The sequence below is a fragment of the Bufo bufo genome, chromosome 11 (genome assembly GCF_905171765.1).
Source record: "Bufo bufo chromosome 11, aBufBuf1.1, whole genome shotgun sequence".
NCBI lineage: Eukaryota > Metazoa > Chordata > Amphibia > Anura > Bufonidae > Bufo > Bufo bufo.
The window spans coordinates 94,868,876-94,925,088 of NC_053399.1; the positions used below are offsets into that span (position 1 = coordinate 94,868,876).

At 45.4% G+C, this 56,213-nt stretch overlaps 1 protein-coding gene and 1 long non-coding RNA gene across 2 annotated transcripts; one reads left to right on the forward strand and one right to left on the reverse strand.

Moving 5' to 3' along the window:
• The first annotated feature begins 18,675 nt into the window (after nucleotides 1–18,675).
• LOC120982339 (SLAM family member 9-like) lies at nucleotides 18,676–26,620 on the forward strand. Its single transcript, XM_040412406.1, has 4 exons — nucleotides 18,676–18,730; nucleotides 24,790–25,116; nucleotides 25,376–25,633; nucleotides 26,329–26,620. The coding sequence occupies exons 1-4, from the start codon at nucleotides 18,688–18,690 to the stop codon at nucleotides 26,469–26,471; spliced, it is 771 nt and encodes a 256-aa protein (XP_040268340.1). The 5' UTR covers nucleotides 18,676–18,687; the 3' UTR covers nucleotides 26,472–26,620.
• On the reverse strand, nucleotides 22,119–38,664 carry LOC120982340. The gene is made up of 3 exons (XR_005774881.1): nucleotides 38,551–38,664; nucleotides 27,883–27,886; nucleotides 22,119–22,128 (listed from the first exon to the last, which is right to left on the reverse strand). It is a non-coding gene; the product is annotated as an uncharacterized LOC120982340 (long non-coding RNA).
• Between the last annotated feature and the right edge of the window lie 17,549 nt (nucleotides 38,665–56,213).

The following is a 56,213-nucleotide window of genomic DNA, read 5'->3' on the forward strand; positions in this document are numbered from 1 at the left end:
TTCTTCAGGTTACGCCCTAGATCCTCCGGCGGTGAGGAACAACGGGTGGGCATTGTAATTTCTATCCTGCAAGGAGATCCGCAGGCTTGGGCTTTCTCCCTACCATCAGACTCTCTGGCCTTACGATCAGTGGAGGAGTTTTTTGAAGCCCTGGGTCTCGTATATGATGACCCGGACAGGGTCTCACTGGCTGAGTCTAAGCTACGTAGACTTCAGCAAGAGAACCGGTCTGCTGAACTATATTGTTCCGAATTCTGTAGGTGGGCTACTGATACGTTATGGAACGACTCGGCCCTTAGGAGTCAGTTCTGCCAGGGGTTGTCTGAAAAATTAAAAGACGCGCTGGCGGTATACGAGGTCCCTGGGTCTCTGGAGGCTGCTATGTCTCTGTCCATAAGAATCGACAGACGACTCAGGGAGAGACTATTAAATTTTACGGAGGCCTCTATAGGGCAGGGATCGGTTTGTTATGATCCAGTCGAACCAATGCAAATAGGGGGCGCCACTAGATGGGTGAATCCTCCTAAGTTCCGCCGTAGGTCAGAGGTTTGTTTTCGTTGTGGGGGGAGGGGTCATTTTGTAAAGGTTTGTCCCTCAGAACCCAAGAGACCACAAACAAAGGAGCCGCCGGAAAACTAGAGTCCCCAGATTGTGCGGAGGATAACAGTCTGGGCGTATTCGTTTCCTCCATACGCATGTCTCAGTTTTTGTTGTCCGCTACCGTTGAGGCGGGCAATAAGACTGAGATCTGTTCCGTCTTTTTGGACAGTGGGGCGGGGGTCAACTTAGTGGATTCACGGTTTGCTCAGGCTCTGGGTTTTACTCCGGAACCGATACGCAGAACTATTCCTGTTTTTGCCATCGACTCCTCCCCTCTTACTCAGAAAGAGTTAACTCAGATCATCCATAATATCTATCTGCAGGTAGGGGACCTCCATAAAGAGCATATCTCTTGTTATGTCCTGGACGGTCTTCCGGCTCCTATGGTATTGGGGCTTCCCTGGCTGGTGACTCACAATCCAGTGGTGGATTGGCAGGCCGGGGAGATTGTGGAGTGGAGTGAACATTGTAAGGACAACTGCTTGAGTAGTAGGTGCTCTACACTCTCTGTAACATCTTTACCTGCCTTTCTGTCAGATTTATGGATGTGTTCTCTGAGAAGGGTTGTCAGGGGTTACCACCTCATCGTCCATATGATTGCCCAATTAATCTATTACCTGGGGCAAAACTACCTAAAACCCGGTTATACAATCTTTCCGGCCCGGAGAGGAAGGCTATGAAAGATTATATTTCGGAGAGTTTGGCTAAGGGACACATCAGACCCTCTTCTTCACCTGTGGCTGCAGGGTTCTTTTTTGTTAAAAAGAAAGATGGGGGCCTACGTCCTTGCCTGGATTTCCGGGAATTAAACCGGATAACTATCCGAGATCCCTATCCTCTTCCTCTCATTCCCGACCTCTTTAATCAGGTTGCTGGTGCTAAATGGTTCTCCAAAATGGATCTCAGAGGAGCCTATAACCTGGTTCGCATCAAAGAGGGGGATGAGTGGAAGACGGCTTTTAATACTCCGGAAGGGCATTATGAAAATCTGGTCATGCCTTTTGGTCTTACTAATGCGCCTGCGGTATTCCAACATTTTGTCAACGATATTTTTAGTCACCTTATCGGGAGATTTGTTGTGATATATCTTGATGACATCCTGGTCTATTCCCCGGATCTGGATACACATAAGATCCATGTGAGACAAGTGCTGCAGATATTAAGGGCCAACAAATTGTTTGCTAAGTTAGAAAAATGTGTGTTCGCCATAAAAGAACTGCCATTTCTGGGGTATGTGTTGTCAGATTCAGGTTTCCGCATGGATCCAGAGAAAGTCCGGGCGATTATAGACTGGGATCTGCCTGAGAACCTGAAGGCATTGCAACGCTTCCTGGGGTTTGCCAATTTTTATAGAAAATTTATAAAGAACTATTCCTTGGTGGTCAAACCACTGACGGACATGACCCGAAAGGGATCCGATTTTTCCAAATGGTCACATGCAGCTAAAACTGCCTTTGCATCTCTGAAGGAGAGATTCACCTCGGCCCCTATTCTCGTACAGCCAGATGTCTCGCTTCCTTTTATTGTAGAGGTTGACGCATCAGAGGTGGGGGTGGGAGCGGTACTATCTCAGGGCCCGTCCCCTGGTGAATGGCGTCCGTGTGCTTTCTTTTCGAATAAATTGTCTACTGCAGAAAGGAACTATGATATTGGCAACAGGGAACTTTTGGCTATTAAGTTGGCTTTTGAGGAGTGGCGTCATTTTTTGGAGGGGGCGGTTCATCCCGTCACGGTGATTACTGATCACAAAAACTTATTATATCTGGAGTCTGCTAAACGTCTCACCCCTAGACAGGCTCGGTGGTCGTTATTTTTTACTAGGTTTAATTTTGTAATAACCTATCGCCCGGGGGCAAAAAATACTAAGGCGGATGCATTGTCTCGAAGTTTTCCTGGAGGGGGTGATGTTGAGGTACCAGAGCCCATTTTGCAAAAGGGGGTGGTGGTCTCTGCATTACACTCAGGTTTAGAGGGGAGGGTGTTGGAAGCTCAGGGGGACGCCCCGGCCTCCTGCCCCTCGGGTAAACTGTTTGTGCCAGAAAATTTACGCCTGGAGATACTAAAAGAACACCATAACTCCACACTGGCAGGACACCCTGGTAGTAGGGCAACCTCTGAATTAGTGTCTCGTCGGTTCTGGTGGCCTAAGTGGCGCCAGGAGGTGTTGAATTTTGTGTCTACATGTGCTACCTGTGCTCGTTCGAAGGTAGATCATACTCGTCCGGCAGGGCGTCTTTTACCTCTAGCCATCCCCAACAGGCCTTGGACGCACCTATCAATGGATTTCATTACGGATCTACCAGTATCAGCGGGGAAAACTGTTATTCTTGTAGTTGTTGACAGATTCAGTAAAATGGTGCACTTTATTGCTCTTGCCGCATTGCCTAATGCTAACACACTGGCTCAGGTTTTTATTGACCACATCGTGAAGCTTCACGGGGTCCCTTCCGATATTGTTTCGGATCGTGGTACCCAATTCGTTTATAAATTTTGGAAAGCTTTTTGTTCTCGTTTAGGGGTTCATCTGTCGTTTTCTTCATCTTTCCATCCACAGTCCAACGGTCAGACTGAACGTACCAATCAAAACCTAGAGACATATTTGAGCTGCTTTGTTTCCGAAAATCAGGAGGAATGGTCATCTTATTTACCGTTAGCCGAGTTTGCCATTAATAATCGTCGTCAAGAATCCACCGATAAGTCACCATTTTTTGGTGCGTATGGTTTCCATCCTCAGTTTTGTACGTTTAGTGAGGGAAGGCCGTCTGGGATTCCCGAGGAGGAACAATTTGCGTCTTCACTTTCTTCAGTGTGGCAGAGTGTGCAAGAAAGTTTGAAGAGAATGGGTGGTAGATACAAACGTGTGGCTGATAGGAGGCGCTCTGAAGGTCCGGACCTTGGGGTGAATGACTTGGTGTGGATGTCTACCAGAAATATCAAGTTGAAGGTTCCCTCATGGAAATTAGGTCCGAGATTTATTGGTCCTTATAGGGTAATTAAGATCATTAACCCGGTGGCTTTTCGTCTGGAGCTACCTCAGACTCTAAGGATCCATAATGTCTTCCACAGATCTCTGCTTAAGAGATATGTAGAACCTCCTGAACCATTGCCACTACCGCCTCCACCGGTGGTTGTTGATGGCAGTCTTGAGTTTCAGGTGGAAAAGATTGTTGACTCACGATATGTTCGCCGCTCTCCTCAGTACCTGGTGCACTGGAGAGGTTATGGTTCCGAAGAGAGAATGTGGGTTCCAGCTTCAGAGATAAAAGCGGACAGACTCATTCGGGCTTTTCATAGCTCCCATCCAGAGAGGCCTGTGACTGATCCAGACAGGTCTGGGAGGAGAAGGTCGCAGCGACTTGCTACTCGCGATAGCTTGTGAGTTTGCTCCATGGTTCAGGGTATGTCATCCGGGTTTTGCCTTGTGAACCTTTTTGTCCTGACTGGGAGTTTGTAGGCATCCTTCTCAGGTGAGTCCTGTCTGCCACTCCCAGCTACTATATTAGTTTCAGTTTCACTTGCAGTCATTGCCAGATATAGTCCTTACTTCCAGTTCTATTCTGACCTTTGAAGGAGATCGTTTGATGGTGTTGCTGTGGAGCTCTTGTCCGGCGTGGACTGTCGTGATTGGGATCGCCTTCTCTGCTCGTGACTGGATAAGTCTTTCTCTGCTATAGTTTGTTTGTTGCTGTCTTCCCCTGCTGTTCTCCTAGACATGAGTGATGGTGACTAGTGCTCCCATCGGCCGTTCCCCAGTCTAGTCTTGTTAGGGTGACTGAGGGTTTAGGCATCCTGCTCGCCTTACGGGTTCACACCCCGTCTAGGGTATCAGGGCAGACAGGTGCCAGCTTAGGGTTAGTCAGGGGTGGCCATACTATTCCCATCCGTAGATAAGGGTCCCCCTTCCCCTCCGTCTGGTGCGTCACGACTGCTGCTGGGATAGCGGTCGTGACACAGGTTTAGAGTTATGTTAAATAAAAAAGAAACACTTGTATCAGTGTAAATCTACAATTTTCATAGTCATGAAAATAAAGAAAACTCTTTGAATGAGAAGGTGTGTCCAAACTTTTGGTCTGTACTGTATATATATATATATAGTCTGTCTCCACCAATTCCACCACTATAAATATATTTGCTGGTGACAGGCAAAATGAGAACAAGGGAAGTGGCAATGGCATTTATCGTTCCCTCTTTTGGGAGCAGTAGTACAGTATGGAACGTGATGTGTGGCTCTGTAGGGGTAGTACAAGTGGCAGCAAAGGCAGTCATAGTTGCAACCCCAGTATAGCATAGAACTTGAAGGAAAAGACAGGATATGTGTGGCTGTGTAGGGGTAGTAGTAGTGTCAGTAGCAGCTGCAGAAGCAGCAGTAAAGCGTGTAATCTGATGGAGAAGGCACAAGATGTGAGGCTGTGTAGGGGTAGTAATAGAGGCAGCAGTTGCTGCATTGCCAGAAGTATATTACATACAGACAGGAACAGTAGCATCATAGGGCGAGTGATAACCATCCATTCCTCACTGTCAGAAATGAGAGATATATGCATTGGCATCAGCCAGAGGTGAGTGAAAGCCTCAAGATCCATGTGTCTGATTCGTTTTCACAAATGTAATGTTTTGTAACTTGTGAAGGACAATTCTTTCTGCTTTGGTGTGACACCACCACCTGCTGCACTGAATACGCAGGAGACTGGAGAAGGCAGTACACCGATGGCAAACAGTTTCTGCCACTGTTAAAATCTGCCTCTGCCTCCCCAGAAGTCGATGGGGTCAGGGCTTTAATAAACTTGGTCAGGTGGTGCATATTTTTTTTGCTGATGTCAAGTTGATGTGGCCGTTCAAAAAACTTTTCCATCATGTTCAGCAAACTGTATTAGCAGCTGCTGTTGCTGCTGAAGCTATTGCTATTGTTGTAGTGGTAGCTTTGCCAATGGCAGTAGAGCGGTGACTCAGCTGGTGGGTAGAGACGGTCCTCTTGGTCAAACACGCAGGCATTTTATCGGCAAAAGCTTACTGGTTGGCAAGCTGGTTACAGAGTGTATCCTGGTAATAAAACAATTTTGCCTCCTTTCCGTACTCTGCCACGTGAGAGTATTTTTTACAAATATTGGCTAGGTTTCCTGCATTGATCAGTTGCCTAAAGGCAGTGAAATCCACTAATTGGTATGGCGGTGACTGCACCTCCAGCAACTTGGCCAGGTGGAAGTTTAGTTGGCATACATGACAATTACTGCATGAGTATTATTGCCTCCTGCCCATATATTCTATTATCAATGACACAGTCCGGAGCGGTGTACAACCTTAGTAGGAGAAGCAGTAGCTGATGATGATGACAACAATGAAACTAATGCTTGTGGGTGTAACCTGGCTACTAAAATAACGATGGGGGAGAAGGACAGTCTTGCTTGCATTGATGTCCAGTTTGATGTTTCCATGTGAGCAGGTGATGCCACCTCATGTGCTCAAATAGAGCCGTTGAGCTCCTACATTTGCTGTTCAGTGACATGAAGCTGTAGGACTCTGTAGCAGTCTACATATTATATTTGTGTATTTCACAAACTTTTTTTTAAAATATTAAATTAATAATAAATAACAATTTTTTTTTTTAAACTAGTAAATTAATCAAAGTTTTGCATTAAGATATTTGTATCTCCACTACTGAGCTACACACAAGCTTTTTTCATTTACCTTTATTTTTTATTTTTATTACAATATACTGGTATACTTACGTATTGTACCAGTGCATAGAGCTATGCAAAAGTGAGTGAGTGGAAATACGTTATTGCCTTTCAGTGACACTGACATGTGTCAATGTTTATGTGACATCTGCTGTATGTTTGAACGAGGATCTAAGGCAGATTTCTGCATAGTAAGTGCCACCTTATGAAGAAATATCTGTACATATTTTAGTAATAGGCCTCAGGAAAAGGTGGGGTTGGGTGTTGGTAAACATATCTAACGTCGAGATACCATACAGGAAAAAGGTTTTAAGTAATTTTGTACTTTTTTTTTGTTTTTGTTGTTCTACTTCCTGTTCTAAGGCTCCCAACTCACTGGCACCCCCTTCTGTTTTTTTGTGTGTAGAGCAAGCTCTACTGGTTTGCTTTCTGCCCAGAATCAGTATTTTCCCCACTTTATTTTTTAACGAAATAGTCCCATAGGAAGTATAATAAGAACAAAATATCCTCACATTGCTAAACAATAGGCAGGAGTGTCACGATAATCCCACAGGCACAGAATACACAACATGACAGGCCACGAGGGGCACTCAGAATCTCACATAGTTGCATAGTTAAAATACAGTTGAAAAAAGACATAAGTCCATCAAGTTTAACTAAGGAACAGGTGGGGACGCGAATCCCAGAAGTAAATGAAACTAAGATTTCTACACATTTTCATAAGCATTAATGTTGTTTACTTTTACAAATTCATCTAAACCCTTTTGAAAACTGTCCCCTGTTCCTGCTGTGACCACATCCTGAGGAGTCTATTCCACAGAGTCACAGTTCTTACAGTAAAGAAGCTTTGACGCTTCTGGAGACTGAACTTTTTCTTCTCCAGTCGGAGGCAGTGCCCCCTTATCTTTTGAGGGCATTTTACATGGAACAGTTTTTCACCATATTTTATTGTATGGCCCATTTATATATTTGTATAGGTTAATCATGTCCCCCGCTTAGACATCTCTTCTCAAGACTAAATAAATTAAATTATTTTAATCTTTCTTCATAACTAAGACCCTCCATACCCCTTATCAGTTTAGTCGCTTTCCTCTGTACTTTTTCCCAGCTCCAGGGCATCATTTCTATGGACCGGTGCCCAGAACTGAACTGCATATTCCAGGTGAGGCTTTGTAAAGTGGTAATATTACATCCCTGCCCCGCTAGTCCACGCCTCGTTTAATGCATGACAATATCCTGATGGCCTTAGAAGCAGCTGATTGACATTGTATGCTGTGATTCGATCTATGATCTACAAGGACACCCAAATTCTTCTCTATAAGGGACTCTTCCAGTGTTACATCACCTAGGACATATGAAGCACAGAGATTATTACTACCAAGATGCAGAACTTTACATTTATCCACATTGAACCTCATTTGCTAAGTTGATACTCTGTCCAAGTCAGATTGTTTTTTATGGACATCTTCCATAGACTGTACAGTTCTACATAGCTTGTGTCATCTGCAAAACTAGAAATGGTGCTATTAATCCCATCCTTGATATCATTAATAAATAAATTAAATAATAGAGGACCCAGCACTGAACCTTGGGGTACACCACTTATAACCAGGACCATTCTGAATAGGAATCATTGACCACAACTCTGGACACGGTCCTTCAGCCAGTTTTCAATCCAATTACAAACTATACTTTCCAAGCCTATAGAACTTACTTCACCTATTAAATATCTATGAGGGACAGGATCAAAAGCCTTTGCAAAATCCAGAAACACTACATCCACAGACGCCCCTCTGTCCAGGCTTCTACGCACCTCCTCATAAAAACAAATCAGGTTAGTCTGACAACTTCTGTCCTTGGTAAACCCATGTTGGTTATCACTTATAATATTATTTATAGTCACATACTCCTGTATATAGTCCCTTAAGAGTCCTTCAAACATTTTTCCCACTACAGAAGTTAAACTACAGAATGCTTGCTGATTGATTCTTGCAACACTTCCTGGTCTATAATCACCTGTGGAGGACCTAGATACTTTTTGAATATGGGCACCACATTTGCCTTGCACCAATCACTTGGCACTGTACCAGTACCTAGAGAATCTTAAAAAATTATAAACAGGGGCACAGCAATGACTGAACTGAGCTCTTTAAGCACTCTTGGGTCTAATCCATCTGGACCTGGAGCCTTGTTCACATTTATCGTATTTAACTTATCTTGGACCATATCTACAGTTAGCCAATTGAGTATATTACTGGATGTACTAACAGACCCAGCACCACAGATATCAGCTCCTTTCTCTTCTTTTGTATAAGCAGAGCTAAAAAAAACATTTAGGAACTCTGCCTTTTCCTTATCTTCAGTGACTACCCCCCTTTACCATTTAATTAGGGGACCTACCTGCTCGGACCTTGGTTTTTTAGCATTTATATATTTAAAGAATTTTTGGAGATTTGTTTTGCTCTCTTTTGCCACCTGCTGTTCGTTTTCTATTTTTGCAAATGTTATCTCCTTTTTGCAGTTTTTATTAAGCCCTTTGTAGACTTCAAACGCTACAGCTGACCCCTCAGATTGGTATTTTTTTAAATGCCCCTTTTTGTCTTTTATTGTCCTTTTTAGAGTAGCTGTAAGCCATGGGGGGTTTAATTTTAGCCGTTTATACTTGTTACCTAAAGGAATAAAAAAATTTAGTGCAATTACTCAATGTGGATTTAAAGCTCCATTTATCCTCAGTATTATTATCTGACAGTAGATGCTCCCAGTCTATGCCCTGAAATGCTGCCCTCAACCCAGGGAAATTAAAATTCTGTGTCTTTGCTCTACCTGGCAGAGTTTGCTTCTTATAGTTTAGGGGGAATATAATTATATTGTGGTCACTATTACCTAGTGTTTCTCGAACAGTAACATTACCAACAAGCTCTGCATCATTAGAAATTACCAGATCCAACAGAGCATCGCCCCTAGTGGGAACTTCTACAAACTGGCCCATAAAGTGGTCCTGCAGCAAGTTGAGGAATTTTCTCCCTTTTGCGGTTGAGGCAGAACATGACCCCAGTCAATGTCTGGGAAGTTAATATCTCCCATTATGACCACTGTACCAGCCTGTGCCGCCCGCTCTATTTGGTTATACAGTTGCATTTCTATCTCCTCTGTGATGTTAGGGGGTCTATAGATTGCTCCAAGTATTATTTTTTCAGTGTTTATATCCCTTTGATATTCCACACATACGGTTTCAACATCCTCACCATCCGCACCCACAATTGCCTATTTCACACTTGTCTTCAGATCACTCCTCACATATAGGCACACGCCACCACCTTTTCTATTGACTCGGTCTTTCCTAAATAGTGTAAAACCTGCAATATTTACAGCCCAGTCATGCGAGGAGTCCAACCATGTCTCAGCCGCACCAACTACATCTATGTGTTCTTCTAGTACCTTCTAGTAGCACTAACTACCCCCTTATTAGTATGATCCCCACCCTTCCCCCAAGATCCTAGTTTAAAATCTCCTCCAGCCATCTAACCACCATTTTTTCCCCCAGATCTGTGGCACCCTCCCCATTAAGGTCCAGCCCGTCCCTACTGTAGAGTCTGTAACCGACCGAGAAGTCGGCCCAGTTCTCCGTGAACCCAAACTCTTTCTTCCTGCACCAGCTTCTGAGTCACTTATTGAACTCCCTAAGCTCCTGTTGTCTCTCTGGTGACGCTCGTGGCACTGGTAGTATTTCTGAAAACACTACCTTAGAGGTCCTGGACTTGAGCTTCTCTCCTAGTTCCCTGAAATAATTTTTAAGGACCTTCCATCTCTCCCTGACTTTGTCATTGGTGCCAATGTGTACCAAGACTGCTGGATCTTCCCCAGCCCCACTCAGCAATCTGTCAATCCGAGCTGCAAGATGCCAAACTAGAGCACCCGGAAGACGGCACACTTTTCGGCATTCAAATGGGTAGGAATGTCACGATAATCACACAGGCACAAAATACACAACCTGACAGGCCACGGGGGGCACTCTGGATCTGACGGCAACAGTGAACTTATATTGAGGATATGACTGTAAGAGTTAAATGACCCCCAAAATTCATCGCACATGCACACACCACCCTACAACCATCCGTCCATTATGGTCAACATAATGCCCATGTACAAATGCACAACAATCACGGGAGCACATCGCGTTCTAGCATACAACCTGAAAAGCTCTAGCACACTGGTTTTCAACGGTAACACAAAAAAGCGGTACTTAGAGGATGTGGGTATGTTTAGCGCCACAAGGAATGACTCATTACATTTTAAAATTTAATATACAAAAAAGGACAGTGCTACAAGTTATAAAAAGGACATAAATATAAGCAAACAATACAGAAAACAAAAGCTATAAAATGATGAGTAGCCTACCTATTTGATCGGTTAAGGATCCACTTTGGGAGCACAGTTAAAATCTGATCAGTCCTACATTAGAAGTACTGTATCTCTGAGCTGTGAGTATGTGTGGTTTCCAGTATGCAATTTTTAAAGGGTCTAGCTGGCACCCCTCACACCCTCCTTCTAGTCATGTGACAGGAGCTGGTTAATTCCATACAGAAGGTGGAAGTTTTGGGGGCATAACACAGTCAACTTCTTCTAGGTATCTTTGAGAACGATAATATGATTGGCAAGTTATACAGGATATTTTACCAACCCAGGCATACCAAATAAAAATATGAAATACTAATCCAGTCCACCAATTCAGTAGGTTTCCTGGAGCTGAAAATTCTGGCAATTGTAACTAATGACAAGGCGCCTTTTGTAGTATATTTTCAGGACTATCAATCATATGCCCTCTCCTCAAGCACTGGATGACAGCAGACTGTAACAGCAGCTGATGTGCGCCGCTGTTCCCCTGCTTAACGCCACGGTCCCAGGCGCCATGTTCAGCGGTGATCTGGGGCCAGTGCTTCCCATTCACCGCTGCAGTCCTGGGCTCTGTCTGTGTTCTGGGATCCACTCCACAGTTTCCTCTCGGCCCTGGCCACAGAATGCTTGCTGATTGATTCTTGCAGCACTTCCTTAAGGGCCGGTGCGCGTCACTTCCTGGGCTTTATGGGTTAGGTCAAGTGACCTCGCTGACCAATCCCAGCCCTCCTGCACATATATAATTGGCTCAGCCCCCTTCCCAGATGCCTCAGTGTCAAGGTCCTTGTGTCCTGCTAAGGCTTCTGATAACCACCTGTGTGCCTGACTCGTACTTGTGTTCCTGGATTCTGCTACCCGTCTGATCCCCGCCTGCTTGCCTTGACTCTCCTGTTGCCAACCCGGATTGCCTGAACTGTACCTGTGCTGCCTGCCCTGACCTTTTGCCTGTATGACTTCGCCTCTGCCTCATCCTTCAGTCCTGCACTGTTGCTCCTGGTAACTACTCCGCCTGGACCAGCTGCCTCGTGTGCCTATCCTCCTCAAGAGGTAGCGACCTGGTGTACCCTTTAGGAAAGTCTATCCCCACCATCAGAGGTACTGTGAAGAATCAAGGGGTTCACTTAGACAACGCCCTTAGAGGAGGTAGGACACGTGGCACAGTGGATTCACACCCACTGGTTCGTGGCACAGACATGCTATCTGTGACATAAATTACTTCTATTGACACCTCCAAGCTAGTAGGAAGGAGAGATAGTTTGGGGCATTTTGTCTGCAAACTACTTTAATTGTCTCCTTCCGAGTACAACATCCTGGAACTAGTCTCACTTCGTTAGGAGCCAGGTCATAGTGGTAAAGAATCTTTCTGGAAATGTGATTAGCACTTTTTATAGAGGAATACACATTAGCATCAGGTTTTGTGCAAGGGAAATGTGGCATATACATGATACACTACAGCTCATATACACGTGACATAATGCTTATAGGACAAATCTCCCCCATTTAGAGATGGCAGAGGAAATTGATTTACCGATCATCTCACTGCCCACTCCAAAGACAAGAAAACAGGTTGACATGACCTGTTTTCTTGACTTTGGAGTGGGCAAAGAGAAGTTGGCATCTACCTTACCAGGTTCTGGCTTCAGAGTAATGTGACACTTCCCAGGCTTGTTTGTCAGGCCTGTGGTTTGGATTCACCTGAGCACCTGTGACGGCTGTATAAGACTAGTTTCACACTAGCTCACGTGTGCTCCTGGATTGCCACTCCGTCTCCAGTGACTATAATGGGGGCGGGGGTGGAGTTCCGGCGGCAGCACGTCAGCGCAAGGCGAGAGGCTGCTGGAGTAAAAGTGGGACTGAAGATGGCAATGACATCCAGGTAACCTACTGAAATCCCTTTCAGTCCCTCAAACCAAGAGCTGGAAAGATTCTGAGACATTTTTCATGCCAAAGGGAATTCATCTGGATTCATTTCATGATTTATACTTAAATGATGATCCCTAAAATAGTCTCGATTAATTTCATGATTTATACTTATATGATGATCCCTAAAATAGTGCCAGCCTGTCAGGAATCATCCTGCTATGTCTGTTCAGTTCAGACTGTCTTGCCCTTAAGTTTTCCCTCAGTTAAGATGGCAGATTGTGTCTCAGCTGGGTGCCATCTTCCTTCCTGTTTTGTATATAATCCTCTCAAGCCTGTTACTCATTGCTTGAGTGTTTTACCACCTGCTTGTGCAGTCCTCTTGCCTGGAACTTACTCTCTAGTTTGTTCCTCCTCCTTGCGGTTTACCCTGCAACTCTCTCCTAGACACCTGCTGACCCCTCGCTGGTTTTGCTCCTGACTTCTCGTCTGGATCCCTGCCTCATCTGCATTCCTGCTACCTCCTGTTCAAGACTCCAATGCCACCTGTGTTTAGGCCTTGTCCCTTCCATTGGATTCCAGCAGTAGTCCACTAGTATCGTGACAGAATACTCAAGCTTAAAATGGAGTCCGCCGGGACTGGGAGTTCGGAGGTTTGCATTAGGCAACTGCTGCAGTGTCTTGAAACACACCGCTAAATATTGTGATTGTGTTTCATGTAAAATGTCCTTGTGTCTGAGTTCCCATAAAGTTACATAGGGAGGTGGAGGTTATAACAAACCTTCCAGGGCTGACTCCACCCTGCTCTCAGAGAAGAAGAAGGAGGAGAGTGTGATGTCTGAGGAAAAGCTGCACCTCAGCAGCCATTGTGGAGAGTTGACTAAACTCCAGAGTTTGTTCCAAGTACCAGCCCATAGAAGGGAAAGATTACAGGAGATCCAGGCAACCCAGAGAGGGAGTGAGAATATTGGCAAAGGAAGGTAATTGTCTTTTTTCAGGCTCTAGCCTCCTCTGCATCTGGTTGTAGAGATTCTAAGCTACCAGCTGCCCACCATAACCAAAGACAGAAAGGCCATCTGTCAAGAGATAGTATTCCTAGAGAGGATACAGAAGTATATGACTATACAGTACAGCAGAGATAGTACATCCCTCCAGCCTGGAGAAACAAGGGATTGATTGTTATAGGGGAAAATAGCTCCTTATGCAACTTTTGAGAACTAACCGGTCCCATTGTAGAAGCTGCCTTGCTGTAAATGATTTTTATGCATATTGATGACCTTTAGATCAACTTCAGTAAAGTACTGGGAATTGAAGAGAACTGGTCTCCTTATTGTGCAAACTTATCACCTATTTGCACCTAACAGTGCTGGCGTCACAAACAACAGGGACCCTGCCTCCATGGCACCTAAAAAACCATTCCACCAAGGGCACCTCAACCACCATCTGGCGGGAGTCCCTCGACAACAGATGGTGCACCGAAGGAACTGGTGCTGTCCTTCCATTCACTGCATGCAGGCCCAGTGACCTCTGCAGAACCGTAAATAAACTACTACTACCCCCATCAGCCCACCGTAACTCACATATTGCCCCTGTGGTCTGGACGCTGCACTGCAGACTCCTATGGCTAATATGCGCACCGAGATGCAGACTCTGAAAAACAAATACAACGTCTTTGAAGGACAGATTTCCAACTAGGGTTGAGCGGTATACCGGTGTTCACGATATACCGCGGTATTAAAAACCGGCGATATGGGGAAATCGCTGTTTCCTAATTAGTGCTGTATTTTGTGACGTCATCGATGCGGTCATGTGTGCTGACCACTTCTAAATCTGCGTCCGCCCACCCCTGCCCCTTGCATAGCGCTGAGTAGTGAGTACAAACACATTACTTTCTCTCGCTCCTAGCTCAGTTTTGCTCCGCCTCCCTTATTCAAGTCTCCAGACTCCACCCACCATCTGACATCGCCATCCGTCACCCACCCGTGCCGGTTCTATGTGACAAACTCTGTGTGAGTACTGGGTGTCTCTGAAGAGACTTTTCCTGCGGCTGCCTCGCTAGTGTGCTCTAATGACAAAATTACAAACGTATTACTTCCCGCAGTGGCCGTCCCCGGCTCTCCCTCCTCCTTGCTCCCATATTCAAATCTCCGCCCACCGACATCTCATGTCAGAATCGGTGCACACAAGCGAGGCAGTCACGGGAAAAGTATATCGTAAAGTATTATTGTATGTATGGTGGCCTGTGGCCACAAAACTTTATTATAACATCTCCTTGTGGCCGTGGCGCCCGCCCCCTACAGTGTAACGTCTCCTTGTGGCCCCCATACAGTGTAACATCTCCTTGTGGCTGCCCCCTACAGTGTAACATCTCCTTGTGGCCCCCATACAGTATAACGTCTTTGTGGCCCCCCATACAGTATAATATCTCCTTGTGGCCCCCATACAGTGTAACGTCTCCTTGTGGCCCCCATACAGTGTAACGTCTCCTTGTGGCCCCCATACAGTGTAACGTCTCCTTGTGGCCCCCATACAGTGTAACGTCTCCTTGTGGCCTCCCATACAGTATAACGTTTATGTGGCCCCGATACAGTATAACATCTCCTTGTGGCCCCCATACAGTATAACATCTCCTTGTGGCCCCCCATACAGTATAACATCTCCTTGTGGCCCCTCGATACAGTGCAACGTCTCCTTGTGGCCCCCCCATACAGTATAATATCTCCTTGTGGCCCCCATGCAGTGTAACATCTCCTTAAGGCCCCCATACAGTATAATGTCTCCTTGTGGCCCCCATACAGTGTAACATCTCCTTGTGGCCCCCATACAGTATAAAGTCTCCTTGTGGCCCCCCATACAGTATAACGTCTCCTTGTGGCCCCATACAGTGTAATGTCTCCTTGTGGCTCCCATACAGTATACGTCTCCTTGTGGCTGCCCCCATACAGTATAACGTCTCCTAGTGGCTGCCCCCATACAGTATAACGTCTCCCTGTGGCTGACACCAAACAGTATAATGTCTCCTTGTGGCCCCCCATACAGTATAACGTCTCCTTGTGGCCCCCCATACAGTATAATGTCTCCTTGTGTTTTTTTCTTTTAAACAGGTATTTATCGTGATTTATATCGTTATCGCGATAAATTTCTTAATATCGTTATCGTCTGAATATTTTTGATATCGCCCAACCATATCACAACATCCAAATTTATGGACAAGAGATTCAAGAGCTACGTGGTACCGTGCAGATGTTATCTGACCGGATAGTCCACTTGGAGAATGAAGTTTCTGTGCCACCAATGATCCCTAAGTTGCCACCATTCAGATTTGGTGGAGACCGCAACAAATTCCAGGGATTCCTCAATCAATGTAGGCTATAATTTGATGCAAATCCAACTCACTTTCCTACTGATAAATCTAAGGTCTCATGTATTATTATGCTGCTGACACATAAAGCCATTGCCTGGGCTAGTCCGTTGATTGAGACTCAAGACCCTTGGCTGAATCACTTAGAGAACTTCATTGATTACAGCATTACTAGCATTGTGCCAGGGCAGACGCCCTGTCACCGAGTATGCAATGGAGTTCAAGGGGTGGGCTGTCGACACCAATTGGAACGACGCAGCGTAATTGTCTATTTTTAGAAAAGGACTATGCAGCGCATTAAAAGATTAACTTGCCCGTGCAGAAGCCCCTTTAGTTTGGATGCCTTTATTAACCATTGCATTTAAATCGATACTCGACTGTCTGAACGACGACAAGAGAGATGGGCTACCTTGTATCATGATACTAAGCAGTCCCCTCTTTCCTTGTCTCCATTTCCAAGGAACCTCAAGGAAAAATTTACAGAGAACAGGAAGTGAACCTATGCAAGTAGATTCCATACTAAGACGTGAAAGCGTTGATCGAAGGAAGCACAGGCTCCAGGAAATTTATGCTTTTACTGCGAAAAGTCTGACCACTTCCTTATCAACTGCCCTAGCCGTCCATGGAGGTTGGTGGCAGTTATTACGGATTCTGACTTTTCAAATGGAGAATCAATTGCTTCAGAAATAGAATTATCTGAGAAAACAGTTATCCATTCCATTTCATCGGTGGTCCCCCATATTAAGAAAGAGACTCCCATTGCTTCCTTCCCATTAAGTTCCTGATTAACTCTCAGTGCATATCCACCTCTGCTATAGTGGACTCCAGGGCTAGTGGCAGTTTCATGGACCTTTCTTTTGCTCAAAGGCATGGGGTTACATTTCAGAAAAAACTCTCAACCGTGGTAATGGAGACCGTAGATGGATCTCCACTGAGCACAGGGCCAGTGGATCAAGAAACGGAGCCACTTAAAATCATCATAACACCTCATCACCGTAAAGTTTTATAGTTTCTACTGATCTCTTCTCCACATTTCCCTGGTATTCTAGGCCCACCCTAGTTGCAAGCAGAGAACCCTGTTATCCACGGTGAAACTAAAGAAATAAGCTTCCCAGTGGAGGATGTTCTTTGGAAAGCTCATTCTGAACAAGGTTCAGAAAATCCAGCGTTACCTTCTGTATACAAGGAATTTGCGGACATTTGCGATAAACAAAATACGAACAAGCTCCCCCCACACCCACCTTATGATTGTCCTATAGAATTGCTTCCTGGTGCATCTATACCTTTTGGATACATCTACCCTTTGGCAGGCCCTGAACTAAAAGCCCTCAAGGACCACATAGAAGAAAATCAGGATGAGGGGTTCATCCGCCCATATGGGGCCTCCCATATTCTTTGTTAAGAAGGACAAGTTTCTAAGGCATTGATTACCAAGTACTTAACAAAATTACAATCAAAAACCGGTATCCTCTACAGTTGATCCTGGAACCCTAACCCTTTCGGCACCAAGGCCTTGTGGCACTCACCTACAAGACATCACAGAACAGAAATGATAAAACTTAGTCATTAACCATTAGACACATAATAAGGAGATGCACATTCTCAGCAGGTTCTTCCAAAGTATACGAGTGAACAAGCTCATAGATGGATTCTCCTTCCAGTTTCATAAGACAAACACTAGGCAAATGTGATGTATTTTCTATTCTCTTTCCGAGCTCTATCCACCATTCAGCAGTTTCTGTGTCGCCAGGCGTTCTGGAGGAGAGGTCATCCTAGGTTGTTTATGTGTCTTTGGCCTCTTGGGAGGAAGCCTACTGATATGTCCACTAACAAGATTTTATTTCTTTGCCAAAATCTTGTTGGAAAAATCCTAAAGTATAATTTTGACAACAATGTGGACCACTAGAGTACCTGTGGATCCTCTGGAAGACTAGGCTCTGAGTCAACAATAGTCCTTCATAAATAGGATTAAAACCAATATGGTAATCACTGTCCCAGCCAGTATTAACGTTTTCCTTGATTTAGGGTGTATTTACATGTCCCAGTTTTTAGGTGTTACTTTTGCCACAATTTGCACAAAATTGCTACAAAAATATTCCCCATGCAAAAACAACCTCAACCTTACTGGTAAATTTGGGCGGCAAAACATTGCTTACCTACACCTAGGCTTAGGTATAACTGGTTATAAAACTGAGTCCTATTTGGAAACGTTTGGGTGTCTTCTAATAGGTACACAAGTATTATCTGACATCTTTATGGCATAGCAGAAGATAACGTACAATTCCACCTTGATTATTAAAGGATGCAGACCTACAATGTCTCAATCTTGTTATTTTTTTTAAAACATGGCAGGTACAGTACAGACCAAAAGTTTGGACACACCTTCTCAGTGTGCAAAGCAGTAATCAAAGCAAAAGGTGGCTACTTTCGAAGAACCTAGAATATGACATATTTTCAGTTGTTTCACACTTTTTTGTTATGTGTATATAATTCCATGTATTTGTTATGTATATAGTTTTGATGCCTTCAGTGTGAATCTACAATTTTCGTAGTCATGAAAAAAAAGAAAACTCTTTGAATGAGAAGGTGTGTCCAAACTTTTGGTCTGTACTGTATGTTTCTTTTTTGGCATTTTTACATAGGCTTCTCTACAGGTCTCCAAATACAGCATAAAAAAAATACCAGAAAATACTTGTGTGTGAAGGATCCCTTAAGAAAGCTGGATGGGTGTTTACACTGCAGTATGAAATTCCTTGTCAGCTTTCACTAATGTCATAAGGAGCAGGACAACGAAAGAAGATGATCTGTTTCTTGTGGACTCTATTAGGAATTTACTTAAAATGTAAGTTCTCGTTTGTGTAAATTTTTTAGAATACTCTGCATCACTCAAATATATTTATCTCTTGTGATTTATTTGATATTCATTTTACAGTTAAGATTTCGCAAGATTGTTTATGAACAATGAGTTGGGATTGAGTACAGCTTTGAAAATGTCTTGAATTTGTGTTGACTTGGTGGTTGGGAGAGATCAGGTGGATGTTTCAGGTCCATCCAAAAAATTTCTCGGCCTACAGCTATGACTGAATGGGTTTTGATAGGGGTTTGATATACCTGCTTCCACCAAATATTGATTAAGAGGTTCTATATACCTGCTACCACAAAATATTGATTGAGGGGTGCGATATACCTGCTTCCACAAAATATTAAGGGGTGTGATATACCTGCTTCCACAAAATATTGATTGAGGAGTGCGATATACCTGCTTCCACAAAATACTGAATAAGGGGTTTGATATACCTGCTTCCACAAAATATTGATTGAGGAGTGCGATATACCTGCTTCCACCAAATATTGATTAGGGGATTGATATACCTGCTCCCACCAAATATTGATTGAGGCCTGCGATACACCTGCTTCCACAAAATACTGATTAAGGGGTTTGATATACCTGCTTCCACCAAATATTGATTGAGCCCTGCGGCATACCTACTTTCGCAAAATACTGATTAAGGGGTTTGATATACCTGCTTCCACAAAATACAGATTGAGGGGTGCTATATACCTACTTCCACCAAATATTGATTAAGGAGTTCTATATACCTGCTTCCACAAAATACTGATTGAGGGGTGCGATATACCTGCTTCCACCAAATATTAATTGAGGCCTGCAATAAACCTGCTTCCACAAAATACTGATTAAGGGGTTTGATATACCAGATTCCACCAAATACTGATTGAGGCCTGCGATATACCTGCTTCCACAAATACTGCTCTTCTCTAGGGACTTTGGCACAGGCAGAGGAAGAGGCAGGCCGTTCGGCAGGGGTGGTAGCGGTCAGGCAGGTGCACCAGGACAGAGCCTAATTGGGAAGTTGGAGAAGGTGAGTGAGATTACGTCAAAGGACGCACCAGAGTTGGTTGAGTGGCTCACTCAGCCTTCCACTTCTGCACCCTCCTCATCCTCTGTATCTGCACCCTCCTCATCCTCTGTATCTGCACCCTCCTCACTCTCTGCTGTGTGCACCCCCAAAGACACCACCACCACCATAGCCCCTCCACTAGAGTCAGAGGAATTATTTTCCCATCCATTCCCAGACCTTACCAATGCGTAGCCATTCTTGGCATTGGATAAGAAAGAGGAGGTAGCAACGGCCGCTACCCAGCAGTCTGACGACAGTACCTAGATCAGCCCAAGGAGGGTAGTCTCCGCTGTTGCTGCCTACTCAGAGATCTCTAATGTCAGTGGTGGTGAAGGTGATGATGATGACGTGTCTATGGATGTCACGTAGGTGCCCACAAGAGAGGAAGAGGAGGGGAGTTCAGAGGGAGAGACGAAGCAGCAGATAGGGAGGAGAAGCAGGCAGAGCTCGCAGAGAAAACGAGGCAAAAAGCAGACTGCAAATGTATCTGGAGCGAGCCATCCACCATGCACGGTCACATCTGGTGCTCCCAGGATGCCGGCACATGGCTCCGCAGTGTGGGCTTTTTTTAATGTGTCAGCTGCTGACAATAGTGTTGCCATCTGCAGCCTGTGCTGTCAACGCATAAGTCGCGATAAGCCCAACACTCACCTAGGAACGACCACTTTAAGAAGGCACCTGGCCTCCAATCACCGAGGCCAGTGGGAGCAAAGCCGTCAGAACCCACAAAGCCACACTCCTGGAGCTCCACTTCCTGCCTCTTCTCCTCTCTCCTCCCATGACACGTGGTCTAGCAAACACAGGCAGGGAAGGCACATAACTTTTACTGCCCACTGGGTGAACCTTCTGAGGGCCGTCAAGGATGTAACCCGTGGCACCCGTGTGGATTTGGTGTTACTGCCACGGGCCGTGCATTGCACATCCTGAACGTTGCCAAATACCCCGGGGTCCAGGATGTCTTACAGCAGGCCAAATCTCTGGCCATTTTAGAAGTTCTTACATGGCCATGGCTCGCCTTGCTGACGTTCAGCGGCGACACCACCTGCCCGTCAGACGTCTGATTTGTGACAGCCAGACGTGCTGGAACTCCACCTTGTATATGCTTGATAGGCTGCTCCAGCAGCAACGTGCCGATAACGACTACCTGTACGAACTCTGCGGCAGGACAGGGTCTGGGGAGCTTGGTTTCTTTATACCACGCCAGTGGCTGCTCATGCGAGACGCATGCAGACTTCTGCGGATATTTGATGAGACCACCAAACTGGTCAGTCGCAGCCAGGGCGCCATCAGTGACCTCGTACCTTACAATTTCTTTCTGGATCGTGCATTGCGTCGTGTCAGTGATCAAGCCGTCGAGGAGCAGGAGCTGGAAGATGAGAAAGTCGCAATGCTGAATGAATTCCCGGGGGGGCTACTCCATCTGAGAAGAAGAGCAGGCTTTGAGGGGGACTTTAAACTTTTCGGGGATCTCTGGTGTTGTCCGTGGCTGGGGGGAGGAGACCGAGGACCAGTGGCCTAGCGTGGGTTGCCAGCACCCGGAGCAAGCCAAGTATTGCGCCCCAACCTGTGGCCACGCCCCTTTTCACAGATAATGTAGTAGATATCACCTGCAGTCCTATGTAACACCACAGATAACACTGTGATAACTCTCTGTGTACAGATAATGTAGTAGATGGGTGTGAGGCCCCAGATTTCAAAACACACACAGTGGGACCTGATGTCTGGGGGCAGGCTGCTACAGTGTGGGACAAATTCTATATCCACCCTCCCATTAATACAGAACATACATGGTAATACAGCGCCCCATACCTCCTACATCCAGGGTAATACAGCACCCCATACCTCTTACATCCAGGGTAATACAGCGCCCCATACCTCTTAAATCCAGTGACGTCTCCTTTGATGTAAATGTTCTCTTTCCTCATCTTCTCCTTTCAGACCTTCAGAGCAGACCAACATTTTTCAGCCATTTCTCGTCTCTGCAGTTTGACCAAAAAAATCTTAGTTTACTACTTTTCCATCATCCTACCATCTTCTGGACAAATCATCCTACCATCCCCAATACTCTGCCTGCCGTGCTCCCCAATTATATACTGCAGAAACAGATACACCCCCTGATAATAGTAGTACCACACAGATAATGCCCTTCAATAATTATTGCACACAGTGCCCTAAAATAACTGCGCCCAGCAAATAGTGCCCCTGACACTAATAGTGTAAACATAACGTCCCCCAAAAATAACTGTGGTAAGCTGATACTGTGCCAAGGTGCCCCCACAGTAATAGTGCTCCCAAAAGTCCCACCAATAGGAATAACTCTCTGCTAGAGCACACATGGTAGTAATAGTGCTCCTACAGTGCCCCCAACATGTCGACACTGTGCCCCAGAAGTAATAATGCTCCCATAGTGCCCATACTAGTAATCATGTTCCCCATAGACCCCCAGTAGTAATAAAGCCCACCATAATGCCCCCCAATAGTAATAATTCTCCTTATAATGTGACAGTGCAAAAAATACCCCCTTTTAATGCCCCCAGTTTAGCTAATGTCCCCATAGTGCCCCCATAATGTGCCAGTATAAAATACCACTATATAGTGCCCCAGTAAATGCCCCATAGTGCTCCTCTCCCCCATTCCTCCTAGTGCCCCCCATAATGTACCAGTATAAAATGCCCCATATATAGTGCCCCAGTAGATCCCCTTAGTTTCCCCCATAATTTGCAAGTATAAAATACCACTTCTTCGTGTTCCTGTAAATTACCCCATAGTACTCCTCTCCCCCCTTCTCCATAGTATCCACCATGTGTCCCAGTATAAAATGCCCCTATACAGAGCCCCTATATAAAATACTCCTTTTTTGTGGCCTCGGTAGATGCCCCCTATAATGTGCCATTAAGAAGTGCTCCCATAGTGCCAGTAAGAAGTGCCCCCATAGATGCCCCCACAGTGCCCCCCAATAATGTTCCAGTAAGATGTGCCCCCATAGATGCCCCCACAGTGCCCCCCAATAATATGCCAGTAAGATGTGTCCCCATAGATGCCCCCACAGTGCCCCCCAATAATATGCCAGTAAGATGTGCCCCCATAGATGCCCACCAATAATGTGCCAGTAAGTGCCCCCCATAGATGGCCCCCCAATCATATGCCAGTGACAAGTGCCCACATAGATGGCCCCCCAATCATGTGCCAGTAGCCAGTATTGTACCATATAAAAAAATAAACACTTATACTTACCTCCATGGCAGTGATGCGATGCAGGCCTCTTCGGCCTGTGTCCCGCGCTGTACGGCTCAGGCGGCGCGATGACATCACCACCTGCAACGGCCTCTGATAGGCTGTAGGCACTAGGCCTGCAGCCTATCAGAGGAACAGGGAAGGGAGATGCCTCTCCCCTGCCCCGCAGCACATTCATCTGTATCACTGTCCTGAGGACGGCAATACAGAGGACTATGGGGATGAGCGCCTCCACAATGGAAGCGCTCATCTCCCTGTGCCCTGCCTCCACCGCTTCCAATTTAGTGCAAATGGGGGCCTTCATGCTCCAGTGTTTAAAGAGGGACTCCCGTATAGAAAGCATAAAGGGCAAGGACCAGTACTGGGTGACAACGTACTTAGACCCCCGGTACAAACACAAAATGGCGGACATGTTACCAGCATCACAGAGGGCTGGCAGAATGCAGCATTTCCAGGCCTTGCTGCGAGAGATGCTGCATTCTGCTGTTGTGGGCGCTGGCAGAGCAATTTTCACTCACAGAGAAACAGGTGCGGGTACCAATCCTACCGTGCCTGCAAGAAGAGGGCAGTTTGAAGATGTGTTGGTCACTTCGGATATGAGATCATTCTTGCAGCCAACCCATCGACAGCCTTCCTCCAGATCCAGCCTCAGGGAACGCCTAGGCTGACAGGTGTCCGACTACATCGGGTTAACGGCCGATGTGGACGCTCTGAGAAGCGAGGATCCCCTGGACTACTATGTGTGCAGGCTTGACCTGTGGCTAGAGCTGGCACAATTTGCCACTGAACTCTTGGCTTGCCCCATGTCGAGTGTCCTGTCCGAAAGGACATTCAGCACAGCAGGGGGGATCGTGACCTATAAGCACACTCGCCTAGCTCACGACAATGTGGACTACCTCACATTTCTAAAAATGAATGAGGCATGGATCTCGGAGGAATTCAACACCTGTGACGACCACGTGTAATTGAATTTCCTCATGCCAGCCCACACATATCCGCCACTACCCAGAACAAAGAATGGTCCTTGCCTTATGTATATACAGCGGCATAAAAGGCCTTTTCTGTCAGGTGAATACCTAATTTTTGGGGCATCTACTCCAGTGGCCTACAGTAAAATTGTTACTCAGTGACCGCCTAATGTACCTCTAGCCACATAATCACTTGTTAATTTCTGTCAGGTCAATGCCAAATTTTTGGGGCCTGTATTGGCCTGCAGTAAAATAGTTATCCAGTGACCGTCTAATATACCTCTCACCACATAATCACTTGTTCTTTTCTGTCAGGTGAATGCCTAATTTTTGGGGCCTGTACTCCACTGCCTGCTCCAGACTGCTAACTGGATTGTGGGTACTCTACCTCCCCTGACCTCGGCCTGCCATTGACTATGGTTTTGCCTAATTGCTCAGTGCTCTGCATTGGTTTCTCTAGACCGTTACTTGAACAGAGACTACTCCAGGAGATAGTGACCTGGTGGTTCTCCTGCAGTGAAGGCAAGATTCCTGTGCAAGGATTAAAGGATAAACACTGGGGGGGGGGGGTTGATAATACTCTTAAAGTAGAGTAGTCCCAAGTCATATCTGTTCAAGTGATACAGTGAAAAAGAATACTGTCCATAGCTGAGTTTTGGTTGGTGGTGATAATAACATAGTCAAGGATTTTTTAGCATTTTAAATTCATCACTTAAAATGTCTGTTAATATATCTGGAGAACTGAACGTCATGTTCTAACCTGTTTTATTTATTATCAGGTACATTATGCGACAGATCCTGTGGAGAGAGGAATCATGTTATTGGCGCTGAGGGAGGTGATGTCTTACTTCAAGTGGATCCAGACGGAGTGATGGGAGATATCACATGGTTCCTCTCTGGAAATCATTTTGCCACCTCGGAACCTGGAAAAATTATAAAAATTCGAGATAGTCGTTACAAAGAAAAAGTCGACAGCACGGAGGATGGATCAGTACTCATGAAAAACTTAGCAAAGAAAGACGAAGGAACGTATATAGCAAGTACCTTGAAAAGCACATCAGGAATCGAAGAGCTTTGTGCACTGATATATGACCTCAGAGTATACGGTAAGAGAAATGATACAGCATGATTTTCTTATGTTATGTCACTAGAGGGTGCTGCATTCACATAGTACAGTGCCATCTGGAAACACCTTGATATCTACAATATAAGATCAAAGCTGCTAAGCATCTCCAATATCTGAACCAATGATGACACCACAACTTCCTTTTACTGCTGCCATCTGACATTGAGCTGTAACCTAGATCTGATAATTAAAATATAAAATATCCTAAACATAGAATTTCTTTTGCTATTTCACCACAGAAATGCTGTCAGATGATAATATTGAGATTGATTACGAGGTTTCCAGTAATGAGACATGTAACGTGACCTTTATCTGCATAGTGAGGACATCAGATGTGACCATTACCTGGGAGAGTTCAACTAACACTGATGTAAATGTGACCAGTAATGTTGTACATGTACAAGACCCTGATCTAAAAGTTATCTACACCTGTACAGCCTGGAACCCCATCAGTAGCGTCTCCAAATCTGTGACCCCCTGGAAGTACTGCAAGATAGGTAAAGCCATACTTTCCAGTTCTATACTGGATTTAATTGTTATTATACATATATTATACAATTATTGCACACTTATGTTGGACCCCTACATAAAGTGCAGTAAACAATTTCCATAATTTATAAAGATTAACACATTTTGTCCTTTAAATTGTCTTTTAAATTAACCAATGACTCGAACTTGTATATCGACTGAATTGAGGAATGCAAGAAGTACTGGTCAGATGGGTGGGAAAATTACTACAGTATCAGACAGAATGGGTTTTGTTTGTAGTCTGTAGTCATGGAGACACATGACATCAGACAAGAATCCACTACTGGGGATGGCTTTGATTTGGGATCAAAAAGCAAACTCTGTGGGTGTCTTCTGGTTCTGGACTATTGAATACTGCCTAAATGCCCGATGGCAAATCCAAACCATGCCCTCAATCCACTAATTATGATTAATTCCTAAATCACAATTGAACCACATCTCCTGGTGAAAGCTATTTGGATGAACATGGACAATCTGTAGTTGCCATCACAAATTTGACATCTGTTTCGCACCCAACCTGTGTGAACATCAGACCAGAAGGTGTTGACAATATAATAGGCTAAAAAACAAGTGGATTTTCTAACCATTGCCCTAGTGGAGGCATCTTGAGTAGCACACATTTCTAGATTTGTATGTTGCTACAATTCTTCTTGGCTTGTTTCAGGGAGACAACAGATATCAGAAGACTACAAAGACATGAACATAATACGGCTGAAGTTGGCTGGTTTCCTATTGATAATCACTTGCTTTATTCTTGGCCATCACATTAAAACAGAGGTGGTGGTGTCCTCAACAGACAACAAATGAAGGATCTGCAAGGGTCACGTCTGGACTTGAAGAACAGAAGTAATGGGTTCTACAAACCACCTTCTGAGCTTCTGGACTTAGACTTCATCTTGGACAGAGCTTATATGTTTATTGTATTAAAAAAAGTTTTTTTTTTTTTTGCATTTTCTTCAGACAAGTCTCGTTTAAGATAATCAGACTAACAATGGAAGCAGGACAAAAAGTTACAAATGAAGACTCTATTATAATCAGAAAATCCAAAAAGTTTCAAAGGAATTGTTTGGGCCAGTATTTCAGAAACGACACTACCTTAATCAGTAGTTGTATCTGCTAGTGGTAGTGGTATTTGTTATGGAATTATGGAATCGATGGGATGAAAGAATGTATTCTTGATTTACATGTCTCTCTCTCTCTCTCTCTTGTCTCTCCCTGTCTCTCCATCCTGTCTGTCTGTCTCCCCCTCCTTCTCCCCTACTTCCCCTTTTCAGTATTGCAATTACCAAAATCACATGCTTGCTTTTTTTATACAAGTACATTACGTACATGAGTATAAAGCTTGTATGCAATAGGGTAACACATTTATATCCATATATAGCGAATTGCAGAACTAAGTACGTGTACTTGAGATACTGGACATTAACATTAAGCCTATCATAAATACGCTTATTAGCTTTATTAGATAACGCCCTGATAAGGGAATATAAAAAACGTAACTTCCTCAAATAACTTGTTGTGATGAGTCAGTTCCTCTCTCTCCGTGCATGGATTTGCAATATTGCCTGTAAATAGAATAATTGGAAACAGCTGTCACAAAGTAACTGACATTTGGGTCAGAACCAAAATAGAACCAGGACAGTATTACATCTCAGCCATTTGAAAAAAAATCCATGGTATCCATGGTGGGAGCTACAGGATAAACTCCACCACCTTCAGTTCTGACATTCAGCTGAGATCATTCATTTCATTGTCCTTGTATCTCCTCCAACATTTTTGCCATTACCTTGATCTTAGATAGTGACAGTTTTCCCCATCCTGGTGAATTTTTTTTTTTTAAATTTAGGGAAATAAATCTATTTTTAACGTTATCATGGATTTGTAATAAATTTTTATTTTCAGGTGAAACAAATCTGTTTTTGTTCTAGTGGCATTATTTCTCATTTCCAGTGACTCATGACTATTTGAAGGGTTTACCACAGAAGATGTCTGTGCGTGTGAGGTATTTCCTGTCTCACGCTTCGAGTTTCCAGACAATGAACCTTTGACTTTTTTTTTACATATACAAATAAATATTTTTCAGAAAATAATTGATATTTATGTCTAACTGCATGATCCATGTATAATCTTATATATTCTCATATTAAGAGATTCATTGTGTTTTCTGCCATTATTCCTCGGAGGCAGGGTCCTCTCTCCTTTTGTACCAGTTTGTAACTCATCTTGTTTAGGCTTATTGCACTTGTTCTATATTATGTATCTACACCCCTTTTCATATGTACAGTAGTGGCCAAAAGTTTTGAGAATGACACAAATATTAGTTTTCACAAAGTTTGCTGCTAAACTGCTTTTAGATCTTTGTTTCAGTTGTTTCTGTGATGTAGTGAAATATAATTACACGCACTTCATACGTTTCAAAGGCTTTTATCGACAATTACATGACATTTATGCAAAGAGTCAGTATTTGTAGTGTTGGCCCTTCTTTTTCAGGACCTCTGCAATTCGACTGGGCGTGCTCTCAATCAACTTCTGGGCCAATTCCTGACTGATAGCAACCCATTCTTTCATAATCACTTCTTGGAGTTTGTCAGAATTAGTGGGTTTTTCGTTTGTCCACCCGCCTCTTGAGGATTGACCACAAGTTCTCAATGGGATTAAGATCTGGGGAGTTTCCAGGCCATGGACCCAAAATGTCAACGTTTTGGTCCCCGAGCCACTTAGTTATCACTTTTGCCTTATGGCACGGTGCTCCATCGTGCTGGAAAATGCATTGTTCTTTACCAAACTGTTGTTGGATTGTTTGAAGACGTTGCTGTTGGAGGGTGTTTTGGTACCATTCTTTATTCATGGCTGTGTTTTTGGGCAAAATTGTGAGTGAGCCCACTCCCTTGGATGAGAAGCAACCCCACACATGAATGGTCTCAGGATGCTTTACTGTTGGCATGACACAGGACTGATGGTAACCCTCACCTTTTCTTCTCCGGACAAGCCTTTTTCCTGATGCCCCAAACAATCGGAAAGAGGCTTCATCGGAGAATATGACTTAGCTCCAGTCCTCAGCAGTCCATTCACCATACTTTCTGCAGAAGATCAATCTGTCCCTGATGTTTTTTTTGGAGAGAAGTGGCTTCTTTGCTGCCCTTCTTGACACCAGGCCATCTTCCAAAAGTCTTCGCCTCACTGTGCGTGCAGATGCGCTCACACCTGCCTGCTGCCATTCCTGAGCAAGCTCTGCACTGGTGGCACTCCGATCCCGCAGCTGAATCCTCTTTAGGAGGCGATCCTGGCGCTTGCTGGACTTTCTTGGACGCCCTTAAGCCTTCTTAACAAGAATTTAACCTCTTTCCTTGAAGTTCTTGATGATCCTATAAATTGTTGATTGAGGTGCAATCTTAGTAGCCACAATATCCTTGCCTGTGAAGCCATTTTTATGCAACGCAATGATGGCTGCACGCGTTTCTTTGCAGGTCACCATGGTTAACAATGGAAGAACAATGATTTCAAGCATCACCCTCCTTTTAACATGTCAAGTCTGCCATTTTAACCCAATCAGCCTGACATAATGATCTCCAGCCTTGTGCTCGTCAACATTCTCACCTGAGTTAACAAGACGATTACTGAAATGATCTCAGCAGGTTCTTTAATGACAGCAATGAAATGCAGTGGAAAGTTTTTTTTGGGATTAAGTTAATTTTCATGGCAAAGAAGGACTATGCAATTCATCTGATCACTCTTCATAACATTCTGGAGTATATGCAAATTGCTATTATAAAAACTTAAGCAGCAACTTTTCCAATTTCCAATATTTATCTAATTCTCAAAACTTTTGGCCATGACTGTACATTGCCATGAAATTACTTTAACAATAAATAATAATAACAAGCACCTCCTACTTTGCTTGTGTGTCAATGTTCACTGCAGTTATAGTATTCTATTCATCAACCTTAAACCCATAATGTCATACATGGATGGCATTAGCGTACAGAGGATGCGTGGAACAAGCTCACATACTGAGCTCGCTCCATACCAGATGTATCAGAACCGGGGTAATACCACATGGGTATCCTGAGGGTAGTGCACCTGGTAATCTGAACGATTACCTCATCAATTCTGTGGGCCTTCACCCCCCCTTGTTGGTGATCAAATCCGATCACCACACACTGAGGGCTGTTGGGGAGTAGATCATGTTTGATATTGGTAATGGAAATTTCCGCCCCAGTATCAAGCATGATTTCCGTTTCTTTATCTTTTATCGTGGCTTTTATATGGGGTCTCCCTGAAGGATCCAGTATGATTGGACATACTGGTGCCAACTCTTCAGGGACCCCTCATCCTCAGTCGATATCCACCAGACTCCCAGTAGGTATTTGTGTGGTACATACTGCCACTCTTGCGCTCTGTTCCTGATCCTTAGGTGTGGAATCTCTTGATTCCACGCCCCCTGGGACATTCATGACCGCCAAGCATTTTGGTGCTTGACCTGATGAATGTCCCAGATTCATATCAACCTGTTCCCTCACAGGCCTGGCAAAATTAGGTTTCATCCTGAAACCGTTATTATTGCCATTTTCTCCGAATTTGTCCAGTTAATCTTTAACCCCTGTGGACAATTTCTTTTTATGTGCCCCTCTTGTAAGCACAGGAAACAACAAAAGTTTCCTGCCCTTTCCAACGGTGGGGCCGTGGGGCGAACAGTTGATGCATACCTCGTGTGTTGTACCCGTTCGTCTTGCGACCTACCGTATACAGGCACACGCTCCCTCACTTTCACAGACTTCTTACTGAGCAGTATGTCTTGTCTACACTGCTCAATAATCATGGCTGCGTCCGTGAGGGATGGCTCCCTAGCTGCACTCAGCCGGATTGCAGTATCAAGATATGGGAACTTTTCCACAAACATGCGCACCATGCCTTGTGGAATCCCAATACCCTGATCTTTGGTAACCCTCCTGTACATCGCTTCAAACCGACTACACAATGACAAGGGTTCATCATGTATAGTAGGCTTGAACTTTGACAGGACCTCTGGAGTGACATCCCAATGACCCGTGGCCAGTCTCGTGAGTATGGAGAGACGTTCCTCCTTATCATGAAACTGGCCATTCGTGGGTTGCATCCTCCCCGTTACCTCATACCTTTTATTAAGGTGTGTTGGTAACAACAATCTGAACAGCTCCATGCGATATTCTGGAGCCACTGAATATTTGTTACAGTGACCTTCGAAAATATTGCATGAAGCGAACGGATCTACATGGGGAGCATATTTCGGGATCCCCTTGCAGATCCGTAACAGGAAGTTTATCCTTTCCATACTGGAATAGTTAGGATACACCTCTTCCTGTTTCTCCGGACGTGTTGGAGGATTGGAAGCGGAATATACCCCTCCACTTTCCTCTCCCCAACCGTTGTCCTGTTCCTGGTAACGGTTGCTACCCCGGGTGACGGGGTGAATCGTAGCGACCGCTCCACCTGTCCCCTAGTGTCTACCACTGCGGATGTATGATCCGTCGAAGACCTTGGCGCTGTCACCGCTGTCTCCCCCTGTGCCGTTCCCGAAACACAAACTTGTTTCGTGGGCACCATACCGTTGGTACTAGGCCTAGACAAATTGGAGATTGCCCGCTGCAAGTCTGCAATGGTTTGCGTCTTTGCAGCCAGGTCCTCCCTCATCTGAACAATCAGGGCATCCGTAGATACCGTATTGTTCCTGTACTGATTAATCTCAGTGTACAGCCGGAGTAGCTCTCTGTCCATGTCAGAGTAGAGACTGTCCTTATCCGAGAGTCTCGACTCTAACACACAGATTTCTCTTCCCCTCTCGACTGTACACTGGGCTTCGTCTTGTAATTGAGCCTCTAGTGTGTGAATTCTTCTAAAGTTATCAACACAACAATTGCAGTGGAAGTTTGCTTTGTCCGCAACCTCCCCTGCCTTTCTTGTGTTGGCAAGTGTCTGTGTGTTCCGCCCTCCAAATGGTATCCTCATAGGAAAGAACCAATTTGGCTAGCATTTGGTGGTCTTGTTAAAGACACTCCTACTAATACAAACCCGGTCATGAGCGTACACCTGGTCCAGTAAAGCGGACCACAGCAGCTCAGCGGATTTGTATGTAGTAGGAACAATGGGATTAAAAGTGCTGTTTTTAGCTAAGTGTTGGAGTGTGGAGAAGTTCATACTCACATTTTTCTGAGCCTCCATCTTGTTGGTGCTGTACTTTTCCGTCCCTTGCAGCTGCTTGAAAGAAGTCCTTTTCTTCCGGATCGCTTCTTCCCGACCAGCTGGACTTTTATGTACCTCCAATGAAGATGGATCTCTTTCCGTGCCTTCTTCTCTTACCCCAGCGACGGTGACCGTGTAAAGCAAATACAAAAATATTAATACACAGATAGATTATAGATTCTCTGCAAAAGATTTTGTTTTATTTCTGGTACTCTAAGGGAAGTATCGCTTCTCCTGTCCAATTATCGGGTCCTAGACGCTCAGACACTCCGCTGACCGCGTCTCTCCTGCCCGCTAATTCACAGTACCAGCGACCCTCAGCTTAAGACCAAAAATAAACGCAAAATCCACGCAGTGGGCCTGGCTCGCCAATGTAAAGGGGGAATATTAATCACCAATATTATGCGAATATCGATAATTAATATTCCTAAATAGGAGGAGTCGTCTAGTGATGACTCCGCCCATTTATACCTTTATATAACAATAACACAATACTTTCGCTATACCTTTCACTAATCACTACGCTAGCTGCATGCACCTAACTACCTCTATACTACGGCGGCGACTACTAAAAACACCATACACTGTATTATGAACAATAAAGAATATTTATTACACAATACAATTATCCAAGTCTAACAATACGTTAGATCTATATATATTTATAGATCAATGGATATAAATATATATATACATATAGACGTACACACTGCAGTAAATATACAGCACTCCAAATATACACTCCTAAACTACACTACACCTTCCCAAATTCCACCCATAAGCTAACTATACAATTCACACATACAAGTATATTAACAGCCCACCCACCTGGCTCTATACTATCCCTATGGGGTATGACGAGGGTTAACGGTGGTCTTACAGGGGTGTGAGCAGACCACAAACAGTAATAGGGGGGAGGTATCTAGGGGTGGGCACGACAGGGTTAATCAGGGATACCACAAAATAAGGGTTAAACACAGCAAGGGTATCAGTGCAGGGACTAGGGTAAATCAGGTACCGGGTTAATCAGGGGTGGTAGGCACAGCAGGGCAGGGACTAGGGAATATCAGGGTGCAATGGAAGGGTAATCAGGGGTGGTAGGAATCAGGGGTAATAGGGTTAACAAGGGGCAGTATGGGGTCAGGGATTTAAAGGGTAAAACGTTGGTGGGATAGTGGTAATAGGGTTATCAGTATGGGGTCAGGGATTTAAAGGGTAAAACGTTGGTGGGATAGTGGTAGGGATCAGAGATATAAGGGGGTGATACTTAGCGTTGATATGCTCGTTGTCCAGGGGGGCTCGTTGGTCCAGGGGATGCCTCTTCCTGCTGGGTTACTTACCCGACTGCTGAGCGGAGCGCCGGCCTATTTAAGCTTGGTGGCGCCCGCTCACAGTCCTCCTATTGCAGCCGTGCGCATGCGCACTGCCAGCTTGAACACGTGGGCCGGCGCTGTGATATGACGTCACCGCGCAGGCCCGAGGATCTCGGAGCGCGCTTCCAGGGGGGAAGGATCCTTTGATCCTCCCGCCTGTGAAGCGGACGCCTACCTCCGGCGCTGTAATTACAGCGCCGGAGGTCAGCCACTCACAGGGGCATGGGAACTCTTTGTTCCCATGTCTCTGTTAGGCGTGCCATCTCTGGCACGGCCGGAGATGGTGACAAAGGGCAGAGGATCTTATTGATCCTCTGTCCTTTGTAGAGTCCGACGCTGGACATAATTGTCCAACTGTCAATCTCCATACCTGCCACCCTTCCTCAACAGGAACAATGCGCCAATTTTATTTAGCCCCGCCCATTATTAAAGCCCTTCCTACATATAATAGGCCACGCCCAACAAACACTGTACAGCTGACATTCTATAGTTGAGGCCTGTCTGCCTGTCTACACATCATACGGAGAGGGGAGGTCTGTCCTGGCTGCACTACCTGCTTATACAACAAGCTACAGCCAGGAAGCTCCTCCGCTCTCCTCCCTCCCCGATCCTGCTCCACGCTTGTGGTTCCCCCCACCATCTGTCACCCGCCCGTGGCCTGCTGCCCCTTTGGCCGTCCTCACCCAGCTCTGAATCCTCCTTCTGCAAATGGCAGGGGAAGGAGCAGGAGCATCTCCTCTCCTACATAGCGCCTCATACCTCTTACACCCAGTGATGTCACCTTTGTTGTAGACATTCTCTTTCCTCATCTTCTCCATTCAGACCAGACCGCCATGATGATTCTTCAGCCATCTCCCGTCTCTGCAGAGATTGAGAGACAGACATTAGTTTCCCACATTTCCATCATCTTCTGAACACCCTTTGATGCCACCCCCAATACTATACTGCAGATACAGTCCCCCTGAAAATACTACTACCACACAGATAGTGCCCCCAATACTGTGCCCGCTATGCCTCCAATACTATACTGCAGAAACAGTCCCCCTGGAAATACTACTACCACACAGATAGTGCCCCCAATACTGTACCCGCTATGCCCCCAATACTATACTGCAGATACAGTCCCCCTGGAAATACTACTACCACACAGATAGCGCCCAATACTGTGCCCGCTGTGCCCCCAATACTATACTGCAGATACAGTCCCCCTGGAAATACTACTACCACACAGATAGTGCCCCCAATACTGTGCCCGCTGTGCCCCCAATACTATACTGCAGATACAGTCCCCCTGGAAATACTACTACCACACAGATTGTGCCCCCTTCAACAATTATTGGCACACAGTGCTCTAAAAAATAACTACGCCCAGACACTAATAGTATAAAGATAATGTCCCCCAAAAATTATTGTGCTAAGCTGATACTGTACCAGGGTGCCCCCCCCAAAGTAACAGTGCTCCCCAAAATCGCACCAATAGAAATAATTCTCTGCCAGAGCACACTTAGTGCCCATAGTAATCATGTTCCTCATAGACCCCCAGTAGTAGTAAAGCTAATACCCCCTAGTAGTAATAATTCTCCCTATAATATGACAGTACATGAAATAAACCCTGCTTAGTGCCCGCAGTTGAGCTAATGTCCCCATGATGTATGCCAGTATAAAATACCTCTATATAGTGCCCCAGTAAATGCCCTCATAGTGCTCCTCTCCCCCTTTCCCATAGCGTTCCCCATAATATGCCAGTAAAAAATGTCCCTTCTAAGTGCCACCATATGCCCCAATAGTGCTCCACTCCCCCATTGTGCCCCCAAATAATGCCCCATAGTGCCGCTCTCCCTATAGTGCCAGTAAAAAATGCCATAATGCCCCCCATAATGTGCCAATAAGAAAAAAGGCCCCTTTAGAGCCCCCAAATAATGCCCCTATAGTGCCACCAGAAGCCCCATAGTGCCGTTCTCTTCTATAGTGCCCCCCATAATGTGTCAATAAATAAAAAAGCCCCTTTAGACCCCCCAGATGCCCCCATAGTGCTCCTCTCCCCCATGGTGCCCCCCATAATGTGGCAGTAAAAAATGCCCCCTTAGTGCCACCAGATGCCATAATGCCCCCCATAATGTGCCAATAAGAAAAAAAGTCCCATTTAGTACCCCATATACTGCGCAGACAGCCCCCCCCATATATTGCCCAGACAGCCCCCCCCATATACTGCCCAGACAGCCCCCCCCATATACTGCCCAGACAGCCCCCCCCATATACTGCCCAGACAGACCCCCCCATATACTGCGCAGACAGACCCCCCCATATACTGCGCAGACAGCCCCCCATATACTGCGCAGACAGACCCCCCATATACTGCGCAGACAGACCCCCCATATACTGCGCAGACAGACCCCCCCATATACTGCGCAGACAGACCCCCATATACTGCGCAGACAGACCCCCCCATATACTGCGCAGACAGACCCCCCCATATACTGCGCAGACAGACCCCCCCATATACTGCGCAGACAGACCCCCCCATATACTGTGCAGACAGACCCCCCCCATATACTGTGCAGACAGACCCCCCCCATATACTGCGCAGACAGACCCCCCCCATATACTGCGCAGACAGACCCCCCCATATACTGCGCAGACAGACCCCCATATACTGCGCAGACAGACCCCCATATACTGCGCAGACAGATCCCCCCATATACTGTGCAGACAGATCCCCCCATATACTGCGCAGACAGACCCCCCCATATACTGCACAGACAGACCCCCCCATATACTGCGCAGACAGACCCCTCCATATACTGCGCAGACAGACCCCTCCATATACTGCGCAGACAGACCCCTCCATATACTGAGCAGACAGACCCCCCCCATATATAATAGAACCTATATATAAGATAACAATAAATCAAGAACCAATATGAGAATAGCTCCTGCAAAGGGTTAAAAGCACTTTTAAAATGGATATTTATACTACCCTCGACGCTTGCGCACTGCGACGTAAATTTGCCCCTACCTCCACGCATGCGCAGTGTTCCGGTGTGCTGCTAAAATCGGCAGTGAAATTTTCCCTATAGTGTCATTTAGCGCATGCGCAGATGGTGAAACCTAAGGCACGCCCTCATACGTCATCTCTGATGCTTCCAGCTCACACCCCATACGTCATCTCCGATGCTTCCAGCTCACACTGACCCGACTCCGGGCTCTCCGCGATCACACACTCAACAATCACATGCCAACCAGTGACAAACCGGAACTTCCGGCGCCGCGGGCCCTGAAGCATGACGGGAAATGTAGTCTCCGGCCGCTCTGAGTCACGTGACACAGTACGGCTGCTACTGTAACTATAAAGCTGTGAGGTAAAAGCGCGGGAAACAAGGAGCACGGAGCGTAACGCTATAGGGTTATTACAGCTGTGTATATGACCAAAGATGGAGGTTTCTGCTGTATTTTGTCCTTACCTGTGTAAGGGGCCGGGTATGCCTGCTGGTAGTGTTCTGTGACCAGGGCTGCCAGCAGAAATGTAGGGGCCCCTTAAGCAGCTCAAGGCCTGTTATGGAGGGGGATCTGTGTATGGCACTTATGGGGGGAGATCTGTGTATGACACTTACGGGGGGAGATCTGTGTATGACACTTATGGGGGGAGATCTGTGTATGACACTTATGGGGGGAGATCTGTGTATGACACTTATGGGGAGAGGGGATCTGTGTATGACACTTATGGGGGGAGATCTGTGTATGACACATACCGTATATAGCATCTTATGCTATGCTATGTGTCGCCCACGGATCCCCCTCCCTATAACGGCGCCCACGGATCCCCCTCCCTATAACGTCGCCCACGGATCCCCCTCCCTATAACGGCGCCGTCGCCCACAGATCCCCCTCCCTATAACGGCGCCGTCGCCCACGGATCCCCCTCCCCGTCGCTCACAGTAGTATACATTTATATACTGTAATCGGTATCCTCATCTCTTTACTAGTGGGGTTTGGACGCCACATCAGATGCTCAGTGCCAGATAGACGGTCTAGTTACGCGGTTGAGTCTTTTGCCGTGAATAGAGACCACCTGCTTACCAAGCCCATTGCCTCTCATCTGTAATGACACTTTGTTGTGCACAAAAAAACAAAATGGCTGCACACCATTGTATATGCAAACAATAGAGCTAAGAAATGGGGGTCACTCTAGTTAAAAGTGGTACAATACCGACTATAAATGAGTAATGGAAGCTCTTAGCGCACATACGTGTCGGGCCCACCTACCAAGCGTCAAGGTGGCTTCCGCAGATGGGTCCCTATCACTAAAGATACTGCCTCACTTTGGACTTACTAAAGTCTCCAATATTCAGGGCTATCCAATGCAATATATTGGGGGGGGGGCGCCCCTTTTAGACTGGACACACCCATCTACCTGGGACTTCTGAGCAGAGGACTTTTGTAGCTGGTTCCTACACAGCCCTGAATATTGGAGACTTTAGTAAGTCCAAAGTGAGGCAGTATCTTTAGTGATAGGGACCCATCTGCGGAAGCCACCTTGACGCCTGGTAGATGGGCCGACACGTATGTGCGCTAAGAGCTTCCATTACTCATTTATAGTCGGTATTCAACCACTTTTAACTAGAATGACCCCCATTCTTTAGCTCTATTGTTTGTATATATAACGGTGTGCAGCCATTTTGCTTTTTTGTAATTATGTTTGCTTCATGGATATGCACCTGTGATTCTGAAGGTTTTAGTCTAAATTTTCTTGCACTTTGTTGTGCACAACGCTGCAGAACTGGACTTCACTTATCGCGGTCTCCTTTCCCAAGCCCTAACTGTGCCTCGTGTTACTCACATACCCCAGGACTTACTGTAGGGCTGAATTATACAGCAACCGGACAGTGGCCAAAACCACATAAATGATGCACCTATCAATACTGGCAGAAAACTAGACGCTAGTCTACCTTACATTCAGCTCCCTCCAGTAACGGGCAGTGCGGGCGGCAGCGCTCACTCACTGACGTCACGCGCCTGCACTGCCTGTTACCGGAGTCCGTGCAAGATAGTAAAGAGATGAGCGCTGTTTTTAAAGTTAACACACTGACACAAAAAAATATATATATATGGCTCGGGACTGGCTGGGCCCCTTACTGGGGTATCGGCTTTACCCCCCCTGATGGCGCCTTGTCTGTGACACCCTCCAAAATTAGGGAAATGTACAAAGGTGTCTGTGAATTTTGGTGCAAAACATGGCCCACGACAAACCTTGTGAGTTCTTCGGCCAGTTCTGACCTAATACTGTGGTAAAATACCTCAGAGGTGACCCCTCACCAAACCAGCCACCAATTTCTCACCGGCGCCCCCCCCCCCTTCAGGATAGCGGTTTGGTAAGACATGTGCGGGAGGCTCCTGTGTGTGACAGCCGCTCGAAGGGATCTGCCCTTCATTCAGTTAAGGCCTCTTTCACACGACCATTTTGTTTTTGCCTAATTTTGTTTAAACAATTATAGCACACTTTCTGTAAATCCAATAAACTTCATTTCACTTCTCAGATATCACTGTGTGTGTCTCTTATATGATATATTTAACTGACATTTTTTATCGTAACAACCAACGATTTATACAGGAAAATCATGACGATTAACAAGGTTGCCCAAACTTTCGCATCCCACTGTATGTTAAATCGGTGGTACCATCGCCATTGCCTCCTCCTCCTGTTCTAGTCGAGGGAAACTTGGAGTTTGAGATCTCCAGGATTCTCGACTCGAGAGTTCTTCGGGGCTCCCTCCAGTACCTGGTGCACTGGGAGGGATACGGTCCTGAGGAGAGGATGTGGGTTCCGGCGTCAGATGTCAACGCCAGCCAACTGGTGAGGGCCTTTCATAGGTCCCATCCGGATAAAGTTGGTCCCGGGGTGTCCAGAGGTCACCCGTAGAAGGGGGGGGTACTGTCATGCCCCACTCTGACGTTGTACGGAGGTCGGCCAGGATTGCAGCACAAGTTTAGTGGTTGCTTTGGAGCCGTGCTGGATCCGCCTCTCATCAGGTGCACTGGGTGGGGTCATTAGTTTAAATAGCACACTGCCCAGTGCCCTGAGCGGAATATACTGTTCATTCTTGTCTGGGAAGGTTGGCTGTCAGTTCCTGCTCTCAGAGATAAGTGTCATTTCTAGTTCGGTTGTTTGTGTCTTCTATTCCATCCAGGTTCTGTGTGAGCAGACTGCTCCTATCTCCCCACTTCACCATCTTAGGGAGTTCAGGGTTTTGTCAGCCCAGGCTGGAGGACACATCACACCTACCTTCAAGGTCTGCTGTGGGCTGAGCAGTGCAGGGAAAGAGGTCAGGGATAAGCTAGGAGGTGACCCTTCGCCTGTCTCTCGTCCAGAGCCTGGTTGGTGTGTTATCTTTTGTACAAAGTGTACGTCCGCCGTGACAGGGGCCTACTTTTTATGATTTTTCCATTATTGTCAATGGGAAAATTGCTCAAGTTCTGATCCAAATATCTTAGAACCCAAATGCAGCCCAATCAAACCCTTTATAACACTTGAAGGTTATACCTAGCCCTCTAAAACCTGTCAGTGACAGATCTTCTGGACTATTAATTGGTGAGATATGAGTGCTTAAGTGAGGCCTAGTTTTTATGAATTTGGGAAAATTGCTTCGATTCTGATCCACATTTCTCACAACTCAAAGGGAACCTAGTCAAACCCTTTACAAAGCTTGAAGGTTATCCCTAGCCCTATTATATTTGCAAGTTTCAGATCTTCTGGACTATCAGTTGTTGAGTTATAAGAGCTTATATGGGGCCTAGTTTTTATGATTCAATAATATTTACAGTTGGTCACTGGGACCATTAATTGTCTCTGGTTTGACACGTGTTGTGAAAGTGTTTAAAATGTAACATTTATTTGTTTATCCTTAAAATAAAACACCAATATAAACTACACACTTTTAAAATTTATCAGCTGCGTCAGCACTATAAGTAGTAATAGTCCTGATTATATCCGTGGACTCTGTTGAGGAAGGGTTGAGACGTATGCATATATCCATGCATGCCTGCAAACACGTGCGGGCATGTATGGTATATATGTGCATGCGTTAACCACAGCCTCATGGGACGATGTGCGCAGATGTGCCCATGGTGGCCCCTGTGGGAAATATGTGCCCCCTTAGTGTATATGTATATATATATTTATGTAGGGGCTGTGCCCGCTTATAATGTAGGGGCCGTGCCCCTTATAATATATATTGCTGTGGCCCCTTATTAAATATGCCCCTTATAACCTCCTGATACACACATATATATATATATATATATATATATATATATATATCCCCCCCTCCTCCCTATACCTGAAACCAGGTGCATCGGTGTGAATGTGCCCCAAGCATTCACACTGATGCAATCTGGCAAATTGCATCAGAATGACCGGACAAGGGTCCGGTCATTCTGATGGATACAAAGAGCTCAGATTCAATAGAATCTGAGCCCTTTTGTTGTAATTATCTCCAGCGCCGCTGGAGATAATTATGCATGATAGAAGAAGGGGAGAAGCCTTCCCTCCTTCTATTATGCGCATTCCGGCAGCGAAATTAACATCTCGCTGGCCGGAATGCAGAGTGCCACAGGCGGGAGATCAAAGGCTTCTCCCGCCTGCAGCGCGTCCCCGATGTGCGGGCTGGCCCACTGACGTCTTATCACTGCGCCGGCCCACGTGGATGATGAGGGTGTGCGCGTGCCCCCTGGTGGGCGGCGGGAGTGCGGGCCGCCGGGATAAATATCCGGCGGCCCCGGCACTCAGGTAGTCAGGGTCAGGGCCCCCACGTTGAGGAGAGCGCGTCCTGCGCTCCGAAGGAGTTAGGATCGGGACCCCCCCAGGAGAGCGCATCCTGCGCTTAGGAATAGGAGCCCCGACCGGACCCCCTCCTGAAAGAGAGCGCTTCCTGCGCTCAGGAGAAGGAGAGCCGTGACCGGACCCCCCCCTCCTGAAGGACCCGGCCCGGCCCCACTGAAGAAGAGCGCAATCGGTGCTCAGGAGCGACTTCCCCCTGGCTGGACTAAGTATCAACCCCTATCCCACCAACGATTAACCCTTTACCCTGCTCTGCTGAGTATCACCTATCCCACCAACGATCCCTACCGCTATCCAGACCCCATATTGCCCCTGGTTAACGCCTGCATTCCCCTGGTTAACGCCTGCATTCCCCTGGTTAACGCCTGCATTCCCCTGGTTAACGCCTGCATTCCCCTGGTTAACGCCTGCTTTCCCCTGGTTAACGCCTGCATTCCCCTGGTTAACGCCTGCATTCCCCTGGTTAACGCCTGCATTCCCCTGGTTAACGCCTGCATTCCCCTGGTAACTACATTTGCAGGGTATACTGTGTAGCCCTGCAATACTGTATTTGTGTCGGTGGCCTGCATACACCCCTGCAGTGCCACCGTTAACCCCGTCGTACCTTAGGGATAGAATTAGTCAGGTGGGGTGGGTTGTTATATACTTGTATGTGTGAACTGTATATTTAGTTTATGGGTGGAATTTGGGGAACGTGTAGTGTAGTTTAGGCTGTGTATTTCCTGTATATTGTGTGCGTCAGGTGTTAATAAATACCGTAATATTTGTACCCTTTTGTGTAGCGTGTACTTATTAGCGGTAGTGAGTTAGTAAGGCGCATGCAGCTAGCGTAGTGATTAGTGTAAAGTATAGCGAAGTATTGTAATTATTATATAAAGGCATAAATAGGCGGAGTCATCACTAGACGGCTCCTCCTATTTAGGAATATTAATTATCGATATTCGCATAATATTGCTGATTTAATATTCCCCCTTTACATTGGCGAGCCTGGCCCACTGCGTGGATTTTACGTTTATTTTTTGGTCTTAAGGCTGAGGGTCGCTGGTACTGTGAATTAGCGGGCAGGAGAGACGCGGTCAGCGGAGTGTCTGAGCGTCTAGGACCCAATAATTCGGTCAGGAGAAGCGATACTTCCCTTAGAGTACCAGAAATAAAACAAAATCTTTTGCAGAGAATCTATAATCTATCTGTGTATTAATATTTTTGTATTTGCTTTACACGGTCACCGTCGCTGGGGTAAGAGAAGAAGGCACGGAAAGAGATCCATCTTCGTTGGAGGTACATAGAAGTCCAGCTGGTCGGGAAGAAGCGATCCGGAAGAAAAGGACTTCTTTCAAGCAGCTGCAAGGGACGGAAAAGTACAGCACCAACAAGATGGAGGCTCAGAAAAATGTCACTGCATCGTTCAAGTGATTGCAAGGGAGAAGAGGACACGTCACCGAAGGAGATCCATTTTCGTGGGAGCAGCGTACAAGTCCGGCTGGTCAGGAAGAGGCGATCTGGGAAAATGGACTTCTTCCAAGCAGCTGCTAGGACGAAGAGGTACGGCCCCAAGGAGAAGATGGACGCTCATCAAACGGTGAGTATGGACTTCCCGTCACTGCAACACTTGAGCAGACACGGCACAATTAACCCCATCCTCCCCACCACATACAAGTCAGCAGAAATGCTGTGGTCCGATTTGTTGGCACAGGCTTGTAGTTATGACAAGCTTTGTGTGAACAAACGGATGATGTTGAACAAGGCCACTAAACGGCTTCAGATGCTAGCCAAACTCGTTCATACGTTTGAGGCTAGCATGTGTAAGCCAAGGGAAGTGGCGCTGGTGTCTCAGTCAACGAAGACATTTCCTCCGGCCGTTCACTGCCAGTGCTGTGCCAGTAATTCGGACCAGGTTTCGGCATTACGGACACAGCTGGCGGAGAATGTGCAGTCTACTGTTGACTGAGATGCGCAGATGGCTAGGATACAGTCACAGTTAGTAGAGCTGCAGAGGCAGAAGGAGGAAATTGAGGCTAAGTTGACTCAGTCTTATACTGAGGTCAAGGCCTTCAAGGAGCAGACTGCCTCTACTGATGTGACGGTAGCCAAATTGAAGGCACAGGTTGCTGTAAGCTCCCAGATAATGACTGGCATGCAACAGGTCATCACCAAGTTGGTGCCGGCCCTTTCTTTTCCCGTAAAGTCAGGGTCGGAATCTCCCAAAACTTTGCCCTATACAGGGCAAAAAGGGGGGAGAGTAGTCTGTGACAGGCCAAATCGCCAGACCAAGCCTGTCCAGACTAACAGAGATTTTTCCCTGACTTTGGGGAAAAGAAACATCGTGAAGAGTGCCTCCCTGAGGATGGAACAATTCAGGGAGCGCGGTTGCAGTGTGGACAGACCTAAGCCACGCTGGGCAAACATCAAATGTTTTGCGTGTGGTGGCCTGGGTCATATAGCGAAGCACTGCAAAACACACAAGACAGTAAGCCCAATCAGATGCTTCAGGTGTGGGAACAAAGGACACATTGCAAGGAATTGCCTTTGTGCAAGTAATTGCAATGTGCACAGTGATGGGATTCAGGTAACAAATCGTGCAGCGGGGTCTAGTCAGCTTGGCCATAAAGGGGTTACCTCTTGGCAGCATCACCAGCTGCTGAGGGGTCAGAGTGGCCAAGCTAGGCAAGGCAACATTTGACACCCCTGTACTATTTGTTACACCGTTTGTTCCCTGTACATGTCCATGTTGTGTGTTTTTGTTGTCTGTTGTAACGTTCTTCTTAATGTTGATGGTGGTCCTTGTCTATGAGTGTGTTCCACCATGCTGATTTATGTAGTGTTGTAAGTCCCGTCTGCTGTCTTTGTTTCATTCTGTGTCCCCTGGTAGTGGAACAGTGTTATGCTGTGGATCGAGAACGTATAGGTTCGCGAGCAGATAATATCACACGGGAAATCCTGCTGGTCGGGAGAAGACATAAGGACCTTCTCCATGCAGCACACAAAGGATGATGTGATATTATTCTGGGCAACCAGGGTCTCGGATCGATACAGATAACACTGTTGTGCTCAAGGTTTTCGGTAGGGCTGTGTTGCGCTGGGGACTGGGGCGGACAGACAACATTGGTGTAATGTTGTGCTGCGCACTTAATTCTAGTTCGAGCAGGTAGCACAGCTCTGATAGGGATTGGACGCAGAGTGTGGACTGTGTTCTTGTGTTGTGGGGTCCTGGGGAGCCGGGGCATGCCTATGCCATTGGTTCTGCGGGCCTCCACAAGATGGGATCACAGGGGGAAATCAGCCTGAGTACACATAAGTGGACAGGGATGCGGTGCCATCAATAACAAGATGGTGCTTTGTCCACAGAACTCCAGTTATCCTAACCTAGTAGGGTGGCCATCCTTATCTGTTGGTGCAGAGGGATGTGTAGCAGAGGACGCGCTCCTCTGAAGGTAGGGTGTTCAGACACCAGTGTTGGGATAATGAGGAGTCCTGTGAGATAAAGGGCAGCCCAATACCTTTCTCTACCCATGGGTCAAAGGTATTGGTGCTGGGAATTTTTACATTTAATCGCACTGTTAGGGGAGAAATTCCCCCGGGAGCGCCTGGTATTTTCTTCTGCCATAGGTGTGGTTTTATATTGAGCGGAAGAAAAACCCAGGAGATGCCACAGAAGAGGCCAGCTATTCCCCCTGACACTCTTGAGAGGCTCCAGAGGATCCCACTGGATTTTGGCAACCAATCGACCTCTGTCTAGAGGGGTTCTAGAGATGGAAGACTGTGCCACAATCCAGCGGGAGCGTTATCTCAGACTCTGGAGGAAGACTTGGAGACGTTCGGGTGGAAGAGCTTATTACCACTTGTTTCACCCAGTGAAACTTCTTCTGGTTCTGGTGATCGTCATCTACAGTAGACTGTGTATCTGAGGGTCAAGGGACTTATTGACCAAAATACACCAGAACCAGACAGAACTTTACCGAACAAACCGACGGAGGAGGCTCAGGACATAACGCAAACATTGTTCCTGTAGCCAAATATTGTATGGACTCACTTTGTTTCCTATGAGGGTTCGGGACGTAGAACTTGTACTACACTGAAACCCCATAGCACATTGTATTTATTGATTTTGTTTGTCGGTTGATTGTGTACCCATAGACACTCTAGGTGACAGCCTATATTTGACTGTACACATTTGCATCCTATAGTCGTTTTCCATTGACACGGGGGTCTACGACCTACCTGTGTCTTTGGAGGTAGAGAGGAATGCCAGGTTGCATGAGTCTCTATGGGTGCACACATTTAATGGAATTTGGTGGTGTTGGGAGGGATGTGACATGTATTTTGTGTGAATGGGGATAAGGTTAGGTCACGATATGGACAGGCATCATTCATTTGCCACCTTGAACCCTGGAACGGTGAAGTTCTTAAGGGAAGGGCTGGATGTGTAGTGTGGCAGAGGTGTTCTCCGCAGTAGAATTTAGGTACAGTGACATCGCCGCTTAAGAGTCTGACCTGCCTTGTAAAGACCTATTAATCTGTCCACGGGAGAACCGCACCCATCAAAATGGAAACAGACGTTGGATAGAAGAAAGTTGGGACTGAGGTTGAGGGTGAACCCGCTCCAGATTCCTTCGAGACGGGCCATACCTGAAGATCGGCAGAACTACCGAGAGACTGTGGGGGTGTGGTCACTCCAAAGTGGGGGTGGCCGACACTAAAAGACTGTTAAAGAAAGGCCAGTTAACCGAGAGACTGTGGGTGTGTGGTATCCTAAAGATGTCAAGAAGAAGACGGTGTATCCTGTGGACGGAGGAGTAGGTTACGGTGAAGGGCAGGTCGGAGGAAGAGGGATGTCTAAGTACCTAAAGATCAGTGTGCACTACAGTTCTTCCTGAACTTCCACCTAGGATGGTGTTGAGGGGGGGGCAAATATATCTCAACCCGTTCCCCCAATATATTGTCGTATTATATAGTCCGACAACAGGGGGATTGTTGAGAAAGGGTTGAGACGTATGCATATATATCCATGCATGCCTGCAAACACGTGCGGGCATGTATGGTATATATGCATACATTACCACCGCATCATGGGATGATGTGCGCAGATGTGCCCAGCATCTGCGCACGTCTGCTCATGGTGGCCCCTGTGGGAAATATGTGCCCCCTTAGTGTATATATGTTTATAAATGACTGCAGCCCCTTGTTATCTATAATCCCCCTTAGAATGTATGATTAATGTATACATGTGTCCCAAGCATCAATACACATGTATATTTTATATATATGTATATTTATATATATATATATATATATATATATATATTCATTCCCCCCCCTACACCTGAAACCAGGTGAATCGGTGTGAATGTGCCCCAAGCATTCACACCGATGCAATCTGGCTAATTGCATCAGAATGACCAGGCAAGGGTCCGGTCATTCTGATGGATACAAAGAGCTCAGATTCAACAGAATCTGAGCCCTATGTTGTAATTATCTCCAGCGCCGCTGGAGATAATTATGCATGATAGAAGAAGGGGAGAAGCCTCCCCTCCTTCTATTATGCGCATTCCGGCAGCGAAATTAACAGAGTTAATGGCCGGAATGCAGAGTGCCACAGGCGGGAGATCAAAGACTTCTGCCGCCTGCAGCGCATCCCCGATGTGCGGGCCGGCGCAGTGACGTCATATCACTGCGCCGGCCCACGTGGATGGGGGTTAAATATCCGGCGGCCCCGGCACTCAAGGTAGTCAGGGTCAGGGCCCCCAAGTTGAGGAGAGCGCGTCCTGCGCTCCGAAGGAGTTAGGATCGGGACCTACCCAGGAGAGCGCATCCTGCGCTTAGGAATAGGAGCCCCGACCGGACCCCCTCCTGAAAGAGAGCGCTTCCTGCACTCAGGAAAAGGAGAGCCGTGACCGGACCCCCCCCTTCTGAAGGACCCGGACCGGCCCCACTGAAGAAGAGCGCAATCGGCGCTCAGGAGCGACTTCCCCCTGGCTGGACTAAGTATCAACCCCTATCCCACCAACGATTAAAGGGGTTATCCGACTTAAATAAATCTATTCTAATTGCTTTTATTGTAGACCAGTGAATGATTCTTAAAATCACTTTCATCACCTATCTATCACTGTTTGGTCAGTTCAGTTCTGGGTCATGTGACCCCCGACGTCAGCAAGCTGGCTCTGCTGATGACATCTCGTTTACAGGCTTCTCCTACTTGGGGGAGTGGCCAGGCTGTGTAAAGGAGACGTCAGAGCTCTGGTGCCCTCCCCCCTCCAGCTCTTCTCACTGCCTCGGCTCTGCTCTGCTGATGACATCTCGTTTACAGGCTTCTCCTGCTTGAGGGAGTGGCCAGGCTGTGTAAAGGAGACGTCAGAGCCTCTGGTGCCCTCCCCCCTCCAGCTCTCTTCTCACTGCCTCGGCTCTGGTATGCGATCGCTCATGTGCAGTACATACCAGAGCCGAGGTGATCTCTTCTCCAGCAGCAGGGTATGTCATTCTCTCCTGCATTCACTGGGGCTAGAGGTGGCAGTTTGTAAACGTTCCCCTCTGCATCTGGGGATCGTTATTACAACCCCCCCCCCCCCCCCCCCCCACTAGTACACATTGAACACCCCCTGTGAAATATAAATAAATTATTGGCCATCATTATTATCATCATCATTATTTAGCTATATAAAATCCTTATCTGCCACCAATATATATATTTATCTAAGCAATATCCATATTGAATATATATTTGAATAATATAGATATTGCTTAGATACAGATAATGCTAATGATATTTTCACACTAGCGGCAGGACGTATCCGACAAGCTGTTCATCCTGTCGGATCCGCCCTGCCGCTATTTGCCCGTGCCGCTGGACGGATCCGTTATTGCAATTCATTTCTAGACGGATCCGCACCTGGATCCGTCTACAAATGCTGTCCGTTGTCACACTGATCGGCGGATCCAGCAGGCACGCAGCTCTGACGACGGAGCTGCCTTGCGGATCCGGCGTTGCAAAACAACTGAAGGACGGATCCGTCCTTCCGGTCTGCGCATGCACAAACCGGGAATACTGTGAAAAAGACTGACAGAGGGATCCATCCGCATGACAAGCGGATAGACTGATCCGTTATTGCAATGCATTTCTAGACGGATCCGCAACTGGATCCGTCTACAAATGCTGTCAGTTGTCACACTGATCGGCGGATCCAGCAGGCACGCAGCTCCGACGATGGAGCTGCCTTGCGGATCCGTCCTTCCGGTCTGCACATGCACAAACCGGGAATACTGTGAAAAAGACTGACAGAGGGATCCGTCCATCCGCATGACAAGTGTGTATTTTTTATTTTTTTTTGCAAAGTGCAGAGCAGGGTGAAGGAAAGGTCAGGTTGTTCACGCCCAGAAATATTCATGAGGCAGAGCTCAGGCTTTGTTGGTACACGCCCCCTCAGTGGGTTTTAACTTGATGAAATCTAGCTTAACCAAATTATATGTATATCCTGATGGATTTTAAGTGTTTTTTTTTTTTTTTTTTTTTATTAACTCGGATAACCCCTTTAACCCTTTACCCTGCCCTGCTGAGTATCACCTATCCCACCAACGATCCCCACCGCTATCCAGACCCCATATTGCCCATTGTAATCCCTGATTAACCCCTACACCCATGGCAAATAACCCCTGGTTAACCCCTGCATTCCCCTGGTTAACCCCTGATCCCCTGGTAACTACATTTGCAGGGTATACTGTGTAGCCCTGCAATACTGTATTTGTCGGTGGCCTGCATACACCCCTGCAGTGCCACCGTTAACCCCGTCGTACCTTAGGGATAGAATTAGTCAGGTGGGGTGGGTTGTTATATACTTGTATGTGTGAACTGTATATTTAGTTTATGGGTGGAATTTGGGAAACGTGTAGTGTAGTTTAGGCTGTGTATTTCCTGTATATTGTGTGCGTCAGGTGTTAATAAATACCGTAATATTTGTACCCTTTGGTGTAGCGTGTACTTATTAGCGGTAGTGAGTTAGTTAGGCGCATGCAGCTAGCGTACTGATTAGTGTAAAGTATAGCGAAAGTATTGTAATTATTATATAAAGGCATAAATAGGCGGAGTCATCACTAGACGGCTCCTCCTATTTAGGAATATTAATTATCGATATTCGCATAATATTGCTGATTAATATTCCCCCTTTACAGACTCACTGGAGATCCAGCCCAATTTGAAGGCTGCTTAGCTGCATCCACACTCCTGCTGGACATACAGACTCTATTGTAGTGTGCACTGTTGATATCACAGCGCACTATTGGTAGGTGGTTGCAGCGCTCCTAGTGTTAGTCATTAACTCAGTATCTATCCCTAACTGGACTTATTACTTAGCGGAACATCAGCTGGCTAAAATGTAAGCTTGTATCACTTTCTGCCCCCCGACATTTTTCGCCAAACAGGCGTCTTCAGGGGTTTGGGCAGTGAACTGTGAAAAGGGGCGGAACCTGGCTTTTAAAACCTCCCTATGTGCATCATGTCCCTGCTGTCCAATATGCGCTGCTTTTACTTCTCACTATAAACGTATGTCCAGTCCTGATGCGCTACCTCACAGGGTTATCTCTAACGGGACCTCTTATTGGTCTGTATTCCTTCCTGTATTGCGCGTCACTACATACCTCCTCCGGTCTACACACTTGTATTGCGCATGCCCAGGTACTTATGTTAAAAACCTAGTTCCCTCATCTATCTGCGCATGCGCGCTGCCTATTATTTTACATTACCGGCTTTCCGTGATGTAATTATACAGTATTGCCTTATAGATAATCCGGTCCGGTGCGTCTTCATCCCGCTCCCTCCTGCGCATCCCAAGGTGAAATCGGACATGTGTATTTCTGCACTGCGCTTGCTCCAGCTATCAGCCTTAGTCTAAGGGTTGTTCTGCGCATGCGTTAAAGCTTCTTCTCTCGGAGGTGTAATTTTTCCACTGCGCATATCGGAACCTTCATCATCTATATCTGTATATTTCTTAACTGCGCATGCCCAGATACTTCAGTTTTTCTCCTTAGGCACATCTTTGATGGGGGACAGATAGATTATCTCACTGCGTTTGCGCCACATGGTAGGCTCGGCCGATATAGATATTCCTGCGCTTTCATTGGAACTTACTCCTAAGAGGTATCAGTCATGTTGCACATATCAGGACGTTATCCCACGTGTCCGGGTCCTTTTGTATTCATCCAGTGAGGTCCAAATGTATCTAATGCATTATTTATACAGATATTTAATACATATACAGTTGGGGTGCCTACTCTCCTGTGGTTGTCTAGGGTAGAAATAGAGCTATGCTTATTATGCTGTTCTTGCACCTATACTCGGGGCGATCCACTGGAATGCAACTGCATCCAGCTGGGCCCTATGTACTTAACTCCATCTTCCATAACCATTCACACTTATATGTGCCAGGATTCTATTTCCTGGATGCTATTTCATCACCATGGTTGTTATTAGTGGCTTGGTTACAGTCTCTATAATTTATCTTCTATCCTTTCCCTTTTTAGGCTCCTCCTTCTGCACTCCTGGCCCACTGGGCACCCAGGCATGGCTCGTCTCCTCTTACACGACCAACATCCACTACATGTCCCCAATGACCATCAGGTGAGTATACTTTTATTTTTTATTATCTTATTTTATTTTATTACTTTTATTAATTTTTGTTCCAATTATTCATAGTTGACTATTACTATACTAGGGGGAGCTGTCAGGATATGGTATAATTAATCTTATAGAATGCTCGCACATCTACCTACCTTACTCCTATTTGCGGGTTTATATGCCAGGTTTATCGCCCTATCTGAATCCTCGGTATAGTTCCATTAGTGATTTTTCTCTTGTTATTAAGTATTATAATTCTAAATTCAATTAGAATCTCACTCAGAGGAATGAGGCATATGTGAATCCTTCATTCAAGCCATTCGGGGCCTGGCTGCCTAGGCGGTATATCCACGAGCTTCCTCTTGCCTTAGCTTCCTATCTAAATTCCCCATTCTGGGGCCTAGCTTTAATTTTTGAATGCCCCACACTCTGAGGGAGGTGTTGGGCATTCCCATTGTGTTCATTTTGCACGTCTGGAGAGAGGTGTATCACTAATGGTGTTTATGGTGCTAAGATGTTTAGAAATCCGTCTCCTAAGCTCTTGTGTGGTTTTGCCCACGTAAATTTTGGGACAGGAACATTGTATGGCATATATCACTCCCATTGATTTGCAGTTAATATATTCCTTAATTTTGTATTTTTTTATTATCAATAGGATTGATGAATTCTTTTTTTGGGACCATTTTTTCACAGAAATTACAGTCACCGCAAGGATATGATCCTACCGTGTGGAGCCAGGTAGGTTTATCTCGTTTAGTACCTTGGACAAATTGACGATGCACCAATTTTGCTTTGATATTCTGCCCTCTCCTGTATGTTATGGTTGGTTTGGAGGTAATGATCTCTTTCAGTTCTTCATCAGAGAGTAATATATGCCAGTGTCGCCCTATAATGTTCCGTATTTGTTCATGTTGCCCATCGAAATTACCTATACATCTCACTACTTTTTCAATTGGGTTCCCAGACCCTTTGCTATTATGAAGTAGACTGGTTCTATTACTTTTTGTGGCTCGATTATACGCGTAGTGTAATGTTTTTTTTAGGGTATCCTCTGGACAGGAATCTGTTGTATAATAGTCTGCACTCTTCCTCAAAACCCTCTTCCGTTGAGCAGTTTCTTTTAGCCCTAAGGTAAGTCCCATTGGAATTCCTTTTTTAAGGCTGATGGGGTGGTAACTTTTCCAATGGAGTAAACTATTGGTAGAGGTAGGTTTTCTGTATATTATAGTTTTAACACTCCCGTCCTCTTCCAGGGCAATATTGAGGTCCAAGAAGTTCAGAGTCTTTTTATCTATTTCGGCAGTAAACTTGAGGCCTAGTGAGTTGTTGTTCAGTTCTTCAACAAACTCAAGAAACAAAGTGCTCGTGATATCCCACAAAATTAAAATGTCATCTATAAAACTACCCCAATATAATATGTGATTAGTGTATTTGTGATTTTCATCGCTGAAAAATATGCGTTCTTCCCACCACCCTAGAAACAAATTTGCAAAACTAGGTGCACAAATCGTGCCCATTGCTGTGCCAGTGATCTGTAAATAATACTTCCCGTTAAACATGAAATAATTATGTGTTAACAAAAAATGTAATGGTGATAAAACAAAGTGATTGTGCTCCTGATACTGTGTGCCTTTTGTATTTAAGTAATATTTAATTGCTTCAAGGCCCAAGTTATGTCCTATGCTGGTATAAAGCGCCTCTACATCTAGGCTAGCTATCATCGTGGTCTTGTTGACCTGAATGCCCTGGAGTTTGGTCAGAGTGTCCTTAGTATCTTTGAGGTAAGAGGACAGGCTGGACACAAATGGGGATATCATCTGGTCCACATAGCTGCTGATCCCTTCACACAGGCTCTGGTTACCCGATACTATGGGCCTCCCTGGTATGGGATCCCTATTCTTATGCACTTTGGGGATTGCATAAAAGGTGGCTATGGTCGGTTTGGGATTGTATAGAACTTTAAATTCCTCTTTGGTAATGAGGTTTCTCTCTTTGGCGCTATTCAGAATGACCTTTAAGTCTCGTTTAAATTTTTCTGTAGGATTTTCTTTTAATAACAGGTATTAGTATCTTCTAAAAACGCCATCACCATTTGTAAATAGTACTCCTTTGTAAGAAGCACTATATTGCCACCCTTGTCTGAAGGTTTTATCTCTATATTTCCATTTGTCATCAGATTGTCCAGAGCTGCTCTTTCTTCTATAGTTAGATTTGATCCCACCAGTGCTTTCTTAGTTTTTATTTTTTGAAGATCCTTGGTAACTAAATCTACAAACGACTCAATTTTCCCAAACTTAGTAAATGATGGAGTAAACCTAGATTGTGGGGTTAGGGTACTAAAGGGTGCGCTCGGTGACAATATTTCCCCCCTGTGTTCTCTCTGTAGTTCTTCATTGGATCCCTTTCTGAATTTTTATGTTCCTTATGCAGGGCCAATTTCCTCGCAAACAAATTAATATCTTTTACCCAACTAAAACAATCAAAATATGGTAAGAGTGTAAATGATAGTCCTTCTGTAGTAGGGTTTCATGTTCTGTTGTAAGTACTAGACTGGTGAGATTAATAATTTGCATTTTGGTGCTATTTGGTCCAGCGGCTATGTCCCCTAGCGATATCCCCACTTGTCCCTGTCTGAGTTGTACTCCAGGGACCAAAAAATGGGGCATGAACGTTTGGGTGGTGGTCCCTGGTTGTGTAGTGGTCCCTGCCTCGCCACTCCCTACTATTTGTGATGATAATGAACAGGAAGATGGTAATACTGAAGTTGTCTGCTCTTCCCCTCCCCTCATTGCTCCATTGCTGTTTATTGGTTCTGAATTTGGACATCTCGGACTCTGCTGGAAATTTCCTCTATTTTTAGCCTGATTATAGTTGGACCTGTTGTTTCCTCTACGCTTGTATCTGGATCTATAACCTGTTTTGTAATTAGAGGTATTACTTTCAGGATCTGATACGTCTGACTCAGATATATCAGTATATTCGCTGCGATTATACACGCTGCGATAATTGGCTCGATTATTTTTAGTGTAGATATTTCCTGTCTCAAAGTCCTTTTTATCTCTGTTATACTTGCGGTGCTTTCTTTCTTTAACTTCACTTTGTAAGTATTCAATATTCTTTTGAAGTTTTATTTACAGATTTGTAAATTCAGCCTGGGAGCAAAAAGTCTGAATATCTCACAACCCAAAGGCAACCCAGTCAAACCCTTTACAAAGCTTGGAGGTTATCCCTAGCCCTATTACATTTGCAAGTTTCAGATCTTCTGGACAATCAGTTGGTGAGATATTAGTGCTTAAGTGGGGCCTACTTTTTATGATTTTTCTATTATTATCAATGGGAAAATTGCTCAGGTTCTGATCCAAATATCTCAGAACCCAAACGCAGCCCAATCAAACCCTTTATAACACTTTAAGGTTATACCTAGCCCTCTGAAACCTGCCAGTAACAGATCTTCTGGACTTTTAATTGGATGAGATATGAGTGCTTAAGTGGGGCCTAGTTTTTATGAATTTGGGAAAATTGCTTCGGTTCTGATCCAAATGTCTCACAACTCAAAGGGAACCCAGTCAAACCCTTTACAAAGCTTGAAGGATATACCTAGCCCTCTAATACCTGCACGTTTTAGATTTTCCGGACTATTAGTTGTTGAGCTATAAGAGCTTCAGTGGCGCCTAGTTTTTATGATTTTCCTATAATTGTCAATGGGAAAATTGCTTTAGTTCTGATCCAAATATCTCACAACCCAAAGGCAACACAGTCAAACCCTTTACAAAGCTTGGAGGATATACCTAGCCCTCTAATACCTGCAAATTACAGATTTTCCGGACTAACAGTTGTTGAGTTATAAGAGCTAAAGTGGGGCCTAGTTTTTATTATTTTCCTATCATTTTCAATGGGAAAATTGCTTCAGTTCTGATCCAAATATCTCACAACCCTAAGGCAACTCAGTCATACCCTTTACAAAGCTTGGAGGATATACTTAGCCCTCTAACACCTGCACGTTTCAGATTTTCCAGACTATTAGTTGTTGAGTTATAAAGAGCTTAAGTAAGGGCCTAGTTTTTATGATTTTCCTATAATTGTCAATGGGAAAATTGCTTCAGTTCTGATCCAAATATCTATCAACCCAAAGGCAACCCAGTCAAACCCTTTACAAAGCTTGGAGGATATACTTAGCCCTCTAACACCTGCACGTTTCAGATTTTCCGGACTATCAGTTGTTGAGTTATAAGAGCTTAAGTGGGGCCTAGTTTTTATGATTTTCCTATAATTGTCAATGGGAAAATTGCTTCGGTTCTGATTCAAATATCTCACAACCCAAAGGCAACCCAGTCAAACCCTTTACAAAGCTTGAAGGATATACCTAGCCCTCTAACACCTGCAAGTTTCAGATTTTCCGGACTATCAGTTGTTGAGTTATAAGAGCTTAAGTGGGGCCTAGTTTTTATGATTTTCTTATAATTGTCAATGGGAAAATTGCTTCGGTTCTGATCCAAATATCTCACAACCCAAAGGCAATTCAGTCAAACCCTTTACAAAGATTGAAGGATATACCTAGCCCTCTAATACCTGCAAGTTTCAGATTTTCCGGACTATCAGTTGTTGAGTTATAAGAGCTTAAGTGGGGCCTAGTTTTTATAATTTTCCTATAATTGTCAATGGGAAAATTGCTTCGGTTCTGATCCAAATATCTCACAACCCAAAGGCAACCCAGTCAAACCCTTTACAAAGCTTGAAGGATATACCTAGCCCTCTAACACCTGCAAGTTTCAGATTTTCCGGACAATCAGTTGTTGAGTTATAAGAGCTTAAGTGGGGCCTAGTTTTTCTGATTTTCCTATAATTGTCAATGGGAAAATTGCTTCAGTTCTGATCCAAATATCTCACAACCCAAAGGAAACCTAGTCAAACCCTTTGCAAAGCTTGAAGGATATACCTAGCCCTCTAACACCTGCAAGTTTCAGATTTTCCGGACTATCAGTTGTTGAGCTTAAGTAGGGGCCTAGTTTTTATGATTTTCCTATAATTGTCAATGGGAAAATAGCTTCGGTTCTGATTCAAATTTCTCACAACCCAAAGGCAACCCAGTCAAACCCTATAATAACCTTGAAGGATATACATAGCCCTCTAACACCTGCAGGTTTCAGATTTTCCGGACTATCAGTTGTTGAGTTATAAGAGCTTAAGTGGGGCCTGGTTTTTATGATTTTCCTATAATTGTCCATGGGAAAATTGCATCAGTTCTGATCCAAATATATCACAACCCAAAGGCAACCTAGTCAAACCCTTTACAAAGCTTGAAGGATATACTTAGCCCTATAATACCTGCAAGTTTCAGATTTTCCGGACTATCAGTTGTTGAGTTATATGAGCTTAAGTAGGGGCCTAGTTTTTATGATTTTCCTATAATTGTCAATGGGAAAATTGCTTCGGTTCTGATTCAAATATCTCACAACCCAATGGCAACCCAGTCAAGCCCTTTACACGTTTCACATTTTCCGGACTATCAGTTGTTGAGTTAT

Excerpts from the sequence above, each read along its gene's own strand:
- LOC120982339 (XM_040412406.1), top strand. The coding sequence starts at position 18,688 with ATGATCTGTTTCTTGTGGACTCTATTAGGAATTTACTTAAAAT. Across the intron at positions 18,731-24,789 it reads ATTAGGAATTTACTTAAAAT|GTACATTATGCGACAGATCC; the intron begins GTAAGTTCTCGT and ends ATTTATTATCAG. Across the intron at positions 25,117-25,375 it reads ATATGACCTCAGAGTATACG|AAATGCTGTCAGATGATAAT; the intron begins GTAAGAGAAATG and ends ATTTCACCACAG.